The sequence below is a fragment of the Idiotropiscis lumnitzeri genome, chromosome 2, assembly GCF_059441095.1.
Source record: "Idiotropiscis lumnitzeri isolate Australia: NSW breed Sydney's pygmy pipehorse chromosome 2, RoL_Ilum_1.0, whole genome shotgun sequence".
NCBI classification, from domain to species: domain Eukaryota; kingdom Metazoa; phylum Chordata; class Actinopteri; order Syngnathiformes; family Syngnathidae; genus Idiotropiscis; species Idiotropiscis lumnitzeri.
In genome coordinates this window covers 23,943,278-24,015,366 of record NC_142392.1, presented here as the reverse complement: position 1 = coordinate 24,015,366, position 72,089 = coordinate 23,943,278, and the positions used below count along the sequence as shown (strand labels likewise).

Below are 72,089 nucleotides of genomic sequence, written 5' to 3'. Positions count from 1 at the left end.
CCCTGTTGACACATGGCATGGTCCGTGTGTCACAATTGCTGCCCATGAAAATAGAGATCGAGGCAGCCATGGCTTATCATCCGGACCGCTGTAAAGTCCGTTGTCATATGTTGCTCCTTTTTTTATCCACAATCGTTTTTCTGCATCAGACACTATCTTGTGCCTTTCCTTGAGAATGTCTTGCAAGTCATCAGTTTCATCTGCCTTGATCTCAGCTTTACAAACAACGGTATTTTCTGCTGCTGCAGCTTTTGCCGCCTGATCAGCAAACCTGTTTCCTACTACCACTGGGTCATTTCCCTTAAGATGTGCTTCACACTTACAAATAGCTAGCAATGAGGGCAGCTGGATCGCAGCCAGGAGGTTAACAAGCAACGATTTATGTTTGACCTCTTTTCCTGTTGTTGTGATAAACCCACGAAGCTGCCATTGACGGCAAAACGTGTGTGCAGAGCTGTATGCGTACTGGCTGTCTGTGTACACTGTGACGGGCCTGCCCTCATAAATCAAACATGCTTTCGTGAGAGCGACCAGCTCAGCTGCCTGAGCAGACATATTTGAGGCTAGTTTTCCTGCTGCGACTATGGTGGTTGCGGTTGTTACTGCATAACCTGCATGACTTTTGCCACACTGATCTTTAAACGCGGATCCGTCAACAAATATGACATCCCCCTCTGCTAGGGGTATATCAGTGATGTCTGGTCTAGGTTTATACATAACGTCAGTTTCTGTTACGCAATCGTGTGGGGTACCATCATGCGGTGTGGGCATCAGAGTTGCTGGATTCAATGTTGTACATCGTTCAATCGTGAGGTTAGGTTGTGATAGTAGGAGTGCCGTGTAGGACAGGTGTCTTGCTGGTGAAAGAAATGACATTTTTGATTCCAGCAACAAAGCTGTGACCGCATGTGGCACCTTTAGGGTTAGCTGGTGATAGAGGACTACCTCAGCTGATGCTTGTACTGCTAGGGCGGCTGCCACTACAGCTTGAACACAGTATGGGGTTGCCCTGGCAACAGGGTCTAAGTATTGCGAGTAATATGCTACTGGCTTAAGCCTAATGCCATGGTGTTGTAATAATACTGAGGTCATGTAATCTCGCTTAGCATCTACTGTTTGAATGAATGGCTTGGAATAATCAGGCAATGCTAGTGCTGCAGTATCAGTTATTGCCAATTTCAATTTGTCAAAAGCTGTGTCAGTAGACTTTGTCCAACTCAATTTTGCTGACATTGCCATTGGATCAGTGTGTATCATGTTTTGTAATGGCTTTGCCAGGAGCGCGTAATCTATTACCCAAATTCGGCAGTAGTTGCATAACCCTAGAAAAGCCATTAATTGTTTTTTAGTAGTTGGTTTTGGTGTCGCTACGATAGCTGCTTTTCTGTCTTGACTAATTGTTCTCCCGTCCTGTGTGAGTGTGTGTCCCAAATATTTAACCTCCCTCCTCCACAGTTGGAGCTTATTTTTAGAAACTTTGTTTCCTGTTTCTGCCAAATGTTGCAATAGTGCAATTGTATCGATCTTACATTGGCTCTGTGTCGGGGATGCGACCAGAATGTCGTCTACGTACACAATGATTTGGCTACCCTCTGGTGGGTCAAATTGGGATAGACAGTTAGCGATAGCTTCTGAAAAGATAGTGGGTGATTCAGCATATCCCTGTGGTAATCGAGTGAATGTCAATTTTGCCTTCTTAAATGTGAATGCGAACCAAACTTGTGCTTTCTCTGATAGCGGAATGCTAAAAAATGCATTGCTGAGATCTATTACCGTGAAGTACTGTGAATCTGATCGAAGCGAATTCAACAATGTGTGTGGATTTGGCACATTTGGGGTTCGTTGTATGACTGCGCTATTAACTGCTCGGAGATCTTGCACTAACCTCCATCCCTCTGAGGGTGGGGCCTTTTTTACTGGAAAAATAGGTGTATTGCATTCCGCTTCAGGTGCTTGTATCAAAATTCCTGCTTCCTTTAATGCATTTATTATTGGCTCAATTCCATTTTCAGCATCAGGTTTCAGTGGGTATTGTTTAATGCGTGGTTTATGGTTTGTTTTCCCCCGTATTCGAACTGGGGTGACCCCTTTCATGAGCCCTACATCAGCCGGCCCCTTGCTCCACAGGGAGTTGGGCAGCCCCATCAGGGCTTGCTCTTCCACATCTGTTAGCAAAATACATCACATCTCCAGAGGTGGATGCATGTGCACCTGCGGGTGCATTGTGACCCTGAGTGTGAGTTTGAGCCTCGACCATCCAGTAGATGGGGAGGTCTCTAGTTTCTCCCCACTCCGAGTCCAATCCCTAATAGTGGACACCAATGTGGCAGAGACAGCGTTGTCGCTCCACTCGTCTTGGTGTGCCTTTGTTATGGATATATGTTTACTCCCTGGGTCCGGCATTAAGTCCAAAATGCATGCTGGTGGGTCCACCGTACAGAATGAGGCGGGCCCTCGGAAAACAAAATACATCACTTGGACTATGCTCGGGCCACACCGGAGCAAAGCCTCGGTGTAGGGCTCATCTGGCCCCGGGGTCCTACTATATCTTATGGTCATGTGTAATTCTTCTGCTGGCATTGTATCATACTCTCCCACAAGGTGTTTTTTTGACAAATCAATGATATGCTCTGCGGTGTGGGTCACATCTGCCGAGGGGAATTCCAAACTCCACCAGTAATATGGCACGTCCTCAGCTTCCGTGACCATCACAGGAACGCAGTCTAGGGGACAGTGAATTACTTTAAACACCCCTTTATTTGTGGGAACAATGGCTAGTTCCATTTGGAGCATATCTGCCCGTCCCAACAAGTTATGTGGGCACCTAGCCATCATTAGGACTCGGCTAGTGGAAGCTACCTCCCTATTCTGGCCCCATTCCAATCTTACAACTTCACTCAAAGGAACTTTCGCCTCCTCCCCACTCGCCCCCGTCATTACTACCACACGCTTAGATTTTGGCACACTGGCTGTCTCTCTAATTACAGATCTTTCCGCCCCTGTGTCTGCGAGGCACATCATAGGCTTATTGTTTACATATACCAAAGTTTCTGGTCTTAGTTTTGAATGCACGTCTTCTTCAGACAGCTGGACCTCTATCTGATTTCGGCCACAATGTTTATCTAACACAACACTTTTTCTCCCTTCATCCGTCCGGACTTTTCCTAGTCATGCCTGCTTGCCATCTCTCTCCCGACATTCTCTGGCAAAATGCCCAGATCTAAAACAAACAAAACAAAGTCCTTTCCTCCTTGCCTCCTCTCGTCTCTCCTCGTTATCACAATCTCTGCCCCCCCCCATCTCATTTTGTTTTTCTGGCTCTCTCGCGGCCCCCTCCACTCTCTGCGCCCTTTTGGCCCCTGTCCCCTCCAATCTGTGCGTAAAATGTAGGTTTCCGCACCCTCTCGCAACTGGATCTCATGCGCTTTTCTCTTCATTTTATCTTTCATCACCTTTTCTGCGTGGACTACATTGTCCATAAATTCATCAATCGAGGCCGTGGGTAGCGTTACCATGTTTTGTTCTATCCATGCTTTTATTTGTGGTTTAAGGCCGAACAAAATTGCTTGCTTCAATTGCTGGTTGAAGGGCCCATTAGGGTGACCATCTTCACAGATACCACTGTTTATTTTAAATACTGGGTACAATCTAGCCCTGTACTCTTGTACTGTTTCTTCCATCGACTGTGTAGTTTGACTAATCTTAGCATAGTTTGGATGTTTTACAAACACACGACGCATATTTGCAAAAATGGAGTCTGGATTGCTTAAACTATTAACAACCTCGCCTGGTGACATGATAAGATCGTTACTTTTCCCTGTGTATGGGCTCCACTGCCCTTTGCACTGGTGCCATTTTAACCCTGTAATTTGCATGAGTGCCTGCTGCATTTCGGGGCCATTTAGATGATAACTTTGTTGCAAGTCAATTATTCCCTGAACGCACCCTTCTACATCATCAGTGGGTTTTGGAACATGTTCGAGGACCTTAATCATTTGTTCTTTTGTCCAAGGCCTATGAACCAATACATAATGAGGTTGGCCGTCTTCCCCTGCTCTCGGGTTTGCCACCTGGATGAGCGGGAAGGTCTCAGTGGGTTTACTTACCTCGGGTCCCTCCAGGAGGATTGGCGTTCCCCCCATCTCTTTATTCCATGATAACTCGGGCCCTTGACCCCTACGCGTCATCATGTGTGGCCCCGCATTATGTGATGTGGAATTAAGGTCATATCTCGGCGGCGGTATTGTCGGGTACAGCTGTGTCGTAGTGGGTGTGAATGTAACATTATCATCTTGTAATGGTGGTTTTACTTTTTTCATTCGTGTCTTTTCCCCCTCTTCTATATTTTGCGTTGCATTTAACTGCTGTTCTATGCTTGGCCCCGTAAACAGCTGTTCCTTCCTTATTTTAATCACTCGCTTACGTCCCCTTCCCTGTGTCTCATCATCTTCAGCACGAGCAACATTAATACCACTTTGGCTCACCCCTTCTTTCTTACGCATCTCCTCATGCCAAACTCTAGCCTGCCTCAATTGTTTCCCTGGTGTATCACGAGTACGTTGCTTTTGCCGGTCATGAATAGACAGGTTTCTCAACAACTCCCCCGTCTCTCTTACTCCAGCCAAGTCTGGATCAAATTGATAGCGTCCTTTCCATTTACCCAAGTACTTCGTACTACCCGGGAACTTGAGTTCCATCTTTTTTACCATATCGGGTGATTTTGACCTGTCGGGTCTGGCTCCCCGTTTTTTATCTTTCTTCCCCATTGTCTGCTTTGTTAGTAGTCACACAAAAATACTTTGAGAGATTCTCTGGAGAAATGCTACGTGCTCGTTCACTTCCCCTGATGTCAAGCTTCTACCTTTTGACCTAGCGTCTCAGGAGGACATCAGCTTGGTGTTTAAATTTCACGGAACGTGAACGATTTTAGATCTCCTTCAAATACTCTCCACGCACACACATATAATCCGCAGTTAGTATGTCAGTCACAGGCCTGGTCAATTCACTGTCTCACTTGTTCGGACCCGAACCACCCGGGAGTTCCGTTACCCAGGTACACCGTTAAAACAACTGGTTTTTAATCTGCAGAAGCTACGTTATCTGCAGTAATGTTATCTTGACTAAACCAAATCTACAGAAGTTACGTTATCTGCAACAATGTTCCAAACCTGCAGAAGTTACGTTATCTGCAGTGAACAACAACAATAGTGAAGTAGCTAAGTCTCACACCAAAAACCGTCTAGGTGCCGTGGTATACCCAAAATACTTCAAGAAGTTTTTGTCTTACCCCTTGCCGTCCGTGTCTTTCCTCTGGTTCAGTCGGATGTCAACCGGGGCACTCGTCGGGAGACCCTGCGAGACCGGCCTCAAAATCAAGACGAGATGAGGTTTTTTAAGTCCTGGTTGCTGTGCACAGTCTTTTCCTCCGGTCGTCACCGCCTCCCCCTCCGCATGACCCGGTCAACACCCGTTTTGAAGGACCGAAGGACCACTGTAAAATGTCAAGGGAGAATCACCCCTATGTGGGGGAGCGACTCACGCCTCGGCAAGTAGGAAACCAGACACGGACAGACAGACTATAAGTTTCCGGCCGGGAGAGATGAAACCTCAGTGAACAGGTCTGATCTCTCAACCTCCAGTTCTCTCCAAGCCTTTTATTGAATATCATAAGTCACGTCGACATGTGCCGACACATTTCAATCAATACAGAAATCAATACAAGTACATACGACCGATTCAAAGGTACCTAAATTGTCAAGGGCATGTTTACTTCGGTCCAGCTGGTGTTTACTTGGTCCATGTCCGCCTCCCCTCATGTGTGTTCAGGAGTGGAGTTTGTTCGGTTGCCCTGACCTAAGTGGTCGTCCTAACCTAAGTGCGATGGTGTGATGGTTAGTTCCTAGATTCTAGTTAATAAATGAACTAGAGTTAGTAACAATATCATGAAACTTTATGTGTTATGTATTTATGTGTTATGTATTTAAACTGTGCATAACATTGGACTGTATGTAAAATCAAACTGTTGTGTGATATTAGACTGTGTGTGATATTATTTTATTACATTCGATAACATGATTGCTCCTATAATGTTCTTCACAAAAATTCAATTTCATCATATTTTATAGAAAATCAAAATTTACATCTGACCACAAAGAGTCAGTTCCTTCAGTTTTTTGTTTTCTTTTTTTAAGCTTCAAGGATCGCTGCAATTCTCACCAGCACAATTGTGTCTTTCAGCACCGTTTTTAGAAAAGAATTTTTTAGCACAAACGCTGCAACTGAATGGCTGGTCTCCACTGTGTGTTCTTGTGTGGCGTCGTAAATGCGACTTACGATAGAAACTCTTTCCACAAACTGAGCAGTTAAAAGGTTTTTCACCACTGTGTGTTCTTGTGTGGTTTGTTAAATGCGACTTTTGAGAGAAATTCTTGCCACAAACTGAGCAAGAAAAAGGTTTTTCTCCACTGTGCATTCTTGTGTGGATTGTTAAATCAAACTTTCGAGAGAAGCTTTTGCCACAAACTGAGCAAGAAATAGGTTTTTCACCACTGTGTGTTTTTGTGTGAATTTGTAAATTTGACTTTCTAGAGAAGTATCTTCCACAAACCAAGCAGGAAAAAGGTTTTTCTCCACTGTGTGTTCTTGTGTGTGCGATCAACCTTGCCTTTTGAGAGAAGCATTTTCCACAAACTGAGCAGGAAAAATGTTTTTCTTCACTGTGCGTTCTTGTGTGCCTTACTAAATTAGACTTCCGAGAGAAGCTTTTGCCACAAACCGAGCAGGAAAAAGGTTTTTCTTCACTGTGCGTTCTTGTGTGCCTTACTAAATTAGACTTCCGAGAGAAGCTTTTGCCACAAACCGAGCAGGAAAAAGGTTTTTCACCACTGTGTGTTTTTCTGTGCCCTTTTAAAGACAGTTTTGAAGTGAATGAGTCAGTGTGACATGTCCTTTCACCTTTGGCTTGCCCATCATCATCATCATCATCATTAGTATCATCATCGACATGAGCGTCTGATAATGTGTCCTCATTTTGTGCTTGTGATGGCCCCCAGTGGTCTTCGTCACCTTCTGTTGTCATGTGATGACTTGAAGTGCTGCTTGGAGGCCCCGCCCCTATTTTGCCCTCACTCTCATGCTTTTTTTCATCTTCAGTCTTTATAGGGACAAAGTTCACTGGTGACTTGTTGATCTCCTCCTCTTCCTCCTCCTTTTTGATGTGAGTCAAGTCTGGCTCCTCTTTCACAGAACGGAGATAGTATTCACTGACTTCTGTAGGACACAAAGACAAACACACATTTTGTTTGGTCAAGTCAAAGCTCATGCGGCGACTTTGTCCTATTTTCTACAGTGCTACCTTGACTTGAGCCTGCTGCACACGGATTAATGCGTGCGACCCCAATTTGGACCGGACCATGGGGACATTTCACAAAATTACGTCCTACGATGTAAACCTCCATTTCCGAGCAGCACAACTGTGATAAACGAGCATTTAAAAAGGAAGCACGTTGCGGCCGATGCCCGATTTCATTCCTGACATCGTCACAGACGTTTCTGGAAGCGAGCTGAAGTTAGCACACACAGGCTATTGTGTGCGTCTGATGGAACACCTGTTGTGGGACCCTAACTTATTGATGGGGACCACTGGGGGCCATCGCAACATAATGTCATTGATAGAATAGGAATCCTTCAAGTAAAATATGTTTACAAGTATTTCTTTTTGCATTAAGAGACAGAACTAAATGCTCCTGGACTTGTTGGTAGAAAAGGGGGTTGTGACGTTCTCCCTTTTTAAGCCCATTGTAAGCCAAAGATGCAGATGCATTCCTTGCAGCATGCGCTTGTTCACTGATGAGATCCGTGCAACCCTGGATGGATGCATTCAATGTATTTTAAATGTTTGGATGAGGTGAAACTACGCACATGTACACAAAACTGTGCAGGACCACCCGAGGTTCATTGACTCTCACACGACCAAGCCAGTACAAAGTTCATAAATAAATAAGACCAATACGTGCTTGCTTTTTTAAAAACTTAATATTTTGTGTTTTATCCACTAAAATTGATTAACCGCCATTAATGCTTTCGCCGCAGTGTGCACATATTTTCGAGTCAGGCAGAATTCCTTCCGTAAGGAATTGCTTGAACAAGATATGTCAGAGTTATTGCCAAAAACGAGACAAGCCTGCACAAATGAATCACCCAGCCAAGATTATCTTTGTCACTTGCAAGGAGCCGTCCGCCAAAGAGAAAAGCTTTACCGCTCCTGTGCAGTGTTTTATTGAAGCACAGCAAAGCAATTTGAATATGCAAACTCATAAAGAATGGAAAAACATCAACACTTTGACTTGATCACACCCGTCCACACTCTTCCTGTTGTTCAAACGGTTTCAGCTTACAAGACATGTTTGGGTCACACTTCTGTTAAATGCGAGCTAAACGGTTTCCCGTCAAACACGGTTCAAGACGTGCATCTGTTTTTGTGGCTTCTTGTTAATCTGCCAGCATAGACACAACTCTGTTACCACTGAACTCACATTTTCCTGTTTAAGAGGTCCATGTTTTTGTGACCTTTTATTAACCTGTAAGCATAGTTTTGAAACATGAGGTGTCGGGTTGAAATGCCCTGAGGCCTTTGGGAGAGCTTAATTTGCTGCTGACTGAAATAGCTGACTGCACCAGATAAAGGTGACTGACACCAGGGAAAAAGCAGGCATTGTTGTTCATTTTTACAGCCGTCCTGCTTCCTTCAGCTCTGTGCACCCTCTCGCTGCTAGCCCCCCCCCCCAATATTAAAAAATAAAACGGCAATAACCTTGACCGATTTCCCCAAACAACTTAATGTTGTGATGCATATTTTTAACGATAGAAAGTCGTTCTTTCCAAAGCAAATGAAAGTAAGACCTGTACAAACCTGCTTTGTGTAGCACAACACGAGGCTGCTTCCAACCTTCGCCCAGCAGTTGAAGATGTTGCTCGTTCTCTTCTTTTATTCCAGAAAGTTCCACTTTGTACTTGGGTGTCGTTCTTGCACACATTTTCAAACGCCAATCTCAACAAATCCGCACTTGGTCTTTGCTTGGCGCTAACTCGTGTGCTTCTCTTTGTTCGACGAGACGAATGAAAGAGCGACGTTCTTCAAAGTCGCAAGGAAAGGACTTCCTGTTCGTTACGAACGCGGAAGAACAGGACACACCCCGCTGTGACATGATTGGCTGCTGGCTATGTGGAGCACTGTCACCAACTCACCGTCAGATGTAGCCATTTGCGATGCAAATCATTATCTTCTTCGAAACAGAGAAAAAACGTAAGATTTAAACCGTATGCACATGAACAAACATTTTTGTTCCCAAATATGAACTTGAGAGATGTATTGAATTTGACTTTTGTTGCTGGTTTTGTTTTCACATCTGACACCATGTTGTTGGTTGGATAGTATTCCAAATGTATTTCCCTATTATTAACAGTTGACATGATAAAGTGAAACTTTATGTCAACATATTTGCACCTCTGCCTTTTTCCAGGGTTTTTCGACAGGTTGCGATGTGGTTGCGAATTTCAAATTAAAATATGTCACTGTTTTCTTACTTAACTGTTATTTCGGTATTTATTTAAGGACTTTAATATTTCATTATTCGTTTCAGTGTTCGATAAACTACAATAATTCACTATTAATTTCAAGATTCATTGAAGTGTTTTAGGAATAATTTAGTATTCAATGTTTAATTGTTACAGAATTTACTTTTTAAATTTTATTTTCACTATTTTGTTCAATCTTAATCTTATGGAAAATTATTTAACAAGCACCAACACAAGGTTTTTTAAGATAAAGATAAAGATGTCCTTTGATGGGGAAATTTGCAGTGTTACAGCAGCAAAAGGTATAGATCACACAGAGGCGGTGGTGCAATGCGGCCGTTAATGTATAACATTAGCAGCAGACATTCATAAAAAACATGCAAATATACACTGTATATACGTAAATACACAAATCCCCCTGAATATACACACTTACATCCCACAACATTTACAAGTGTAAGGAAACACTCCGAATGTCTGTCCATGTTCCAGAGGGGAAATTAATAAAATGCTGCAATGATAAAAAATACTGCAATGATAGAAAATACTGCAATGATAAAAATGCTGCAATGGTAAAAGTACTGCAATGATAAATGAAGGATTGTATTATGATTGCTGGCATTATTTTAAACACTTACAGGACAGGTCAATTATTTAATTTAGCAGGTTCATATTTACTGAATATGTTAAACATGGATGAAACAAAAAGCATTTATCAAATGAAACTAGAAGCACTGGTCACAAGAATGACTGGGATTGTAGGCCTGATGTTTACTGATTTATTATATTTTTCTCATATGCTAAATTTATAGTACTTAGTTTAAATGTATGAACTTTATTGAAATTTTGGGTAGTGAGAACAAATTTGCACACATAGCAATTCCATGACCTGCACTCACATTCACAGCACTTCATGGACAAAGACGACGAAGCACATTCTCCACATTGGCTGTAGAGATGCAAACATACCAAATTGGGCACTGGAGGACTCACACAGACGCTATCAAAAGAAAAACACATTCCGAAAGACATAACAACTGGAGATCGGAGCACATGCACATACGCATTCACACACACAGACACGGATACATACACCTGCACCTACACACACACATATACACACACATAGACTTGCACATACACACGCACACATGCACACTAACAAGATTACAGAAGAATGCCAGCGGGGAGACGGAGGGACGGCCCGCCGGAGAAGGCCAGCCTTGACGTGCCAGTCTTGGTGACCAGACGGGAATCAACTTATCCAGACGATAACTAACCTGGGGAGGACCTTCCCTTGGACGTGGACCCGTGCCGTGGGAGCGAGCGAGGACGACCGATTCAACCTACATTACCCTTGACATAAAAAAACTCCTATAAAAACTGAAGCTGGGCTGAAAGATGGCGCACATTTTTCGACTGTGCTCGCCAAGTGCAGTTTCTCGTGAGATGAAGAAAAAGCTGCCCAGATATCTGTCTTTGTACTATTTCCTGAACTCCAGAAATTGAAGAAACTAAATATCGGAACTCTAATCAGTTGTTGAGTCTTTATTTGACCCTTTTCTTCTTGAGTACAAAAAACGAACACGCATTGGAGTAAGTTTGGCTTTTGAAGGTTGATTTACTAACTACTTCTCATTTCCACGGTAACCCAACTCCAACAATGACATGACAAATATTTGTCCTATCATCAATATTTGCACAACAGAGTACTGAGTTTCGAGATGCTTACGATAATCGTTCTCAGAATTATATTTCTTATCAATTTAGCTTAGTTAAGGGATATTTGATTGACAATCTAACATCACTATACAAAGACAGAAAAACAATTGGTGGTGAAGGGCGCGAATCTTTTTCTTCTTGGTAGGGGCGGGCGTGAAATAATTGAGAAGCACTGCTAGTATATGCAGACATTATATTCATACAATCTTGCAGCCCGATTGAACCACAGCATTGTTGCAAGTTCGGTCGGAGAAACGTAAACGTCCTACTGCTGTTGCAGCAGCGGCTTCTCGGGGCATAGGCGGAAGTGACGCGAGCGATGACTCACAAATATCGCGTTATTTAGTTATTTTGTGAACCGATTAAAATGTTATATAAAGTATATATTAAAATAGAACATCCAGGGGTAAAAAACAAAACACAGAGGCAAGGAAATATACATAATATTATAAATATATTTGAAAAATACGCGCTTAAAGCATGACGTCATTAGCAAGCGCGCATCTTCGACCTCGACCACATCCACCGACCCTCCACACCGGAACAAAAACAGTCCACCGCTAAATTCTTCTGATTTAGTGTGGAACTGACTGTAATTTTCTCAAGGGATGTCCAGTGCTACTCTAAATGACTACGACATAATTCATTAAGTCTTTATGTCCCGAAAACCTCATCTTCGCGCGTTGATGCTTTTCGGCGTAGTTAGCTTAGTTGTTAGCTTAGCTGCTTGTTAGCTAGCTAGCTGCTAACGAAAAGAGGCACACGACTCATCGCCAAGCAGAGATCAAGTGCGGATTTGTTGAGATTGACGTGGCTCTACACTGTTTTGTGCACGTGTGCATAGTTTCACCTCATGCAAACATTTAAAATACATTTAATGCATCCATCCAAGGTTGCACGGATCTCATCAGTGAACAAGCGCATGCTCTAAGGAATGCATCTGCATCTTTTGCTTACTATGGGTTAAAAGAGGGAGACCGTCACAATGCCCTTTTCCACCAACAAGCCCAGGAACATTTAGTTCTATCTCTTAATGCAAAAAGAAATACTTGTAAACATATTTCACTTGAAGGATTCCTATTCTATTAATGACATAATGTTGCGATGGCCCCCATCAATAAGTTAGGGTCCAGCAACAGGTGTTCCATCAGACGCACACAATAGCCTGTATGTGCTAACTTCAGCTCGCTTCCAGAAACGTCTGTGACTAATTCAGGAATTAAATCGGGCATCAGCCGCAACGTGCTTCCTTTTTAAATGCTCGTTTATCACAGCTGTGCTGCTAAAGGGAGGTTTACATCGTAGGACGTAATTTTGTGAAATGTCCCCATGGTCCGGTCCAAATCGGGGTCGCACGCATTTCTCAGTCAAGGTAGCACGGTAGAAACAATATAAGACAAAGTCGCCGCATGAGGTTTGACTTGACCAAACAAAATGTGTGTTTGTCTTTTTGTGTCCTGCAGACGTCAGTGAAAACTATCTCCGTTCTGTGAAAGAGGAGCCAGACTTGACTCACATCAAAAAGGAGGAGGAGGAGATTAACAAGTCACCACTGAACTTTGTCCCGATAAAGACTGAAGATGAAAACAAGGATGAGAGTGAGGACAACAGAGGGGCGGAGCCTACAAGCAGCAACTCAAGCCATCACGTGACAACAGAAGTTGATGAAGACCACTGGGGGCCATCACAAGCACAAAATGAGGACACATTATCAGGCGCTCGTGACGATGATGATGATGATGATGATGATGATAATGGGCAAACTAAAGGTGAAAGGGCATGTCACACTGACTCATTAACTTCAAAGTTGACTTTAAAACCGCACACAAAAACACACAGTAGAGAAAAAACATTTTCTTGCTCGGTTTGTGGCAAAAGCTTCCTGCATAAGTCAACGTTCACAGTCCACACAAGAACACACACTGGAGACAAGCCATTCAGTTGCAGTGTTTGTGCTAAAAAATTCTTCACTAAACAGGGTGCTGAGAGTCACAATTGTGTTGGTGAGAATAGCAGCGATCCTTGAAGCTTAAAAAAAAGACAAAAAAAACTGAAGGAACTGACTCTTTGTGGTAAGATGTAAATGTGATTTAGAATAAAATATGATATACTGAATTTTGCAAAGCTTTTTTATTGACATTAAGCCAATGTGATCAGTGTCAGAAGAACCATTGTGTCTGAGTGATGATGAGTTTTTTTTGTGTGTTTACATCAAACGTGTAAATAAAATTAATTGCCTTTGCTTGGAACAACATTTTTTAACATTATGCTTTTCTATTGTCTTTTTAATCGCACTTAATGGAAAAGGTGTGAGAAGAAACGATGCTGATGAAATCGGGGCCTTCCACAGTCATCAATAAAATCACTTGTTCCACTGGCCTTTCTTCTGAGCCTTTGTGTTAGTAGAGTCATATCAAAGTCTAATATCGAAAACAGTGTCAGTGTGAAAATTTGAAAAGGTCGGTTTCTGATTGCCAAACTTACATTTATGAATAAAAACCTAGCCCTAAGTATTAGAAAATAAATGAAATGAATGAAAAAAAGCATATTGAGCACCACTTTTCTAAAAGTAACAGAAAACAACATTTTCCCACTTTAAAGAAAAGTCTTTATAAAGAAATAAACTGACAAATTTATTGAAGTCCTTCCAAAATGTGCTTGAGTATGAGCCGATCCAAAACGGGTGTTGAACTGTCTCTGCGTGGGTTCCATAAAAAGAGCAACTCTTCCGGCTTCTCTCTCCTCTTCCGTACAAAGCAGTTTTACGCTTACGATGCAAACTGTGCCACAATTATTAACCAATCAGGAGTCGGACACTCGGGCTGATTCTGATTGGCTGTTTACTGTCCAATCGCATTTCACAACAGTGCGTCGTCCGGGAAGACTCAAAAACAGTCGAAAGAAGGGTCTTCTGCAATCTAACATGCTGCTCTTATTGTGTTTATGATAATTAAAAAAAAAAATTGTTTTCAAATATCATTGTTTGGTTCAATAATATTGTCCCTTGAGATCTATATGCTTCTATAAACGTTTTTTTTGTTTGTTTTATTCATTTTTAATAAGCATACGTCACCACTCGGAGTTGTGCATTTGCGTCTTCGTCGTTAGATGGCGCCATGGTACTTTTTTTTTCTGAAATAAATTTGAAAATATCGATACGCAAACAACTTTGGCACATATTGAATACAAAAAGTGCATCGTTGAACAACAAAAATTAGGAGAGAAAGAAAAAAAGGACAATGTGAGGATGTCGTCCACTAAAGTTGAAGTATAGTTAGTGGAGAGAAGGACATGGACTTTTTGGGAACAATTTAATTTCACTTGCAAAACATTTTATCCATTGAGGTAAATACCTCAAGGCAAGCCCCACATCAACAGTTGGATGAATACCTCAAGTTATTAAAAAAAAATCATTGCATGTCATGACAAACAAAAATGCCCAGACACTATTTTTAATGGAACGTTTTGCTCTTCTTGATTTAGATCCTTTAGATTGAGATTACAACAATGTTTCTTCAATTATTTTAACATGTAAAAAATATACAAATATTTTTAAATACTTTTTATCTCAATCTTGAGTATTTGTCAAAATATTTGCTCATTTAAATATGTACCCAAATATTTATTGAAATTAATTTAATACTTAAAATTTGATTTAAGAATTTTTTTTTATCTTTTAAAATTAGGATTCCTAAATTTGTTCAATATTGAGTAAATGTTTCTATATTATTATGAATTTAATTTACTCTGTATGTGGTTGCGAATTTCAAATTGAAATGTTTCACTATTTTATTATTTAAATGTTAGAGTGTTAAAAAATATCTTAGCATTTATTTAAGTACTTAAATATTTCATTTCAGTATTCAGAGGCGCAGCAACGAACTGCGTGATGGGGATCATCTCCTTCGTGGTGACAAATAAACGCTGACTCCAGTCGCCATCAGATTGCCAACTCCTGACATTCCAAAACCTTCAAGAGAAACTGAGATGATTTGCGTTTCTCTGTCTGGTTCTTTTTATAGTTCAACTTCTAGTTCAGTTTTTCACCTTTTCACACAGCGTAATGAAGGCCAGTTGAGCAAGTGGAACAAGTGATTTTATTAATAATTGTGGAAGGCACCGATTTCATAAGCACTGTTTCTTCTCACAACTTTTCCATTAAGTACGATTAAAAAGACAACTGAAAAGCATAATGTTAAAAAATGTTGTTCCAGGCAAAGGCAATTAATTTTATTTATAATGCTTGATCTTAAAAACAAAAAAAACTCATCATCACTCAGACACGTTGGTTCTTCTGGCACTGATCACATTGTCTTAATGTCAATAAAAAATCTTTGCAAAATTAAATTGATCATATTTCATTCAAAATCACATTTGCATCTTACCAAAAAGAGTCAGTCCCTTCAGTTTTTTTGGTCTTTTTTTTAAGCTTCATGGATCGCTGCAATTCTCCCCAGCACAATTGTGTCTCTCAGCACCCTTTTTAGAAAATAATTTTTTCGCACAAACGCTGCAACTGAATGGCTTGTCTCCACTGTGTGTTCTTGCGTGGCTTCGTAAATGTGACTTTTGAGAGAAACCCTTGGCACAAACTGAGCAGGAAAAAGGTTTTTCTCCAGTATGCTTTCTTGTGTGGCTTGTTAAACTTGCCTTTATAAAAAAGCTTTCACCACAAACTGAGCAGGAAAAAGGTTTTTCACCACTGTGTGTTCTTGAGTGCGCTGTTAATTGTGACTTTCGAGAGAAACTTTTTCCGCAAACTGAGCAGGAAAAGGGTTTTTCACCACTGTGTATTCTTGTGTGTTCTGTTAAAATTGACTTTCCAGAAAAGCTTTTGCCACAAATTGAGCAGGAAAAAGGCTTTTCTCCACTATGTATTCTTGTGTGACTTGTTAAATTTGCCTTTTGAGAGAAACTCTTGCCACAAACTGAGCAGGAAAAAGGTTTTTCACCACTGTGTGTTGCTGTGTGTTTTGTTAAACTTATCTTATGCGAGAAACTCTTGCCACAAACTGAGCAGGAAAAAGGTTTTTCTCCAGTGTGTGTTCTTGTGTGTTCTGTTAAACTCGCCTTTTGAGAGAAGCATTTTCCACAAATTGAGCAGGAAAAAGGCTTTTCTCCAGTGTGTGTTCTTGTGTGTTCTGTTAAACTCGCCTTTTGAGAGAAGCATTTTCCACAAATTGAGCAGGAAAAAGGTTTTTCTCCACTGTGTGTTCTTGCGTGACTTGTTAAATTTGCCTTTTGAGAGAAGCTTTTTCCACAAACTGAGCAGGAAAAAGGTTTTTCTCCACTGTGTGTTCTTGTGTGCAGTTTTAAAGAGAATTTTGAGGTTAATGATTTCCCACAGTGAGAACATACCCAACTGTCAGTGTGACATGCCCTTTCACCTTTGGCTTGCCCATCATCATCATCATCATCATCATCATCGTCATGAGCATCTGATAATGTGTCCTCATTATGTACTTGTGATGGCCCCCGGTGGTCTTCATCACCTTCTGTTGTCACGTGATGACTTGAACTGCTGCTTGTAGGCTCCGCCCCTCGGTTGTCCTCACTCTCATCCTTGTTTTCATCTTCAGTCTTTATAGGGACAACGTTCAGTGGTGACTTGTTGATATCCTCCTCCTCCTCCTCCTTTTTGATGTGAGTCAAGTCTTGCTCCTCTTTCACAGAACGGAGATAGTATTCACTGACGTCTGTAGGACACAAAGACAAACACACATTTTGTTTGGTCAAGTCAAAGCTCATGCAGCGACTTTGTCTTATATTGTTTCAACAATGCTACCTTGACTTGCGCCTGCCGCACATGGAGCAATGCGTGCGACCCCAACTTTGACCGGACCATGGGGACATTTCACAAAATTACGTCCTACGATGTAAACCTCCCTTTTGATGCCCAATTTCATTCCTGACATGGCCACAGACGTTTCTGGAAGCGAGCTGAAGTTAGCACACGCAGGCTATTGTGTGCGTCTGATGGAACACCTGTTGTGGGACCCGAACTTATTGATGCAGACCACTGTGGGCCATCGCAACATAATGTCATTGATAAAATAGGAATCCTTCAAGTGAAATATGTTTACAAGTATTTCATTTTGCATTAAGAGATAGAACTAAATGTTCCTGGACTTGTTGGTGGAAAAGGGGGTTGTGACGTTCAGCCTTTTTAAGCCCATAGTAAGCCAAAGATGCAGATGCATTCCTTGCAGCATGCGCTTGTTCACTGATGAGAACCGTGCAACCCTGGATGGATGCATAAAATATATTTTAAATGTTTGGATGGGGTGAAACTACGCACACGTGCACAAAACAGTGCAGGGCCACCCGAGGTTCATTGACTCTCACCCGACCAAGCCTGTACAAAGTTCATAAATAAATAAGACCAATACGTACTTGCTTTTTTTAAAACTTAACATTTGGTGTTTTATCCACTACAATTGATCAATCGCCATTGATGTTTTCGCCGCAGTGTGTACATTTTTTAGAGTCAGGCAGAATTCCTTCTGTCAAGAATTGCATGAAAAAGATGGAAAATAAGTAAAATGTAAACTGTTCAATAATCAGTTCAAATTTTATACTGGAAAAAACATGGAGTTGACCCCCCACTCTTGGTTATTCTTTGGCATTTATTTTCTGCACTGATTTCATTTGGCATAAACAAATGTTCAGCAAACCGACAAGTAGAAGTCAATATTAAAAAATAAAACGGCAATAACCGTGAACGCATGGCCCCAAACAACTTAATGTTGTGATGCATATTTCTAACGATAGAAAGTCGTTCTATACAAAGCAAATGAGAGTAAGACGTGTACAAACCTGCTTTGAGTGGCACAACACGAGGCTGCTTGCTAACTTCGTCCAGCAGTTGAAGATGTTGCTCGTTCTCTTCTTTTATTCCACAAAGTTCCTCTTTGTACTTGGGTGTCGTTCTTTCACACATTTTCAAATGATAATTCCAAAAAACCCGCACTTGATCTCTGCTTGGCGATGAGTCATGTGCCTCTTTTCGTTAGCGGCTAGCTAGCTAACAAGCTAAGCTAACTACGCCAAAAAGCATCAACGCGCGAAGATGAGGTTATCGGGACACAAAGACTTAATGAATTATGTCGTAGTCCTTTAGAGTAGCACTGGACATCCTTTGAGAAATTTACAGTCAGTTCCACACTAAATCAGAAGAATTTAGCGGAGGTTTTTTTTGTTCCCGTGTGGACGGGTCGGTGGATGTGGTCGAGGTCCTTCGGAAGCTGCGCGCTTGTTAATGACGTCATGCTTTAAACACGTATTTTTCAAATATATTTCTTTGCCTCTGTGTTTGTTTTTACACCTGGCTGTTCTGTTTTAATATATATTCTATATAATATTTCAATTCAGTTGATAATTTTTTTTAAACAAAATAACTGCATCCCACCATGATGACGCGCCAGCCCCTACGTCACTTCCGCTTATGCTCCGAGAAGTCGCTGCTGCAACAGCAGTGGAACGTTTACGTTTCTCCTACCGAACTTGCAGCAACTGATCTCCGTTCTCATCATTTTTCCTGCATTTGCAGGATTATTATCTGTCAACACGCCTGCCAACCTGGGGCCTGAAACGAAAGCAATTTGAATATACAAACTCATAAAGAATGGAAAAATATGAACACTTGAACACTCGTCTTCTGTTGGATACAGAGACGCGCAGAACTGTGCTGAGAGGGACCGAGCCCCAGACTTTGTACTAGATCTCCTGTTAGGAATAAATCCGCTCCCGTGTGGAATTACCGGCTTCCTGGTCATTTCTCTCTCAAACCGTGCACGCATAATTGTTGGATGAATGTAGGTCGTGTTTGGTTAACAATTAATGGAGTCAGATAACCAATTAGAACAATTTGGTAAACTTTTGGTCCAGATTTATAGTTAAAATTCCAACAATCCCCACAAGAATTTGTTTCAATATTTCTGATTGGTTTGGATGAAATCAGTGATTCTCATCTGTTTCACACTCGACTTGCATTTTGAAACCATTGAGGCACTGTCTGGGCAAACAGGAAGTCGATGATTTGAGTAGGCCCCCCCCCCCCGCCCCTGCACTATGAGAGCATCTGAATAGGACAAAATTATCAGTTTTACGATCATGCAGTGAGTCTGAATATTCTTTCGACTTGAGCAACTTCTTGACCTGACACTCCCTTCGCCGGCCGTTATCTCGTTTAATGTTGCACTTTGGTACCTGGCTAATTGCAGTTGTACGATAATAAAGACATAAACGTTTGTTCAATACAATTCAAGTCCAAGTGTCATCGATTGAACTCTGGCAACAGAAGCACAGCTCCAGGAAGTTCACTTTGGACTTTTTTAGGATGTCAAATCATCTGTCCACTTGTGACTGAGGCAGACGCACAGTGGCTCTCCTGAGAGTGAACGTTGGAAGCTTATTGACGGAGTCGGTGTCTTTGCGAATAATATGGCCAGCCATGTTGGGGTCATTCTCCAATGTCCGACCTGTTTGGACGTCTTTAAAGATCCTGTCGTGCTGCCTTGTAGTCACAGCTTCTGTCGCACGTGTGTGCTGCAATGGTGGGAGCAGAAAGGAGATCTATCGTGTCCGGTCTGTAGGACTGAGTTTAGTTCGATGGATATTCCTTCAAACCTGGCCCTGAAGAATGTGTGTGAGGCTTTTTCACAAGCCTCAGTGGAGGCGGAGGAGAGATGCAGCTTGCACAAGAAGAAACTGAAACTCTTCTGTTTGGACCACCAGGAGCTTGTGTGCCTCATCTGCAGAGATGCAAAAATCCACACTGGCCACAAATTTCGTCCCTTCTGTAAGGTGTCAAAGGTCACAAAGAGACAGTCCAGGAAGGCCTGAAGGACATGAAGAAAAGACTGAAAAAATTTGAGATAAGAGACAACTGCAACGAACAAGCGACGTACATCAAGGTCCAGAGCGAGTAGGTTGAAAATAAAATTAAGAAGGATTTTGAGGAGCTTCGTCGCTTCCTGCAGGTTGAGGAGGAGTCCAGGTTGTCCACTGTGAGGGATCAAAAGCAGAAGAAGACTCAGAGGATGAAGGAGAAGATTGAGGCTCTCAGCAGAGACATTGTCGCTTTCGCAGATGCCATCAGGAGCACAGAGGAGCCACTGACGTCAGAGCCCGTTTCCTTCATGAAGAACTTTCAGACCACGGTGACCAGAACCCAGAAGCTGTCCGACAAGCCCGAGTTGCTCCCAGGGGCTCTGCTGGATGAAGCCAAACATGTGGGCAACCTCACGTTCAACGTGTGGGAACGAATGAAGGAGATGGTCTCCTACAGTCCAGTCATTCTGGACCAAAACACGTCTGCTCCAGAACTCAGTCTGTCTGAAGATCTGACCAGTGTGAGTTTTAAAGAAGGACAGCAGCGTCCAAACAATCCAGAGAGGTTCAAGTGGAACGATGTGCTCTGTTTGCTTTGGCCTCGGGAACACACACGTGGGATGTGGAGCTGGGAGACAACATACGCTGGGAATTGGGGGTGCTGTGGAGGGACCCTTGTTTGCCATATGACATGAAACTATGCTGCATTTCATTTTTTGATGGTGACTACATTATGTTTTGTGAGCCACTTGAATCTTGGACTAAGCCTGTGAAACTGTATAGGATTCGAGTTCAAGTGAACACGAACGAAAGATCAGTTTCCTTCTCTGACTCTCTTACAAAGACTCAATTCTGCAAAACAAAACCTTCCACTTAGCTACGGTTGTCACACAACACGAAAATGTTTCCTGACTTTGAGACGGAGGATAAAATTCCTCTGCAAATAATTCCACTTGCTCCTCATGTTCCAACTCAAAGTCAGAGATGTTTTGCTCCCACATTAGAAATCTGATCTGTTGTTTTGCATGAGATTTTTTTCCCAGCGAGATAGTTGACATGGATTGATTTACTCAATAAACTGCAAACAAAACAGAACAATTTTGAACAATGTTTCCTGATTAAGAATGTGGGAAATGTCATGTCACACTTTGCCAAATTTTAAGAAATAAATAATGCCAATTTTTAAGAAATAAATAACGAAATGTGCAATGAAGTATTTTTTAGTGGTGTCAGAAAAACGCGTTATTAATGGGATTAATCCAACCCCATTTTAACGCCGTCAATTTTTTAAATGAGTGACATACCTGTCAACTTATACGGTATTTTATACGTTTTTTGACAATTTCTAATCACATACGGCGTATAACGACTTTTATATGGGAAACCACAAAAAAGTTAAACAAAAAAAAATCCCAATGACGTTTCAGTCCAGACCGATATTGACTCGCCATTCGGTAATGATTCCTGGCGCGTGAGGCTGGTGCGGAGGGGACGGTTTCGCCCGCCGACGAGCGGGCGGGCCGGCCCGTTACGCCCGCCGCGCGCCGGGGCTCGCCGCGACCCGGAGCCGCATCCGTGGCGGTAGGTTCAGGCATGCAAGGAGTAGGTACCGGGACCCGTGCGGTAGTGTGGCCCACGGGGACGGCTGTAACGGGGCCGGGGAGTGGGGATTGCGGGGGCTGCACGCGGCGCGAGTCGCGTGCAGTTATCCGTTTAACCTCCTCGAGGAAGCGGGGGCTGCGCGCAGGGCAAGCCGCGCGCAGTTATCCGATTCCTTTTCCCTCGGCCCAACCTTGTCGGTCCCCGGTCTGGATCGCCCCGTCCCCGCCGCCTCGTCCCGCCCCGCTCCTGCTTGTTACGTTCCCGCCGTCTCGGGTACTTGTCTAAACCCCACTAGTCTGGCCGGGCCATGGCCGGCGGGCCGGGGCCGGGAGGGGGGTGCTGGGGCTCGACCGCCCTGCGCTACTCCCCCTCCCTCAGCCCCGCAGCCGTCGGTGTCAGCGGGGCCTGGCCGCCCTCGGAACCAAAAACCAAGTCGCCGGGTACCCAACTCTTGCCCCAGACTTCTCAGGATCAAAGGTCAATTCCCAAAGAATTTTGGCCTAAAATCTTTGAGCTGAAAACTGGATTTGGCCAAGAGCGTTTCCCCCTCATCCGACAGCTCTACCAAGTGCTCCTGTGCCTGCCTCATAGCAATGCTGACAGTGAGCGTGTGTTCAGCAACGTCAGAAAGATTCACACCGAATATAGAAAGACAATGGGCACTGACACTCTTACAGCTCTACTCCAGGTGAAGTTAAACTGTGATGACCTATGCTTCAAAGTTAAACCATCTCGGGAGCAGATTATGTCAGCAAAATCATGCACATCGGAATATAATAAAAAACATTAAACGTTAACACTGACTATGAAAATAAAGGTGAAATTGTTTATTTGAATACATGCTGGGCCTGGAAGTACAATGCAAGAATGTTATGCATACTGCCTTTATTATTTTCCATTACATTGTCTTTCTTGCTAAATACTTAATAGTGATAATAAAATATAATTAAAAAACGCCGCGATTGTGTTTATAAGGTTTTTTATCCATTTATAAGGGGAACTACACTGGTTTATAAGGGGAGTCACTGTCCGAGGTTGACAGGTATGTACTTAGCACCTGCCATGTCACTCAGGACTTCTTCATGCTTGGGAATCTGATAATGTTCTCTTATATGAAACAAATCAGTGCCTACCTTCTGCCAGGGAGTTGTGGGAAGGTCAGTTGCTAATACGTGCATAATATAGAAAACGTAAAAAGAAGAGCCAGGGGGATTTTAAACAAAAATTCTTTGTAAATAACATAAAGCAACAGCTTTAGTATGTTTACGATACGTTTTTTTTAAAAATAATTTTATGGTTACTATACGGTTTTTTTAATGGTTACTGTAATGTTCCGTCTTCTATCTTAAGTAGTCACGCAGGCAACGTGATGCTGCAAGCTTGTGTCTCTTTAGTTACTGACTTGCATTGTCGTCTATGTGCAGACACACTTGTTCGTCTGGTAACCAAAACACACATCGGGCAATACTGCCAACTAGTGGCCAATGATATAACTGCTATCATTACATCTCCCTTTCAAACGTTAAACAATGCCTATGCCTTTTTTATTATTATTATTTTATTATTATTATTATTATTATTATTGTTTTGTTATAAATTATTTTCACTTCTTATCAATATCTATCCATTTTTTTATGACAACAAGCATCTCTACAACAATTTTAGCAACAATAACACAACATTAAACATTTTCAATCAGCCTGTCCGGTTGTCGTCTAACTCTTGTTGATCTTCGAAGAGGTTCAGTAATCCCAGAAATTGCTGGTGGTTGAGGTCTGTGCTCCTTCGATGTATCCACCTGCTTTGCAGCCTCAGCCGTATCAGAAGATTTCTTCCAGTCCTCGGGAACCATCAGAAGACTCCTCCTGTTCCTCCTCACTCTTTGTCCATCCTTTGTTTCCACAATGTAAGATCTCGGTCCGGCTTCGCTGAGGACAGTCGCTTTTCTGTCCCAACAATTAGGTCCCTCAATCCTTACAGTGTCTTTCTCAGAAAGAGGTTCCAGATGTTTTGTAGCTCTATCATATGCAATTTTCTGTTTGAGTTTGAGCATTCTCTTATTTTCAATCCAAATGTTGTTGTCATGTCCTTGTGGTATTTGTGGGAGCGTGGTGCGAAGCTTACGGCACATGAGTAGGTCAGCAGGCGAAGAAGCTCCCCACTCCAGAGGTGCAGCTCTGTAACTCAATAGGGCAAGGTAAGGATCAGATGCATCATCCTTGGCCTTCCTTAGCAGTCTCTTGATGATTTGCACTCCCTTCTCAGCCTGCCCATTTGCCTGTGGGTATAAAGGGCTTGAAGTGATGACGTGAGCCTCAGCCTCCTCAGCCTCCTCCGCCGTAACGCAGTCCTTGATGTCACTGTTAGGGTGCGGCGCTCGGGATAACGCATCAGCAAGCACTATGTAGTTTCCAGGCGTGTATATTAGCTCAAAATCATAGCGCTGCAATGTCATCATCATGCGTTGAATTCTGGGCGTCATGTCATTGAGATTTTTCTTCCTAATTGAAATCAGTGGCTTATGATCAGTCTCTGCTATGAACGTGGGCAGTCCATAAACATACGTGTGAAATTTGCCAAATCCAAACACTAGACCCAGTGACTCCTTTTCGATCTGAGCAGAGCGTTTTTCAGTCTCTGACATTGACCTGGATGCATCGGCTACAGGTTGCCAAGTGTCTCTCGCCTTTTGCAGCAGTACGGCACCTAGCACGTCTGTCGACGCATCCGTAAAAATTTTGGTTGGTTTTGATGGATCAAAGTAGGCAAGGACTGGCTCAGCTGTCACAGTTCTCTTTAGATCTTGCCATTCTTTGTCATGTTTTGTTGTCCACTCAAAGACTACGTTGTGATGCAGCAGCTCTCTTAGGGACTTTGACTTGAAGAGAGGTTTGGAATGAACTTGCCCCGGAAGTTTATCATCCCCATTGCTCGCAGAAGTCCTTTTTTCTCAGTTGGAACTGGCATGTCCAGTATTGCTTGCACTTTGGTTCTGTCTGGCACCACTCCATCTGCTGTGAGCTTGTCTCCCAAGAATGTCAATTCTGTAACTCCAAACAGACATTTCTCTCGTTTTAGTTTAAGTCCATTCATTTTAACTCTTTGTAGCAGTTTCTCCAGTCTCTCATTGTGTTCTTGTTCCGTGTTTCCCCACACAACCAAATCATCAATGAACACACGGTGTAGTGGCAACTCTTTCGGGTTTACTTGCCACTGTAGGAGCGGGTGAATAATAACTAGCCTGACGCGACAAAACTTCCAACTCAGGATCTTCGTTTCACAAGTTTACTAATATTTCCATAACTCAAACATGACGTGGTCGAGGTCGTCGATCGATGTGGCTTGAGGTCGCTGATCGTGGTTGCCGCTGTCGGCGCTCGTTGACCAGCGTCGGTAGTGTGGCTGTCACAGTGGCTGTCAGAGTTCGTTGATCGGCGTCGTTGTTGTTGGAGTCGCTGCTTGCGTCGAGGATTGAAGTCGCTGCTTGGCGTCGCTGTTGGTTGTCGGTGATTGAAGTTGCTGCTTGGCGTCGGTCAGAAAAACTTTGTCACCACCACCCGACCTTCTGAATGTGTGTTTTAGGCACGTCACATGACTACTATTTATACGGCATGTCACATGACTACATTCTCACGTGTGGCTCGTTAGGTAATCAATACCGTTTCTAAGACACGCAATGCTAAACTAAATTTTCTTCCTTCATAAAATACAATTATGCATCTCAGTAATATTTAAATAATAATAATGACTTCCAAATTAGAAAACATTCCTCAATATGGCTCTTACATTTCCGGCCCCTAATTGTTTATGCTATGGGCGGAACAATTACAGAATTCTAAATACCTCAAGAGCCATTAAACACCAGATACGCTTAATCTTAAGTGTATCACTACGATTGCTTTATCACAAACTTAAACTATCAAAGATCAAATTATCAATTGAGTCCAGTGTATGAGTCCTTAATCTTCATGTTGACTCTTGAAACAAGCAGAGCTTACTCACTGGTCTGTCCAGCTGACTGGTCTTCGTCTGCACCACTACTCGTCTTTCCACACCCTTTGCATCAGGCAAGGTCTTTAGGACCCGGCCCATCATCCAGGAGTTGCGTGGTGCGGCATTGTCTGCTATCAAGACGACATCACCCTCTTGAAAGTTCCTCCTGGGTCTCGACCACTTTTGCCGATTCTGGAGCAATGGCAGGTATTCCTTGAGCCACCTGGTCCAAAACAGATCTGCAATATATTGCACCTGCCGCCATCGTCTTCGAGCATACTGGTCGTCACGGGAGAAGATTCCTGGAGGAATGTTGGGTTGTGCCTTCAGAAGTAGTAAGTGGTTTGGTGTCAAAACGTCAAGATCACTGGGGTCATCTGATGCCAGGGTGAGAGGTCTGCAGTTGATGATAGACTCCACCTCACACATGACGGTTAACAGTCTCTCATCATCCAGTGACTGTTGCCTGACGATTGAATTCAAGACCTTTCGCACCGTGCGAATCAGTCTTTCCCACACACCACCATGATGAGAAGCTGCGGGCGGGTTGAAGATCCACTTCACACCTTTCTCCATCATTGCATTAGAAATTTGTCGTTGGTTGAATTCTTGAAGGGACTCACGTAGCTCTCTCTCAGCAGCAACAAAATTGGTCCCATTGTCTGACCGCATAATCTTGACCTGACCTCTTCTGCAGATAAAGCGGCGGAGCGCATTTATGCAAGAGTCTGTGTCCAGACTGTGGGCAATCTCGATGTGGATGGCCCTTGTGGTGAGGCAGGTAAAGAGTACGCCATACCTTTTTACATGGATTCGTCCCCTCTTGACCTCGAAAGGCCCAAAAAAGTCCACTCTTACGTTCGTGAATGGAGGCTGATCTGGTGTGATGCGGTCCAATGGCAGATCGGCCATTTTCTGCTCTCCCGTTCTACTGTTAAGTCGTCTGCAGACAGTACATCTTGAAATGATGCCTCTGATTGCTGAGCTTACTTGAGGTATCCAATACCTTGTGCGCAGTTTGGCCAACATGTAGTTACGGCCGCAGTGTCCTATTTCTTTGTGGATGTGTTGCAAGAAGAGCGCAGCAATTGGAGAGCTTCTACATAGAATCGCAGGGTGCTTTATCTCTTCTGGCATTGATAATTTGGAGAGCCGTCCGCCTACCCGCATGATTCCTTCCTGCAGAAAAGGATCCAATTTGTAGATTGGACTAGTCTTTCTCAAATGTCCACCGCTTTGTAAGGCAAACAGTTCTTCAGGGTAAGTTTGTTGCTGACTGAACTGTATCAGTTCTTTCTCAGCCTCTTCTAGGTCTTCTATAGTGAGCAGGGTTGGCTGAAGTGTCAGCCGAAATCCTTTCATGTGCTCTGTTACCAGCTGCTCTTGCTTGCTTCGCTGGTTCTCAGTCCTCTTGATCTTGTCCATGAAGACCTTCCTTTCCTCCCTCAGGTGCAGCAGCAACTGCTTCATGGGAACTTTGACAGCATATCCATTATCAATGACGTCCTTCATGAATGTCTTGTAGTCCTTATGGAAACCTGCGTGTCGTTTCAATTTCCCTTTCCGGCTGATGGCGCGCTGTTCGGCGATACAGCGATTGTTTGGCATCCTGACTGCCGCATTTTTTAGTGGCAGGCTCACACAGTAATGTCCATCCACCAGTCTAGCAGAACTGTTCACCAGAGTCATGAACTTGCAGTCTTCCCTTGACATTTCTTCTTTCTCCTCACAGATGCGTTCTGGGAAATCTGCATCATATTGTTGTCTTAACAACTGTTCTATTTCCACAACTGAAAGATAATTGACTGTGTGGGTTTTTCCAGTGTGGCTCTCCATTTTCAAACTTCGTAGAGGCCCATTTACTACCCATCCTAAGGCGGTTCTGACGGCATAGGGACCACCTCCTTCAGCATGAATCACTTGCCATGGCTCCATGGCCTTCGGGACGTTGGTGCCTATGAGCAGGCCGATTGTAGAATTGATTTGAGGCAGAGTCACATCTTTCAGATAAGGCCAACATGCAATGTCTTCCTGTTTGGGAATGCTTTCCTTCTGAACCGGAATGAAGCTGTGGGTGAATACTCTAGGCAGGTCGATGTATACGTCTTCCTCCAGCCCACACACTTGTAAGTCTGACAAGACAAATGTCTTCAACACATTATTGTCATCTGCCCTGCTACAGCTCATGGTGTTGAGAAGAATTTGTGTTCTTCGGCCCCTGAGTTTCAGCTTTCTTAGAAGGTCTTCCGTGCAAAAGCTTGCGGTGCTGCCAGGATCTATAAAGGCATATGTTTTCACATATCTTTCACTTCTCTTCGATTTGACCTTGACAGGCAAGACCGCTAATGCACATTTGCTTCCGGCCCCAATATAGGAACAAGCTTCATGAGACACACATGCGTTGGAGATTTCTTCACTCTCCGAGCAGTTCTTTGTCCTCCTTTCAGTAGCCACATTGTCCTTTTTCTTATCAGTGAGCGCACTGTCTTCCTCCTTCTCTATGTGCAACAAATCTGGATGTCTTTGCGAACATATTTGACACCATGTTCTCTTTTTACAGTCTTTGCTGAGGTGTCCTGGGAAAAGACATCCAAAGCACAGGCCTTTGGATTTCAGAAAATCCAATCTTTTCCGGAATGGTTGTTCTCTAATTTTTCTGCACTCCACCATAGTATGTTTATTTTGGCAGTATACACAAGGCTTCTGCATAGCAACATTAACAGTTTTCTTGACTGTTACATTTTGTTCCTTTTCTCCTTGTGGCGCTTCAACTCCTGTAGCGAAACTGCTACCTTCCCGCCGACTACTTTTCTTGCAATGATAGTCTCTTTTGTTCTTTCCTTCCTTTGTTGCATGAGGCTCTGACATGCTACCAAATAGGGGACTTGTGATGATCTTTGCCTGGCGATCAATGAACTTGACCAAGGTTGAGAATCTAGCACGTCCTCTCCCCTTCTCTTCAAAATCAAAGGCAGTCACTCTCCACTTCTCACGCAATTTATAGGGAAGTTTGGAAAGAACAGCTCGCATATTAGTGGGGTTGTCCATTTCCTCCATGAACTCCAAGTCTCCCATTGTATTCTCACAGCCAGTCAGGAACAGCGCATAAGCATTCAGCGCTTTACCATCCTCTTGTTTGATGCTAGGCCGATTCAATGCCTTCTCCATATAAGCATTTGCAATCTTTAACTCATTGCCATAGTGTTTTTTCAACAGCCTTCTAGCTTCTCTGTAGCCTTTTTCAGATGGCATATGCTCACAGCTACGCACTAGCTCCTGCGCTTCCCCACTGGTATATTGCTCTAGATAGTAGAACATGACTTGATAAGTATCAGCTTTGCTCTCAACAGCATGTTCAAATGATCTAATAAATGACTTGTAAGTTAGCGGGTCACCTTCAAACACCAGAACCTTCTTCTGTGGTAGGCTTGACAAGTTGTGCTGTTTAACAAGCATCTCTGTGATGTGATTGTCTTTCTAGCACCTGATGGAGGTTGTTGTCATCATTTATTTGTCTTGCGACTTGTCTCTGGTTGCTACCAGCTGGCGGGTGTAATCCAAGACCAGAGCTCCTTGCTATTCGTCTCACTGATGGCTGTTCACTATAATCACGTTCCTCTTCTTTCTTTATTTGGCGTTGAGAGGATGCACTGGAGACATAGCTGTTCATCCCATCTTCATATGACTCCAAAACTTTTAATTTCGCTGAAGACTCTGCAAGCGCACTTTCAACTTCCAATGTCTCTTTTCTAGCCTTTAAATGTGCTTCTTCCAGCTCCAAAGCTTGCCTTCGTTTCAATGCTGCTGATCTTGCTAGGAGAGCTGCATGCTCTGCTGCTTCTTTAGCACGTACAGCTGACACTGAGCTCCTTGACGATCTTCTTGACACACCTGAGGCTGATTCACCTTTCATTTTATGTCTACAGTCCTGTAGATTAACTTGTGAAACACTATCGCCCACCCCTATGTCATCTTGTAGTGAAACATCTGAAGGTGCAATTGGACCACGGTTTGTTTTTTCACACTGGTGACTGACCCAATCCAAAGAACCTTGCATATGTTCCTTTAATGCAGTTAATTTGTGACTGAACCATTCCTGGTCCACTTTTCTGGATTCCTCATCCAATAAAGGAATTATGGCATCATTCACCTCATCTATTTCTTTATGCATGTTGCACACATCGCCTTGCAAAATGTCTTTTATTATGTATGCATCTTCATTATTTTGCATGAGTTCATCTATTTTGTTCATTTTCGCTGTGAGTTTGCCAAGCTTGCTTTTCCTTTTTCCAATCAGGCGACGCAGTTTTTCTTGCAATGCCTTTTCAGTGGGCTTTGGTGCCCACTTTTGGCCAAAATCTGCGGGCGTCTGTTCATTCTCTGGGTCGTTTGCCACCTTTATTAACTACTGCTCCGTTCACCAGCAAATGTCCAAATAATCGAACTTTTCCAACATCAAATGCTAATCTCCTTGTATTCTTCGCAGTGCAGCAATTATCTTATCAGCAGATGGTTTCAAACATTTATGAATGAACCAGCCGAGAGCTCCCGCTCTGACTGAATGACTTCCACTTGGCTTGAGTGACGTAGTGACGGTGAAGCGCGGTGGCAGGCTAACGTAGCAACGTTAGCAGCTCACTTCTTCAACCTGCTTTCTCCTTCAGTGGATCCGATCCGTGTCGATCATCCGGTGAAGGCTTTCTGGATGTCCAGGTAAGTTCTCTGTCTTTCTGGTGAGGGTTTCCTGGCTTCCAGGCGAAGTTTTCTGACTTTATGTAGTGGCAACTCTTTGGGTTTACTTGCCACTGTAGGAGCGGGTGAGTAATAACTAGCCTGACGCGACGAAGCTTCCAATTGACCAGCGTCGGTGGTGTGGCTGTCACAGTTCGCTGATCAGCGTCGTTGTTGGTTGTCGCTGCTTGCGTCGAGGATTGAAGTCGCTGGTTGGCGTCGTTGTTGGTTGTCGTGCATTGAAGTCGCTGGTTGGCGTCGTTGTTGGTTGTCGTGCATTGAAGTCGCTGGTTGGCGTCGGTCAGAAAACTATGTCACCCACCACCCGACCTTCTGAATGTGCGTTTCAGGCACGTCACATGACCACTATCTATACGGCACGTCACATGACCACCCTCTCACGTGTGGCTCGTTAGGCAATCAATATCAATAATGTTTAAATAATAATAATGAATTCCAAATTAGAAAACATTCCTCAATATGGCTCTTACACTGATCATAAGCCACTGATTTCAATTAGAAAGAAAAATCTCAATGACATGACGCCCAGAATTCAACGCATGATGATGACATTGCAGCGCTATGATTTTGAGCTAATATACACGCCTGGAAACTACATAGTGCTTGCTGATGCGTTATCCCGAGCGCCGCACCCTAACAGTGACATCAAGGACTGCGTTACGGCGGAGGAGGCTGAGGCTCACATTAACATGGTCACAGCCGCACTTCCTGCTACTGACGTTATGCTGTCAGTCTTGAACAAAGTGTCACAATGTATGAACAATGGATGGTCAAAAGGGAACTGCCCTCAGTTTTACCCGATGAGAGCGGAGTTGTGCATGGCGGACGGCCTCCTGCTGAGGACGGACAGGATTGTAGTTCCACAATCTATGCACAAGGACATGCTTCAGCGTCTTCACAAAGGACACCTGGGAGTGGAGAAATGTAAGAGAAGAGCACGAGAAGCCATCTACTGGCCGGGCATTAACAAAGACATCGAAGAAATGATTTCAAAATGCCAAGTGTAACTCCCTCCGCAGGCACGACAAACACAAATGGTTTTCTTTTGGTAACTGGTTTAATGAAGGCGTCTTACTCCATCACACAGTGAAAACTGTACACAAATAAATAATACAATTGACAATACATCCATAAAAACAACAAAGTAACTAATGTCACATACACATACTGAAACAATATAGAAATGAAAAAATACCTCGTTGGCTGCTGCTTCAAAAGAGGGAATTGAAGGGTGAATTGTTGAGGTGATAATTTGTCCTCCTTGTCTCTATTCTTGATAAAGTTTGGCTGAAGTGATCGCAGGGTCAAACCAGTTGATCATCTATACACGTGTGGGGCCAAAACCGGGAAGTATTTAAAGGGAAACGGAAGGCAAGGGCGTGTCCTCCAAACAATGCAATACTATGTAAAGAATTAAATGCAAATACTAATATGTAAATTACTTAACTGCATAAATTAACTATACATATAAATAACTAACAAGGAACAAATAAATTAAATCCATGCCCGATTATGGCTACATTTACACCAAGTTTGCCAAAAACATCAACACAAACAAGTCAAAGAGCCAATACTGGTAGCTGACCTTCCCACAACTCCCTGGCAGAAGGTAGGCACTGATTTGTTTCATATAAGAGAACATTATCAGATTCCCAAGCGTGAAAAAATCCTGAGTGACATGGCAGGTGCTAAGTACTTCAAATTCGATGCATCGCATGGATTTTGGTATTCCAAAATGTGTTTGGTTTGCTTTTGTGAATAAAGATTTTACAAAAAACGTATGAGTAAATATTTATCATCTCATCAATATTTGCACAACAGAGTACTGAGTTTCGAGATCCTCACAATAATAATTCTTAAAATTATATTTCTTATCAATTTAGCTTAGTTAAGGGATATTTTATTGACAATCTAACATCAATCTACAAAGACAGAAAAAAATTGGTGGTGGGGCTGGGGCGAATCTTTTTATTCTTGGTAGGGGCCGGCGTGAAATAATTGAGAAGCACTGCTAGTATATGCAGACATTATATTCATACAATCTTGCAGCCCGAGTGAACCGCAGCATCGGTCAGAGAATCGTAAACGTCCCACTGCTGGAGCAGCAGAGGCTTCTCGGAGGGGCATAGGCGGAAGTGACGCGAGAGATGACTCACCAATGTGGCGTGAATTTAGTTATTTTGTTAATTTTTTTAATCAACCGAAATAAAATATTATATAAAAATATATATATATTAAAATAGAACAATCGGGTGTAAAAACAAACACAGAAGCAAAGAAATATATTTGAAAAATACGCGCTTAAAGCATGACGTCATTAGCAAGCGCAGCTTCCGCAGGACCTCGATCTCATCCACCGACCCGTCCACACCGGAACAAAAACAGTCCACCGCTAAATTCTTCTGGTTTAGTGTGGAACTGACTGTAATTTTCTCACAGGATGTCCAGTGCTACTCTAAAGGACTACGACATAATTCATTAAGTATTTGTGTCCCGATAACCTCATCTTCGCGTGTTGATGCTTTTCGGCGTAGTTAGCTTAGCTTGTTAGCTAGCTAGCCGCTAACGAAAAGAGGCACATGACTCATCGCCAAACAGAGATCAAGTGCGGATTTTTTGGAATTATCATTTGAAAATGTGTGCTAGAACGACACCAAAGTACAAAGAGGAACTTTGTGGAATAAAAGAAGAGAACGAGCAACATCTTCAACTGCTGGGCGAAGTTAGCAAGCAGCCTCGTGTTGTGCTACACAAAGCAGGTTTGTACACGTTTTACTCTCATTTGCTTTGTCAAGAACGACTTTCTATCGTTAGAAATATGCATCACAACATTAAGTTGTTTGGGGAAATGCGTTCACGGTTATTGCCATTTTATTTTTAAATGTTGCCTTTTATTTGTCGGTTTGCTGAAAATTTGTTTATGCCAAATGAAATCAGTGCAGAAAATAAATGCCGAAGAATAACCAATATTGGGGGGTGAATTCCATGTTTTTCCCAGTATAAAATTTGAACTGATTTAACATTTTACATTTTCTGGTTTTTATATCTTGTTCAAGCAGTTCCTTACGGAAGGAATTCTGCCCGACTCTAAAAAATGTGCACACTGCGGCGAAAACATCAATGGCGGTTGATCAATTTTAGTGCATACAACACAAAATATTAAGTTTTTAAAAAAAAAAACAAGTACGTATTGGTCTTATTTATTTATTTATTAACTTTGTACTGGATTGGTCGGGTGAGAGTCAATGAACCTCGGGTGGCCCTGCACAGTTTTGTGCACGTGCGTAGTTTCACCTCATCCAAACATTTAAAATACATTGAATGCGGCCATCCAGGGTTGCACGGATCTCATCAGTGAACAAGCGCATGCTGCAAGGAATGCATCTTCATCTTTGGCTTACTATGGGCTTAAAAAGGGAGTACGCCACAACCCCCTTTTCTACCAACAAGGCCAGGAACATTTAGTTCCTGGTCATAAAGTTCCTGTGGCCCAGGTGGTTTGCATCTCCCCCGCAACTCATAGTTCCTGGTAATTTTTTAAAATGACAATGATGATGTATCAGTGGGAGGTCTTGTGTTACTTTGTTACTCATTACTGACACCCTATGGCTGTTAAGCATCATTTAAAAAAAACAAACAAACGTAAATCATGCAATAAATAGCCACTCTGATTCCAGGGCCCCTTTAATTCTTTTAGGGATCCAGATTATAATGAAAGCAAAAAGTACCCATGATGAAACTATCTATAAATGCAAAATGAAATAATTGTAAACATATTTCACTTGAAGGATTCCTATTTTATCGATGACATTATGTTGCGATGGCCCCCAGTGGTCTGCATCAATATGTTCGGGTCCCACAACAGGTGTTCCATCACACCCACACAATAGCCTGTGTGTGCTAACTTCAGCTCGCTTCCAGAAACGTCTGTGACTATGTCAGGAATGAAATAGGGCATCAGCCGCAACGTGCTTCTTTTTTAAATGCTCGTTTATCACAGCTGTGCTGCTAAAGGGAGGTTTACATCGTAGGACGTAATTTTGTGAAATGCCCCCATGGTTTGGTCCAAGATGGGGTCGCACGCATTGCTCCGTGTGCGGCGGGCACAAGTCAAGGTCGCATGGTAGAAACAATATAAGACAAAGTCGCCGCCTGAGCTTTGACTTGACCAAACCAAATTTGTCTTTTTGTGTCCTGCAGACGTCAGACAAAATGATCTCCGTTCTGTGAAAGAGGAGCCAGACTTGACTCACATCAAAAAGGAGGAGGAGGAGGAGGAGGAGATCAACAAGTCACCAGTGAACGTTCTCCCGATAAAGACTGAAGATGAGAATGAGGACAAAAGAGGGGCGGAGCCTACAAGCAGCAGCTCAAGTCATCACGTGACAACAGAAGGTGATGAAGACCACTGGGGCCCATCACAAGCACATAATGAGGACACATCAGACGCTCATGACGATGATGATGATGATGATGATGCTGGGCAAGCTCAAGGTGAAAGGGCATGTCACACTGACTCATTCACTGCAAAGCTGTCTTTAAAACCGCACACAAGAACACACAGTGGTGAAAAACCTTTTTCTTGCTCAGTTTGTGGGAAATGCTTCTCTCGAAAGTCTTTAGTAAGGCACACAAGAACGCACAATGGAGAAAAACCTTTCTCTTGCTCAGTGTGTGGCAAAAGCTTTTCTTTCAAGTCATATTTAATAAAACACACAACAATACACAGTGGAGAAAAACCTTTTTCTTGCTCAGTTTGTGGCAAGAGTTTCTCTCAAAAGTCGCATTTAACAACCCACGCAAGAACACACAGTGGAGAAAAACCCTTTTCCTGCTCAGTTTGTGGAAAATGCTTCTCTCAAAAGGGAACTTTAACAGAACACACAAGAACACACAGTGGTGAAAAAGCCTTTTCCTGCTCAGTTTGTGGTAGACGCTTCTCTGCAAAGTCACATTTAACTTGTCACACAAGAACACACACTGGCGAAAACCCTTTTTCTTGCTCAGTTTGTGGTAAAAGCTTCTCTCAAAATTCAAGTTTAACAATCCACACAAGAACGCACAGTGGAGAAAAACCTTTTTCCTGCTTAGTTTGTGCCAAGAGGTTCTCTCGAAAGTCGTATTCACGAAGCCACACAAGAACACACAGTGGAGACAAGCCATTCAGTTGCAGTGTTTGTGCTAAAAAATTCTTCACTAAACGTAGTGCTGAGAGACACAATTGTTCTGGTGAGAATTGCAGCGATCCTTGAAGCTTAAAAAAAAGACAACAAAAAACTCAAGGAACTGACTCTTTGTGGTAAGATGTAAATGTGATTTTGAATAAAATATGATGTATTGAATTTTGCAAAGCTCTTTTATTGACACTAAGCCAATGTGATCATTGCCAGAAGAACCATTGTGTGTGAGTGATGATGATTTTTTCGTGTGTTTACATCAAACATGTAAAGGAAATAAATTGCCTTTGCCTGGAACAACATTTTTTAACGTTATGCTTTTCAGTTGTCTTTTTAATCGTACCTAATGGAAAAGGTGTGAGAAGAAACGGTGCTGATGAAATCTGTGCCTTCCACAATCATCAATAAAATCACTTGTTCCACTTGCTCAACTGGTCTTCATTACGCTGTGTGAAAAGGTGAAAAACAGAACTAGAAGTTGAACTATAAAAAGAACCAGAAAGAGAAACGCAAATCGTCTCAGTTTCTCTTCAAGGTTTTGGTATGTCAGGAGTGGGCAACTTGATGGCGACTGGAGTCAGCGCTGGTTTTCTCGCTGTGTTTGGCTGGCTCGTATATGTATGGTCCATTGAACAAAACTCCAACTCTTCAAATATCCCCTCACATAGATTTAATAATTACGGTTTCTGAATAAATTCCTGACTGGCTAAATACACTTTCTAGGTTGAGCTCTATCAAGCGTTTGGGGTTTGTTGCTAAGCAGAATCTCACTTCGGAAAAACTTTCATTTTGTCAAATATACCAAATGTTTTTTTTCATGCTATATTATATTTTTTATACGTTGGATTACTTATATAATGAAATAGGGAAATTTTAAAATTGGCAACCACATACAGCTTTAATTCAATTAATAATAAATATAGAAATATTTTATAAATATTGAACTAATTGAGAAGAGTCCTGATCTTGAAATAAATATTGAATTATAAAAAATTAATTCAATAACCCTACCCGGGATGAGCGGCAGAAAATGGCTGGATGGATGGAATAATTTAAATTGCATCCAAATTCAAATGAACAAATATGTTAAGAAATATTCAAGTGTGAAATAAAAAGGTTTAAATTGTTGAGAATTTTACATACCAAAATAATTGAATAAATATTGTAGTATTACATAAGCAAGCTTAAATATAAATTGAAATAAATGAAAAAAAAAGTTGTGTATTTTTAAATGGCCTAATTTAGATATGGGAAGTAATTCTCTTTATGAAACTATGAAGGGACTGGAGCTCACAGAAGTGACCAGTCTTGGTTCTGAAGTTCCGATGTAACCAGATACTGCCCTGAGAGAAAATAGGCCTGAGCATTGTTTATGGTGGGGGCAATTCTCTCGCCAGGTCAGTGACCTTCCAGGGTATGATAGTAATTTAAGGTGGTCACGAGTAGACTGGTCGTATCAACGGGGAGACGCATCTGCTCTCCCTCTGGGGGACTTTTGGAGGGAAATCCCGAAGACTAGCGTGATGGGAATGCATATGCAACAAGGGAAAATTAGATATTCATGTCCTATTTGGGCATTCCCTGTAAGAAGGGAATGTCTGAGAGGGGGCTCGCACGTTTTTGGGGAGACTTCTTTTGACATCAGCATGTGACGAGAATAAAATCTTTTTCGAACCAGTTCTTTTCCATCACCAATCCAGCCTTGCTCGGCTGCCTCTCCGGAAGGCAGCAAGTACCCACACTTCAAAGACAAAATATACGACATGTTGAAAGAAAAATAATACTCAAATATTGAAATAAGTATAGAATTGAATGAATAAACAAAAAAGAAATAAATACCTCCTGGAAAATACAATTATTTTCAACATTTGTCAACATTTTTCTTTCTTGCACATTCTTAATCGTATTTTTTATTTTTTTTTACTTTTACTTTTGAAGTTACTTCAGTGCATTTCATACCTGTGCCTTCAGTGAAGTCCTACTTTGTCCTACGTGAATGAATCCCCATCAAAATACCATCATTTATGACACCACGGCTGGACAAATAATATCCAGAAACACACTTACGCACCACTAAGTGAGTGTTGGACGATACAGCTTCTCTTGAAAGGTCCGACTTGAAAATGTCCTTGCAAGTGGATCTGAAATTAAATCCACAGGACCTTTTCAAACTTGTCTTTATCTTCGGCTTCATCATAAACAAAGGTGTTGAATACCTCGATGGCCTCCGGCATTGGTTCGCAAAAGGGCTATTTTTCTTTCGTCCGCTCTGTTTCCGACTCCCACGGCGGCAAGGTAGAGCAGGAATTGTTGCTTGAAAGCGCGCCAACTCGCGTCCACATTTCCCGTCATTTTCAGCGCTTTTGGTGGCCTTTCGGAGTCCATCTCGCGTCAGTCCTTTTCTTGACCCGCGACCTGGTACCATGTAATATTCTGTCTTCTATCTTAAGAAGTCACGCAGGTAACGTGATGTTGCAAGCTTGTGTGTTTTTATTTACTGACTTGCATTCTCGTCTATGTGCAGACACACTTGTTCGTCTGGTAACCATTAATTGCACTCAATCACCTTTTTAAACTTGTTTGTAAAGCTTGTATCAGTCACTTGAATAAGATATTGTAATTAACGTAGACCCACCAAATTTTATATCTATATCTATTTCTATTCCCAGACTGTTGTAAAAGCTTTCTTTGAATATAATCTAGACAGTGGCATCCTCACAGGTATTTTACAACGTATACATTTCGTTGTGCCGATAATCACCACAATCCAGAAGTGTTGGTTCGCAATAATTGTCGCGGTTCGGTGAACCGCGTGTGGGGAAAGGAGGACCCAAGAGCGACAGAAATGGTAGGAACAGGGTTTATTGGAGGAGGAGGCGGCGCGGCGGGGCGAGCCGAGAGCGTGGCTGCGGGAGCGAGGATCGGCGGACAGGCGTCGAAGCGGCGAGCACCGGGAGTTGCTGGCCGGCTGGCGGAGGAGCGGCGGGTGCGGCACGGAAGAGGCAGGTGAGCGGCGTGTCGGGGGAAGCGCTGGCGAGACGAACGCCGGGCAGGAACTCGGGAACGGGTGCGGGAAGCTCGGGACCGGACGGGCTCGGGTCGGCTGGAGGGGGAACAAGAAGGCACGGAGGTCAGACAAGCACGGGAGGCTACCGGATCCGGCGAACAGACAGCGTGTCGAGACATGGCCAGTACCACGTGAGGTGACGGGATAATCCGGCGTCTGGCTCCTGGCGCGGCTGGATCTTATGCTGGTCATGATTGCTGCTGACGAGCCGCAGGTGCGCAGGCGCCGATGCCCACTTTCTCCGGAGGAGTGCCTGGCTGGGAAAGGTCGCGAACCTGCAAGTAATCAGAACCGCCAGGCCCTCCTCCCAAACCCGAACCGTCACAGTACCCCCCCCCTAACGGACGCCTCCTGGCGTCCTACCCGGTTTGTCCGGGTGCAGGGCGTAGTACTCCCTGATGGGGGGAGGGATCCACGAGCGCTCCTCCGGACCGTATCCTTCCCAATCCACCAGGTATTGGAAACCCCTACCTCGGCGCCGCACATCCAACACCTTGGATACGGTGAATGCCGGGTGGTCGTCGATGATCAGGGGGGGTGGAGGGGCGACGGTCGGAGGGCTCAGAGGGCTGGAGGAAACAGGCTTGAGAAGGGAGACGTGAAAGGTAGGATGGATTTTGAGGGAGTCGGGGAGCTTGAGCCGGACGGAGCACGGGTTAATTACTTTCACGATCGGGAAGGGACCGATGAACCGGGGAGCCAGCTTACGTGAATCAGTCTGTTGGGGGAGGTCGCGTGACGAGAGCCACACCATCTGTCCGGGCTTGTAGTCCGGAGCTGGGGACCGGTGGCGGTCGGCCAGGCGCTTGTTTTTCAGTGCCGTACGAGTGAGGGAGGCCTTCACCTCGGCCCAGACTCCTCGGATCCGGCGGAGGTGCTCCTCGACGGAGGGGACGGCCACGGCATGCTCCTGGTCACTAAACAGAGGGGGCTGGTAACCGAAACAGTCCATAAAAGGTGACATACCTGTTGCAGCGGAGGAGAGGGAGTTGTGAGCGTATTCGATCCAGGGCAGGGCCTCGCTCCATGAGACCGGGTTGCGGGCCACCACGCACCGAAGTGCGGCTTCGAGGTCCTGGTTGGCCCGCTCGGTCTGGCCGTTGGTCTGCGGATGGTAGCCGGAGGAGAGGCTGGCGGTGGCCCATACTGCCTTGCAGAACTCTCTCCAGACCTGCGAGGAGAACTGGGGGCCTCGGTCGGACACGATGTCCACCGGAATTCCATGGGGTCGGACGTGTTGGGTGAGGAGTTTAGCTGTCTCCAGGGCGGTGGGCAGCTTGGGAAAGGGGACGTAGTGGACGCACTTGGAGAAGCGGTCGATGAAGGTTAAGATGACGGTGTGCCCATTGGAGGGAGGAAGACCGGTGACGAAATCCAGTGCGATGTGGGACCAGGGGCGGCTCGGGATGGGCAGGGGATGGAGGAGGCCGGCCGGGACCGAGTGGGAGGCCTTACCGCGGGCACAAACGGAGCAGGCCAACACGAACTCGCGGGTGTCCTTTGCCATGCGGGGCCACCAGAAGCGCTGTTAGAGGAAGCGGAGGGTGCGCGCCACGCCCGGATGGCAAGTAAGAGAGGATGAGTGCCCCCATTGGAGAACCTGGGACCGCGTGGCCTCGGGCACGAACAGGCGGCCGGAGGGGCCTGGCCGGGGGTCCGGTTGTTCCTGCTGGGCCTCTCGGACGATCCGCTCGACCTCCCAGGTGGCCGGCCCCAGGAGGCAGGCGGAGGCTAGGATGGTTTCGGGCGTATCCTGGCTGTCGGGAGATGAGAACAGGCGGGAGAGGGCATCAGCCTTACCGTTGTTGGAGCCGGGTCGGAAGGAGAGGGTGAAGTTGAATCGACTCAGGAACAGGTTCCAGCGAGCCTGGAGAGGTTTCAGCCTCTTGGCGGACTGCAGGTAGGCCAGGTTCTTGTGGTCGGTCCACACCAGGAAGGGGGTCGGGGTGCCCTCGAGCCAATGTCGCCATTCTTGGAGGGCCCACACCACCGCCAGCAGTTCCCGGTTCCCGACATCGTAGTTTTTTTCCGCCGGCGACAGGCGCCTGGAAAAAAAGGCACAGGGGTGGATTCTCTGGGTTACGGGGTCCCGCTGGGAGAGGACGGCTCCCGCCCCGGTGTCGGAGGCGTCCACCTCGACGATGAATTGTTGCGAGGGGTCGGGGTGCTTGAGCACCGGGGCGCTGGTGAAGGCCTCTTTGAGGTGGGCAAAGGCTTGGGATGCCGCCGGGGTCCACTGGAACGGGGTGGCTGTGGAGGTGAGCGCAGTGAGAGGACTGGCTACCTTACTGTAGTCCCGGATGAAGCGGCGGTAGAAGTTGGCGAACCCTAAGAAGCGCTGAAGCTCCTTACGAGTCGTGGGCGTGGGCCACTCCACCACGGCCTGGATCTTGGCGGGGTCCGGCTGAAGTTGCCCCCGGGCGATGATGTAGCCCAGGAAGGGCACTGAAGAGACGTGGAACTCGCATTTTTCGGGCTTGACGTAGAGGCGGTTCTCCAGAAGGCGCTGGAGAACCAGCCGGACATGTTGGCGGTGATCTGGGAGAGAGCGGGAGAAGATGAGAATGTCATCGAGGTAGATAAATACGAACCGGTTCAGCATGTCACGAAATATGTCCGTGATCAGGGCCTGGAAGACGGCGGGGCGTTGGTGAGGCCGAAGGGCATCACCAGGTACTCGAAGTACCCCAGGGGGGTGTTGAACGCCGTCTTCCACTCGTCCCCCTCTCGGATCCGGACCAGGTGGTACGCGTTTCGGAGGTCCAACTTGGAGAAAACCTGGGCCTCGCATAGGGGTTCGAAGGAGGGATCTAAGAGGGGGAGCGAAGACTTTTTTTTAACCCTGATTTGGTTCAGGGGCTTGAAATCGATGCAGGGACGGATCGAGGAATCCTTCTTCTTGACAAAAAAGAATCCAGCTCCCAAGGGAGAAGAGGAGGGGCGAATGAGCCCGGCTGCCAGGGACTCGCGGATGTAGCTCTCCATCGCCTCCTTCTCTGGCCTGGAGATGTTGTACAGGCGGCAGTTGGGTAGGGGAGCCCCCGGGAGAAGGTTGATGGCGCAGTCGTAGGGCCGATGGGGAGGGAGGGTGCGGGCGAGGTCCTTACTGAAGACCTGGGCGAGGTCGTGGTACTCGGGAGGCACGGTGGAGACGTCTGGCCGAGGAGGAGCGGGGGGAGGAGAGGAAGGAGCCGGATCCGCGGAACGCAGGCAGTGGGAGTGACAGAACTCGCTCCATCCGGTGAGGGAACACTTCCTCCAGTCAATGGCGGGGTTGTGGGTCTGGAGCCACGGGAATCCCAGGACCAGGGGGACCTGGGGGGAGTGGATGAGGAACAGTCGGATGGATTCCCGGTGGTTGCCCGAAACGATGAGGGTCAGGGGGGTGGTCTGCTGGGAGACCTGGGCAATGAGGTGCCCGTCCAGCGCCACCACCCGCCGGGGGGAGGCGATGGGTTCCATGGAGACCCCGAGTTGGCGTGCTAGGGTTAGGTCCAGGAAGCTTCCGTCGACCCCCGAGTCGATCAGCGCGGTGACCGGGAGAGGGGCGTGTTGCCCCAGCAAACGCGCGGGGATCGACATCCGTGGGGTAGAGCCAGTGGCGGACACCAGAAGGCCTGGTTGCCGAGAAAGGCGTCGCTGCCGCTCCTGGGGGTCCAGGGTGGTCCTTCCCCCTTGCTTGGGTTCATCCGGGCCGGCGGAGGGCGGGGCCGGAACCGGAGGGCTGCTTTCGGCGAGGGAGGCCGCAGAGCGAGCGGCTGGCCTGGGCAGCCGCCGGGACCGGTCGGCCTGCCGGTCCCGTAACCGGTGGTCGACCTTGATGGCCAAGACGATCAGCTCTTCGAGGGTCGAGGTTTCGTCGCGCACGGCCAGCTCGTCCTTAAGGGCGTCGGTCAGCCCGTTCAGGAAGACCTCGCGGAGAGCCGGCTCGTTCCAGTGGCTCTCGTGAGCCAGGATGCGGAATTCGACCGAGAAGTCCGCTGCCGAGCGGGAGCCTTGTCGGAGGGTGAGCAGTCTTCGGGACGCTTCGCGTCCTTGGACGGGATGATCAAACACGCGCCGCAGCTCCTGGCAAAACTCCGGGTAGGAGGACATCGCTGGTGACGAAGCCTCCCACAACGCCGTAGCCCATTTGGCGGCGCGGCCGCAGAGCCGGTTCGTCATGTACGCTATCTTGGCCCGTCGGAGGAGTAGCTGTGGGGTTGCAGGTCGAAAACTAGTGACGTGCTGAGGAGGAATTGGCTGCAAGAGCCTAAGTCCCCGGAGTAGGGCTCGGGCGTGGGAACGTGGGGCTCCCGGCTGCCCGCGAAGGACGTCGCGGGAGCAGGAGGGGCCGGGGAAGCGCCGCTAGGGAGGACGGAGAGGGAAGCGAGCGAGCCCACCTGGTTGGAGAGGTGCGTGAGTTGGCGGTGGATTGCCTGGAAGGAGCCCGGGCACTCCTGAAGCATCCTCTCGTGGCGCTCGAGCTGGCTTCCTTGGAGGGCGAGCGCCTCCCCGAGGGATTCCGGGGTCGCTGGGTCCATTGGGTAGGCCGGATTATTCTGTCGCGGTTCGGTGAACCGCGTGTGGGGAAAGGAGGACCCAAGAGCGACAGAAATGGTAGGAACAGGGTTTATTGGAGGAGGAAGCGGCGCGGCGGGGCGAACCGAGAGCATGGCTGCGGGAGCGAGGATCGGCGGACAGGCGTCGGAGCGGCGAGCACCGGGAGTCGCTGGCCGGCTGGCGGAGGAGCGGCGGGTGCGGCACGGAAGAGGCAGGTGAGCGGCGTGTCGGGGGAAGCGCTGGCAGGAACTCGGGAACGGGTGCGGGAAGCTCGGGACCGGACGGGCTCGGGTTGGCTGGAGGGGGAACAAGAAGGCACGGAGGTCAGACAAGCACGGGAGGCTACCGGATCCGGCGAACAGACAGCGTGTCGAGACATGGCCAGTACCACGTGAGGTGACGGGATAATCCGGCGTCTGGCTCCTGGCGCGGCTGGATCTTATGCTGGTCATGATTGCTGCTGACGAGCCGCAGGTGCGCAGGAGCCGACGCCCACTTTCTCCGGAGGAGTGCCTGGCTGGGAAAGGTCGCGAACCTGCAAGTAATCAGAACCGCCAGGCCCTCCTCCCAAACCCGAACCGTCACACATCGCAGGCAACAACACTAATGGACTTCGGAGATCCTGAGCCAAGCCACCTCCCAAATTTGGCCACCCTGCGCAAGGCAAAACAAGAGAGAAATGATTCGGCATTAGGAGATAAAAATCCAATTTTGTCATTGCAGCTGTTAAAGTACAGTACACCTCACAGTGGGAGCATCAAAGCCATTGGACTTGACAAATTCTTCATTACTGGAGTCAAACACAAATGCATGTGTACAAGACATTGTCAAAAAAAACCTCATCCAACTGTATGCTTTGATGCTACTGGCTCAGTAGTTAATAAACTGGTGAGACCGAATGGCTCGTCCGGCCACATCTTCCTTTATCAGGGTGTTCTGACGGGAAATAACAGCTGCAGTGTCCCAGTGGTGCAGATGTTATCAGAGAAGCATGATGTTGGCGCTATCACAGGGTGGCTAAAAGAATGGATCCATGCAAGTGCACCGGTCCCAAAAGAAGCTGTAAGTGATTTCTCTCTCTCTGATCAAAGCTTTTACCCCACATTCCGATTTGAAGAGCTACATTAATGAGTGCTTTAATGTCTTGCTTGGGAATCAGCATGCAAACCTGCCGCCATGCTTTGTCAGGGTAGATGTTGCACATTGCATCAAAATGATCTGCCAATGGGACTGCCTGAAAAATAAAAGACATCGTGTTAAAGATTTTTATGTGAGATCATTAGCACAACTACTCAAGTCACAATGTGTGGAACATTCAACAGAACTTCTACGTGCCATCACTACTGTGGCACTGAGTGAGTCTGAAGGTAATGACAGTTCTGAAACCCCTCTCCCATCAGAAAAGTGCAAGAAATACCTAAAAACACAAATTGCACAAGAAGACTGTATCACCATGCCAGACACAGAGGTTCAGGCACAGGAACCCGTCGAGGCGCATCAACAGATCCACACTAATGCTCGACAGTGGGTGACTGAATTATGCGAGGAGAGCAGGTCACTTGCCATGGCTGAGGGAGACAGGGATAACACCCACTTCCTCCCTGAGATTATTCCCCACATCATCAGACTGGGAAGTTACTTACCACTCTGGACAGGAGTAATGGTCCCTCTCTTCCGAAGCACCACCATCACTGCAAGTTCGGCAGCTGTTGAAGCAGAGTTTAAAAACATAAAAAATGGGCTTTTCAAGCATGAAAGCCTTCCCATTCGTGTCGACCGGTTTGTTGCTCGTCATCTTGCCTTCATTGACGGAAACATGCGGATTTCTGCTGCAAAACAAAAAAGAGAAAAGGCTGATGTAGGTGATGCTACGACTGTCTTCAGACCTGACGATGTCTCTACTACCCAGAGTGGGGGAAAAAAATTTAAAAAATGATGCTGACCTTGGTGATGAATCTGATGCTGCTGCAAACAATCTTCAAATTACCGAAGTTGAGAACTGGAGAGGCTTAGTAGTTCCACCCAAAAAAAGGAAGATGAGTTCATATCTCTCTCCTTGTCCTGAGTGGCTGCATGTGGATTCATCCGTGGAACGTAAAAAAGTCAAGGTGCAATTGTTGAAAAATGGAAACCAACAACAGCCTGTTAAACTTTCCAAATTGAAAGTCGCTGTGCTCAACATTTGTGCATTTGATGCCGTGTTTGAGTGTCTTTCTTGCTCTTATTGTGACAGCTTTTCATTTGAAAAGGTTGTAAGCAGCAAGACCTGTGACAATCCATTCCTCCACTTGGTAAAAACCATCGCAACACGAGTTGTGACACAACACGTGTATTCCAAGAGGGCAGAACTCCTGAAAGAAATATTCAAGCCTGTCCACCTAACCTCTGGTGCTCTCCAAATAGATGCACAATGCCACATCTCGACAGTGATTGAGAGAGCCACGAGGAATCTTCCAAGTGTATACTTGAAAAAACAATGTTCCTCACCGTACTGCAGCTTAAGCACTCAAGTAATAAGGGAAGTTCCACTTGTGTGTACCAACATTGCCGTCCTGCAGACCTGTGGCATGACTCATCTTCAGACTGCTGCTGAAGAAGGACTGAGCCTTCCTGACTCTACTTGCCTCCGACCAATCCAAAATGCATCTCAGTGTCCATCTACATTTAAAAAGCAAGACAACAGTACAGGAAAGGCTCTGTGTTCGGCAAATGTTTCCCACAGCTACAGTCTGGGAGAATGTTTGTGGATTGACACCGACCTCGGTACGAGTTGGACAGAAGTTGCCCTGCTTGAAATTCCCTCCAGTCTGGTGCTGCAAGAGAATATGTTTACTTTGAGAGCAGTCATAGGATTTCAAAGAGGCTTGACCCAGGATTCTCTTGGACATTATGTGGCATACTGCAGGAGGGCTGCTTTTGCCTGGGAGATGTACAATGACCTGGAAAGTGGAGTGAAAGCAGCATCAGAAAGGACAAAGATCTTCCCACATGCTTTGTTCTTCACAAAGCAGTGATTGCTTAATTGTTGCAATGTAAATAGTTTGGTGTTTTGTTTGTTGCTGTTTGTTTTTACATATAAAGCTTTCTCTACAGGCTCTCATCAATTACGCATGGACTGTTTTTATATTAATTCAGTTGTTCTCAAATGAGGGAATGCTACATCGAGGGGTGTGTTTATGTTGTTTTTATTTCAAAATAGATCAAGGGATAAGTTTCGGCCTCACGTCTGCTATAATTTAAGAAATAATCACATAGCTTTAATGACTACTGATGAAATAAACACGTGAGCAGCAGAACAACATATTAAAAGAAATAAGATCGAATTTAAAGTAATGGACAGCAGTGAAAACAGGAAGATTTTAAGATTATTGCATGCTAGCAAAAAAAAGCTACAACAGTGAGTGTGACATGTTTACCTGAAGTTCGTCCGGCAACAGTTGCTTTCCAGGATCATGAAGAATGTAAAATGCGCAAAAACATACAAAACATCGGTTCATTCCAGGAACTAGTTTATAACCTGGAATTAATAACAAATATGAGTGATTCAAGTGATTAGCTGAACGCGGTAGCGCGATACGTAGCTCCTTGTTCGACAGCATCCAAAACAAAATAGACTGACGCCGGAGCGTTAGTGTTTGTGACGTCACCGCGTGAATTAAAACGTGTAATATCTATCGAACCGGAGCAACACAAACGAAACTTTTAACAGCACAAACAAGCACAAACGAAGCACAAACGAATGGCACCATTCCCGACTCATTTGGATGAAAGTGGGGGTCTGGGTGACGTCACCACTCGAAATAAAAAAGTGTCATATCTCTGGAACCAAAGCAGCACAAACGGAAATTTTAACAGCACAAACGAGCACAGATGCACTCTTAACTATTTCACCCTATTTTTGCAAGAAATGGAGGGCCAACTTCACGCTGATGGACTAGGCGCGCGCCGTTGACCAGTACGGTGTGATAGACTGGATTGTGCTAGTCTAAGGAGTTATATCAATGGAATTAGGCCTTAACTCATTGAGAAACTGGGTTTTTCGGGAAACTGTGTTTCCCCTGCGGATAGCACGGAAGTGTAAATTAAGGGTTCTCCGGTCCCTCTAAAACCGAATCGTGTTATTCAAGGAGTTATATAAATGCTATTAGGTCGTAACTCGTTTAAGAAACATGTTTTCTCGGTGCGGAAAACTGTCTCGTGTCCGAGATCTTACATTGTGGGGACAAAGGATGGACAAAGAGTGAGGGGGAACTGGAGGAGTCTTGTGAAGGTTCCCGAGGACTAGTGATGGGTCCAGCGACACTGAGGCGTCTATGCGTGCGCCGAGCTTCCAGGGAAAACCCGTGTCGGTGAGCGTACTGCTTTAAGAAAGTCACGTGACCACTACCGGAACCGTGTCGACACAGCGGTCGCGCACCAAACTGTGTTTATAAGGAAGCGTATCTGTCAACAGGATGCACGCTCAAAACAAGCATCGAGTTATTGGCGCGTTACTCTGCGTTAAATATCCGCAAGATGGAAGACGTCACTGGTAAACGCAAGTTTTCTGCCTTGTGCGCACTCAGAGGTGCAGCGCTATATGTCAGCAGGACACGTTGCACGTACGGAAGACCCGCTCTTATACTGGAAGTCCATGGAGGCAACGTTCCCTCATCTTTTTCTATTAGCCACACAGGCGTTGTGCACACCGGCCTCTTCAGTGCCTTGTGGGAGGATCTTCTCAAAGGCGGGGGAAATTGCCTAAAAAAAAAAAGATATAAATAGACTGAATAACAAAACGCTGGAGAAACTATTTTTTTTAATAAAAATCTTTAATTACAATGAGTCCATTGTCATTCACAACACTTTTACTTAGGCATTCAGACAGATGTTCACTTAATTTATCAACTGCGTCTCGAATATCAACGATTTTTTTATGAAAGTACGTATATGTAAAAATAATGTGAATGCAAATGCCTAATCAATGGAATTGGATAAAATTAGTTTGACAGATCAGAGTCTGATGACCCGGTCAAATTTTTCCTGCAAGTCCACCAGGTGTCAGTATTCAGCAACACAGTGTCAACACAGTGTCAATACAGTGTGTCACTGTGTCAAAACGAAACAGGATGCCTCATCTACCCATCACTACCGAGGACTGCAAGAAATCTTCTGATAAGGCTGAGGCTGCAAAGCAGGCGGATACATCGAAGGAGCACAGACCTCAACCACCAGCAATTTCTGGGATTACTGAACCTCTTCGAAGATCAACAAGAGTTAGACGACAACCGGACAGGCTGATTGAAAATGTTTATTGTTGTGTTATTGTTCCTAAAATTGTTGTAGAGCTGCTTGTTGTCATCAAAAAATGGATAGATATTGATAAGAAGTGAAAATAATTGATAACAAAACAAAATCATTATTATTATAATAATAATATTTTAAAAAATTAATTAAAAAAGTCATAGGCATTGTTTAACGTTTGAAAGGGAGATGTAATGATAGCAGTTATGTCATTCGTCACTAATTGGCAGTATTGCCTGACGTGTGTTTGGTTACCAGACGAACAAGTGTCTACGCACATAGACGAGAAGTCAATAAATAAAGAGGCACAAGCTTGCAGCATCACGTTACCTGCGTGACTTCTTAAGATAGAAGACAAAACTTTACAGTAACCATAAAAAAAAACGTATAGTCACCATAAAATTAAAAAAAAAACGTATCGTAAACATACTAAAGCTGTTGCTTTATGTTATTTACAAAGAATTGGTGTTTAAAATCCCCCTCGCTCTTCTTTTTGTCATTTCTATATTATGTACGTATTAATAACTGTGTTTGGTTTGCTAATGTCAATAAAGTTTTTTTTTTTTTTCCAAAACGTGAAATAATTGAGAAGCACTGCTAGTATATGCAGACATTATATTCATAGAATCTTGCAGCCCGATTGAACCACAGCATTGTTGCAAGTTCGGTAGGAGAAACTTGAACGTCCCACTGCTGTTCCAGCAGCGGCTGCTCGGGGCATAGGCGGAAGTGACGTAGAAGCTGACTCGCCAATGGGGTGTTAATTTAGTTTTTTTTTTATCAACCGAATTAAAATATTATATAAAATACATATTAAAATAGAACAGCCAGGGTTAAAAAACAAACGCAGAGGCAAAGAAATATATTTGAATAATACGTGCTTAAAGCATGACGTCATTAGAAAGCGCGCAGCTTCCGAAGGACCTCGACCACATGCACCGACCCGTCCACACCGAAATAAAAACAAACACCGCTAAATTCTTCTGATTTAGTGTGGAACTGGCTGTAATTTTCTCACAGGATTTCCAGTGCTACTCTAAAGGACTACGACATAATTCATTAAGTCTTTGTGTCCGATAACCTCATCTTCGCGCGTTGATGCTTTTCGGTGTAGTTAGCTTAGCTTGTTAGCTAGCTAGCCGCTAACGAAAAGAGGCACATGACTCATCGCCAAGCAGAGATCAAGTGTGGATTTTTTGGAATTATCATTTGAAAATGTGTGCAAAAACGACACCCAAGTACGAAGAGGAACTTTGTGGAATAAAAGAAGAGAACGAGCAACATCTTTTCCTTCTGGGCGAAGGTTGCGAGCAGCCTCGTGTTGTGCTACACAAAGCAGGTTTGTACACGTTTTACTCTCATTTGCTTTGTAAAGAATGACTTTCTATCGTTAAAAATATGCATCACAACATTAAGTTGTTTGGGGAAAGTCAGAGGGAAAGTGTTGTTGCTTAATTTATGTGTAGGGATTTTGATTCTTCACACGTAATTTTGTTTTAAAATTTATTTAGAAACAGAAATTTTATTTAAAAAAAAAATCAAAAGGGGAATGTTGGAACGTACTAGCAGGCTAAATGTCATTTTGGGAAAAAAAAAACAAAAAAACAAACATAAATCATGCAATAAATAGCGACTATGATGCCAGGGCCCCTTTAATTCTTTTAGGCATACAGATTAGAATGGAAGCAAAAAGTACCCACGATGAAACTATCTCTAAATGCAAAATGAAAAATTTGTAAACATATTTCACTTGAAGGATTTCTATTCTATGAATGACATAATGTTGCGATGGCCCCCAGTGGTCTCCATCAATATGTTAGGGTCCCACAACAGGTGTTCCATCAGACGCACACAATAGCCTGTGTGTGCTAACTTCAGCTCGCTTCCAGAAACGTCTGTGACTATGTCAGGAATTAAATCGGGCATCAGCCGCAACGTGCTTCCTTTTTAAATGCTCGTTTATCACTGCTGTGCTGCTCAGAAAGGGAGGTTTACATCGTAGGACGTAATTTTGTGAAATGCCCCCATGGTCTGGTCCAAATCGGGGTCACACGCATTGCATGCATCACAACATTAATGCGGCAGGTACAAGTCAAGGTAGCACGGTAGAAACAATATAAGACAAAGTCGACGCACGAGGTTTGACTTGACCAAACCAAGTCACCAGTGAACGTTGTCCCTATAAAGACTGAAGATGTAATCAAGGATGAGGACAAGAGAGGGGCGGAGCCCCCAAGCAGCAGTTCAAGTCATCACGTGACAACAGAAGGTGATGAAGACCACTGGTGGTCATCACAAGCACATAATGAGGACACATTATCAGACGCTCATGACAATGATGATGATACTAATGATGATGATAATGGGCAAGCTCAAGGTGAAAGGGCATGTCACACTGACTCATTAACTTCAAAGCTGTCTTTAAAACCGCACACAAGAACACACAGTGGAGAAAAACTGTTTTCTTGCTCGGTTTGTGGCAAAAGCTTCCTGCATAAGTCAATGTTAACAATCCACACAAGAACACACAGTGGAGATAAACCTTTTTCATGCTCAGTTTGTGGAAAATGCTACTCCCAAAAGGGAAATTTAACAGAACACACAAGAACACACACTGGAGAAAAACCTTTTTCCTGCTCAGTTTGTGGCAAAAGCTTCTCTGGAAAGTCTAATTTAAGAAAACACACAACAACACATAGTGGAGAAAACCCTTTTTCTTGCTCAGTTTGTGGTAAAAGCTTTTCTCTAAAGTCACGATTAACAGAACATACAAAAACACACACTGCAGAACCTCTTTCTTGCTTAGTTTGTGGTAAAAGCTTCTCCCAAAAGCCTCATTTAACAAGCCACACAAGAACACACAGTGGGGAAAAATCTTTTTACTGCTCAGTTTGTGGCAGAAGCTTCTCTCATAAGTCAACTTTAACAAAACATAGAAGAACTCACAGTGGAGAAAAACCGTTTTCCTGCTCAGTTTGTGGAAAATGCTTCTCTGCAAAGTCAACGTTAACAAGCCACACAAGAACACACAGTGGAGAAAAACCTTTTTCCTGCTCAGTTTGTGGTAAATGCTTCTCTGAAAAGTCTAATTTAATTAAACACACAACAACACATGGTGGAGACAAGCCATTCAGTTGCAGCGTTTGTGCTAAGAAATAAAGATAAAGATAAAGATGTCCTTTATTAGTCCCACAATGGGGAAATTTGAAGTGTTACAGCAGCAAAGATATAGATCACACAGAGTCGGCGGCGTAATGTAGCCGTTAATGTGTAACATTAGCAGCAGACATTCATAAAAAGCATGCAAATATACACAGTATAAACGTATCTAAGTGTAAGGAAACACTCCTAATGCCTGTCCATTATACAGAGGGGGAAACACTGTAATGATAAAAGCTACTGAATGATTGAAAATACTGCAATGATAAAGATATTACACTGATAAAAGTACTGTAATGGTGAGAGTACTGAAATGACAGGAAAGTACTGCAATGATAGAGAATACTGCAATGATAAAAGTACTGTAATGGTAAAAGTACTGCAATGATAAAATTTACTGCAATGATAAAAGTACTATAATGGTAGAAGTACTGCAACGATGGAAAAATACTGCAATGATGAAGTATTGTAATCGTAAAAGTACCGCAATGATAGGAAATACCGTAATTATAAAAGTACTGCAATGATAAAAGTACTGTAATAGTGAACATCCTGCTGTGGTAGAAATACTACAGTGATAGAAGTATTGTAATAAGAATACTGTAATGGTAAACAAAATACATCATTGGTCGATGTTTAAGTACACCCTTGGCTGAAAGTAAAGTAGTAGTGTATATTGCATTCTAGGACTGCACAATTGCACTAATGCCCTCCTGTTTGTAGGCCTGACCCAATGTTCTTGTTAAAAAGTCTGACAGCAGTTGGCAGGAAGGAGCGGCGAAATCTCTCTTTGGTACAGCGAGGGTGTAAAAGTCTGTCACTGAAGGAGCTGTAAAGTGTTCTCAGAGTGTCATTGAGTGGGTGGGCTGGGTTGTCCAGCATTGATGCCAGTTTTGCCGTCATCCTCCTGCCCCCCACTGAGTCCACAGAGTCCAGGGAGCAGCCCAGGACAGAGTTGGCCCTCCTCACTAGTTTGTCCAGTCTCTTTTTGTCCCGGCCCGAGATGCCTCCTGCCCAGGAGACCACTCCATAGAAGATGACCGGTGAAACCACCGAGTCATAGAAGTTCCTGAGGAGTGTTCCCCGAACGCCAAAGGACCTCAGCCTCCTGAGTAGGAAGAGTCTGCTCTGACCCTTCCTATAGAGAGCATCTGTGTTGTCGCTCCAGTCCAGTTTATTGTTCAGATGAACACCCAGCTACTTGTAAGTTGAGACCCTCTCAACGTCTGTTCCCAGGATATTCACTGGTGCAGGTGGAGAGTGCCGATACTTGCGGAAGTCCACCACCAGCTCTTTGGATTTCCCAGCGTTGATTTGGAGGCGGTTCTGCTGACACCAGTCCACGAACCCCTGCGTAACCCCTCTGTACTCCCGATCGTCATCGTCAGTAATGAGGCCGAGAATCGCAGAGTCATCAGAGAACTTCTGCAGGTGACAGGTTGTGGAATTGCATTTGTAGTCCGAGGTGTAGAGGGTGAACAGGAAGGGAGCCAGCACAGTTCCCTGCGGCGCTCCCGTGCTGCAGAGGAGCACGTCAGACACACAGTCTTGTGTCCTCACGTACTGTGGCCGGTTTGTGAGGTAGTCGTAAATCCATGTGATGAGGTGGTGGGCCACTCCCGCCTGCTCCAGCTTGTCTCCCAATAAGGCGGGCTGGATGGTGTTGAAAGCACTTGAGAAATCAAAGAACATGATCCTCACCGTGCCCCCCGCCTTCTCCAGGTGGAAGAGTGAAGTGTGGAGCAGGTAGATGATGGCATCATCCACACTGATGCCAGGCTGGTATGCAAACTGGAGTGGGTCCATTGAGGAGCTGACCAGGGGGCGCAGATGGACGAGGACCAGTCTCTCCAGGGTCTTCATCAGATGAGACGTCAGCGCCACTGGTCTGAAGTTGTTGAGCTCCTTCGGATGGGGTGTCTTTGGAACCGGAACCAGGCAGGATGTTTTCCACAGCTGGGGGACTCTGCCCAGCTTCAAGCTCAGGTTGAACATGTGCTGGACGATTCCACACAGCTGGTCTGCGCAGGATTTGAGGAGCTGATCCCATCTGGGCCTGCTGCCTTCCTCGCCTTCATCTTCCTCAGCTGGTTCTTCACCTGAGATGTTGTGAGGAACAAGGCTGAGCAGGAGGAAGTGGTGGTTGTCTGATGAGGCTGGGAACTGGAGCCTGTGGAGAGAGAGAGGGGGAGAGAGGTTCTGTCCTGTTGCGCCCTATTTCGTCCTCATTGTTTTGTTATTTTGTCCCTAGTACCTTGTTGCCTTTTGGTTTCGTTTTGTTGAATAAATTCCCTTTAAGTTACCCTAATCCCGGCTTCCTCGCATTTTGGGTCCACCCCTCCTCGCCGACCGGCGAACCTAACAGAAATACTTGTAAACATATTTCACTTGAAGGATTCCCATTTTATCAATGACATTATGTTGCGATGGCCCCCAGTGGCTCCCATTAATAAATTAGGGTTCCACAACAGGTGTTCCATCAGACGCACACAATAGCCTGTGTGTGCGAACTTCAGCTCGCTTCCAGAAACGTCTGTGACTATGTCAGGAATAAAATCGGGAATCAGCCGCAACGTGCTTCCTTTTTAAATGCTCGTTTATCACTGTTGTGCTGCTAAAGGGAGGTTTACATCGTAGGACGTAATTTTGTGAAATGCCCCCATGGTCCGGTCCAAGTTGGGGTCGCACGCATTGCTCCGTGTGCGGCAGGCACAAGTCAAGGTAGCACGGTAGAAAATAAGACAAAGTCGCCGCCTGAGATTTGACTTGACCAAACCAAATTTGTCTTTTTGTGTCCTGCAGACGTCAGACAAAATGATCTCTGTTCTGTGAAAGAGGAGCCAGATTTGACTCACATCAAAAAGGAGGAGGAGGAGGAGATCAACAAGTCACCAGTGAATGTTGTCCCTATAAAGACTGAAGATGAAAAAAAGAATGTGAGTGAGGACAACAGAGGGGCGGAGCCTCCAAGCAGCAGCTCAAGTCATCACGTGACAACAGAAGGTGATGAAGACCACTGGAGGCCATCACAAGTACATAATGAGGACACATCAGACGCTCATGACGATGATGACGTTGACGGTGGGCAAGCCAAAGGTGAAAGGGCATGTCACACTGACTCATTCACTTCAAAGCTGTCTTTAAAAGGGCACAGAAAAACACACAGTGGTGAAAACCCTTTTTCCTGCTCGGTTTGTGGCAAAAGCTTCTCTCGAAAGTCTCATTTTGTAAGGCACACAAGAACACACAGTGGAGATAAACATTTTTCCTGCTCATTTTGCGGAAAAGGTTTCTCTGAAAAGGCAAGGTTAATAGCACACAAAAGAATACACAGTGGAGAAAAACCTTTTTCCTGCTCAGTTTGTGGTAGACGCTTCTCTGTAAAGTCAAATTTAACTTGTCACACAAGAACACACAATGGAGAAAAACCTTTTTCCTGCTCAGTTTGTGGCAAGAGTTTCTCTCAAAAGTCTCAATTAATAATTCACACAAGAACACACAGTGGAGATAAACCTTTTTCCTGCTCAGTTTGTGGAAAATGCTTCTCTCATAAGGCAAATTTAACAAGCCACACAAGAACACACACTGGAGAAAAAACATTTTCCTGCTTGGTTTGTGGTAAAAGCTTTTCTCTAAAATCAAGTTTAAAATACCACACAAGAACACACACTGGAGAAAACCCTTTTTCCTGCTCAGTTTGTGGCCAAGGATTCTCTCGAAAGTCTCATTTAATAATTCACACAAGAACACACACTGGAGAAAAACCATTTTCCTGCTTGGTTTGTGGTAAAAGCTTTTCTCAAAAATCAAGTTTAAAATGCCACACAGGCACACACACTGGAGAAAACCCTTTTTCCTGCTCAGTTTGTGGCCAAGGATTCTCTCAAAAGTCTCATTTAATAATTCACACAAGAACACACACTGGAGAAAAACCATTTTCCTGCTCAGTTTGTGGCAAGAGTTTCTCTGGAAAGTTTCAATTAACAATCCACACAAGAACACACAGTGGTGAAAAATCTTTTTCCTGCTCAGGTTGTGGAAAATGCTTCTCTCATAAGGCAAATTTAACAAGCCACACAAGAACTCACAGTGGAGAAAAACCTTTTTCATGCTCAGTTTGTGGCAAGAGTTGCTCTCGAAAGTCTCATTTAATAACTCACACAAGAACACACACTGGAGAAAAAACATTTTCCTGCTTGGTTTGTGGAAAAAGCTTTGATCTAAAATCAAGTTTAAAATACCACACAAGAACTCACAGTGGAGAAAACCCTTTTTCCTGCTCAGTTTGTGGCAAGAGTTGCTCTCGAAAGTCTCATTTGATAATTCACACAAGAACACACACTGGAGAAAAACCATTTTCCTGCTTGGTTTGTGGTAAAAACTTTTCTCTAAAATCAAATTTAACAAGTCACACAAGAAAGCACAGTGGCGAAAAACCTTTTTCCTGCTCAGTTTGTGGCAAAAGCTTCTCTCAAAATTCAACTTTAACAAACCATAGAAGAACACACAGTGATGAAAAACCTTTTTCCTGCTCAGTTTGTGGCAAGAGTTTCTCTCGAAAGTCTCATTTAATAATTCACACAAGAACACACAGTGGTGAAAAATCTTTTTCCTGCTCAGTTTGTGGAAAATGCTTCTCTCAAAAGGAAGGTTTAACACGCCACACAAGAACACACACTGGAGAAAAAACATTTTCCTGCTTGGTTTGTGGTAAAAACTTTTCTCTAAAATCAAGTTTAACAAGTCACACAAGAATACACAGTGGTGAAAAACCTTTTTCCTGCTCAGTTTGTGGAAAAAGTTTCTCTCAAAAGTCGCATTTACGAAACCACACAAGAACACACAGTGGAGACAAGCCATTCAGTTGCAGCGTTTGTGCTAAAAAATTCTTTTCTAAAAACGGTGCTGAAAGACACAATTGTGCTGGTGAGAATTGCAGCGATCCTTGAAGCTTAAAAAAAAGAAAACAAATAACTGAAGGAACTGACTCTTTGTGGTAAGATATAAATGTGATTTTAAATAAAATATGATATTGAATTTTGCAAAGCTTTTTTATTGACATTAAGCGTGTGATCCGTGCCAGAAGAACCATTGTGTCTGCGTATTTGTATTTGTTTTTATTTTCGAAAGTATACAGGGACTGTGCATATTAATCAAACTGTTTCCTGTAAATATGCCAGATTATAGCCAATGGCTAATTTGCATCCGTTGTCCCTGAGTGATGATTTTTTTTTGTTTTCATATCAAACATTATTAATGAAATTAATTGTCTTTGCCTGGAACAACATTTGTTAACATTATGCTTTTTCAGTTGTCTTTTTAATCGTACTTAATGGAAAAGTTGTGAGAAGAAACGGTGCTTCTGAAATCGGTGCCTTCCACAATCATCAATAAAATCACTTGTTCCACTTGCTCAACTGGCTTTCATTACGCTGTGTGAAAAGGTGAAAAAGAGAACAATAAGTTGAACTATAAAAAGAGCCAGAAGGAGAAACGCAAATAGTCTCAGTTTCTCTCAAAGGTTTTGGTATGTCAGGAGTTGGCAACTTGATGGCGACTGGAGTCAGCGCTGGTTTTCTCGCTGTGTTTAGCTGGCTCGTACATGTATGGTCCATTGAACAAAACTCAAACTCTTCAAATATCCCCTCACATACATTTAATATTACACTTTATGAATAAATTTCTGACTGGCTAAATACACTTTCTAGGTTGAGCTCTATCAATGGTTTGGGGTTTGTTGCGAAGCAGAATCTCACTTCGGAAAAAAACTATAATTTTGTCAAATATACCAAATATTTTTGTTCATGCTTTATTATATTTTTTATACATTGGATTATTTATATAGTGAAATAGGTAAATATTAAAATGTAAAATTGGAAATCACATACAGACTTAATTCAATTAATAACAAATATAGAAACATTTTATAAATATTGAACTCATTGAGAAGAATCCTGATCTTGAAATAAATCTTGAATTATAAAAAATACAAAAAAATTAATTCAATTACCCGACCCCGGATGAGCCGCAGAAAATGGCTGGATGGATGGAATAATTTAAATTGCATACATATTCAAATGAACAAATATGTTAAGAAATATTCAAGTGTGAAATAAAAAGGTTTAATTTAATATTGATATAATTTAACATTAAAATAATTGAATAAATATTGTAGTATTGTATAAGCAATCTAAAATATACATTGAAATTTAAAAAAAAAACTGTATTTTTAAATGGCCTTATATAGATATGGGAAGTAATTCTCTTTATGAAACTATGAAGGGACTGGAGCTCACAGAAGTGACCAGTCTTGGTTCTGAAGTTCCGATGTAACCAGATACTGCCCTGAGAGAGAAAATTGGCCTGAGCATTGTTTATGGTGGGGGCAATTCTCTCGCCAGGTCAGTGACCTTCCAGGGTATGAGAGTAATTTAAGGTGGTCACGAGTAGACTGGTCGTATCAACGGGGAGACGCATATGCTCTCCCTCAGGGGGACTTTTGGAGGGAAATCCCGAAGACTAGCGGGATGGGAATGCATATGCAACAAGGGAAAATCAGATATTCATATCCTATATGGGCATTCCCTGTAAGAAGGGAATGTCTGAGAGGGGGCTCGCACGTGCCGGAGCGCACACACGCACACGTTTTTGGGGAGACTTCTTTTGACATCAGCATGTGACGAGAAAAAAATCTTTTTTGAACCAGTTCTTTTCCATCACCAATCCAGCCTTGCTCGGCTGCCTCTCCGGAAGGCAGCAAGGACCCACACTTCAAAGACAAAATATACGACATATTGAAAGAAAAATAATACTCAAATATTGAAATAAGTATAGAATTGAATGAATAAACAACAAAGAAATAAATACCTCCTGGAAAATATCCTTATTTATCAACATTTGTCAAAGCACAACATTTCGATCAGATTGAGTTCTTTCTTGCACATTCTTCAACAATCGTAATTTTTTTTTTTTTACTTTTACTTTTTAAGTTACTTCAGTGCATTTCATACCTGTGCCTTCAGTGAAGTCCTACTTTGTCCTACTTGAATAATGCCCCTCACAACACCATCATTTATGACACCACGGCTGGACAAATAATATCCAGAAACACACTTACGCACCACTGAGTGAGTGTTGGACGATATAGCTTCTCTTGAAAGGTCCGACTTGAAAATGTCCTTGCAAGTGGATCTGAAATTAAATCCACACTTTTCCTTCCTTCGGCCATTGTGGTTTAAAAAAAAGCAAGAATATATTTTTGATTTTCCAACGGCCGCCAATTACGACTTTTGGGTGTGTTGATTCGGCATCGCGCTGCCCCCTCACGAGTGAGTATCCAATCACAAAACGCGTTCATCACCCTCAGCATAAGGCCAGCGAGAAGGCTCACTGTAACCAACTCGTGATCTAACAAATATGAAAGCTCATTGACTTTGACAGAAGAGATGCTCGCACAATTGCGTCTTAAGGCCTCGGAACGAATAATGCGCGCTCCTCGTATTGTGAAACCTGCCCGGCAACACGAGTGAGCGGAATTCTGATTGGATTCAAAACTCTCACCTCAAAATACAACGCTCAGCTATAATATGACACCAATGCGCCGATTATGATTTTTATTTTTCATTATTGATTATGTTTGGCCAGCAGAGAAGGCCTTGAAGGCCCAACACTGAGTTACTTAATAGCCTAAATTAAACTTTACTTTCATCAATAGAGTTAAAGTTATGCTTTATTGTAGGTGTTATGTAATTAATAGTGAGGGATTGTATTACGATTGCTGGCATTATTTTAAACACTTACGGGACAGAAGGTCAATTATTTAATTTAGCAGGTTCATATTTACTGAATATGTTCAACATTGATGAAACAAAAGCGTTTTTCAAATGAAAGTAGAAGTACAGTGCATAGATAAGATTGACTGGGATTGTAGTCATGGTGTTTACTGATTCATTATATTATTCTCATATGCTAAATTTCTATTTCTTTGTTTAAATGTAAGACCTCAAATTTGCACACATAGTATTTTCATGACCCACACTTTCATTCAGAAGAAAGAGATTCAGTCTGCTCAGGTCAAACTGATGACAAACCAGATAGCACTTCATGGAAAATACGACAAAACACATTCTCCACATAGGCCATAGAAGATACAAACATATCAAGTTGGGCCGGGGAGGACGTCACAGGGACGCTATCAAGAACACCCCAAAAACATAATCTGATCTGGGAAAACATACGCCACACAATCTGTACACCGACGAGATTACAGGGGAAGGAGAGACGGAGAGACGCAGAGACTGCCGCCTGCCTGAGAAGGTCAGCCTTGGACGTGGAACGTGGGCCGGGGGAGGGAGCAAGGACGACCGATTCAACCTACATGATCTTTGACAAAGAAAACCTCCTTCCGGTTGCTGGAATATAGAATAGATTTTAAGGTTTTCCAATATTGTTGGCAGTTTCTTGCTTTCGGGGTGTTCCAATGTGGTTCACTTGCTCTGTTCTGTGTTTGTGTTGTTGTCTGTGTGTTAATTGTGACGTTGTTGTGTGTCCCGTGGCAATTTGTGGCCCTTGCTGTGCTGCGTTCTACTGGGTTGTTGTGTCTCATGTTTATAATTCTCGGGTCTGTCTTATGATGCTCAATTGGTTTAATGTTAGGGTGTGTGAGAAAGTAGAGTGTTAACGTCTGGTGAGTGATGATAAAAAGGAGAGAGTGGGGTTTGCGTCCCACACTCACAACAAAACATGCTTAAAGTAATGTGTGGTGCATACAATATATCGTGTGAAAGTTCAAGCGATAGTGTGAGTGAATGTAACCCTGAAGCAGAACAGGGGGAAACCTAACGGTGATAAGATAAAACTGCCTGATTGGTTGGAGTGAATAAATAATGAAGTTGAGGATATTTTGGTAGTACAGAGAGGAGAATCCAAAACACGGAAAAATCTGTGATAGGATGGACCTTGCTCCGATGAGAGTTACACATTGCTTGAGTCGTAGTTGATTAAAAATGGGGAAATGGTGGGAATGTAAAATTATGATTGTTATAAAAATTTCAGGGGATGATTAGCAATTAAATTACAGGAGAGGATTGGCGATGAAATTACTTGAGAGAAAAAGTATATGAAACCGAAACACAAAGGCTTTATTGAGCATGTGTCTTGCGGACGTACAAAATGTGACCATTGGGAACTCTGAGTTGATGAGGAAATTGAAAGAAAAAAGTCAAAGCAAGCAGGGTGAAGAGTGTGGGGAGAGATTGGTGGGGAAAGTGGTGGGAGCAGTTGGATGAGCAGGGGGAGTTGCAGATATGAGGTTGGAAAGATGGGGGTCGCGTGGCCAATGGACGGAAGCTGTTTGTGAGGGTTGGAGATGGGGAGGCGTGGCTGGGGTGCGGACAATATATATAAGATATATAATCATACGCAATACCGACAAAGTGCAACGAAAGACGCTGGTGGAAAAACTGACACCAGGGGAAAAACGACGGGAACGAAAAAGGCTTGCAAAAGGCAAGGAACAAAATGAACAAAAATCGCTTACCGCAGAAGGGCAAGGGCAACCAATTGATCTCAATCGAGAAGATCAATAAATGAAAACGGAAACACAAACAATGAACGGGAACATGGTACACGGAATGCAATAACAAGGTGTCTAGAATTCACAACTTGGGGCATGAGCAAGATGAATATTCCGGCGCTGATTAGTCAGCATGGAGTGTTTAAATAGTGCAGTAATCAATGACTTGACGAGTGACAGGTGCGTGGCTGGTGGGCGCATCTTTCCAGCCATGACGACATGAACAGGAACAAGCGCTGGAAGGAAACGCCCCCACTCCAGCTGGGCAAACACAAAACAAAAACATGACAGGATAAGATGGACCATGACACAAAAGGATTAGGGTTTTGGTATAGGTTTTAATTGAAACATTTTATGTTTCCTGTTTTGCTTGGCCCATGCAGCACCAGCGTGTTCTTTTTCGGATGGAGCTGCAGTGCCCATAACTTGAAGTCGTTGTCAAATTCGTCTGTGTTATTTCTTGGAACCTCAGGTACTGGTGGATGCGTGCTGGAGTCGGCGTGCCCGTCGACAGGTTCTGGAGCAGGTTCAGTTTCCTTTTGGTCGTCAGGTAATACATCCTGCAGTTGTGGATCACCGTCTGCAGGTTCGAGCGATGCAGGTGATTTTCCATGATGTCCGGAGCTTTCTCCAACATCTCCTGTAAGGTCAATGCATTGTAATTGTGCATAATGTGCATGATGTCTTTGGTCATCGGATTCTTGATGTTCTCCTCCGACTGCCAGCGCACCAGCGGGCTGTGCGTGGCGATGGTCGAGGCCTCTAGCAGTATAGCACTGTTGGTCCATGCAGACATGCGCTGTTTTGAGATGTATCGGAGGAGTGCAGGCAACGATCTCACCTTCTGGCTTTTGAAGCATCCAGCATTGTGGAAGCGCTGGTTGAAAGTGCGTTTGATGTTGTCCGAACGTTTTGACGTCGACATGAGCACGTGGTAGTGAAGGACGTTGCCTTCTGACAGTTCGCTTGATACGAGCCATAGCTGAGAATGCGTCTCCAGCCACTCGAAAAGGCTGCTTATCGTCTCGATCGTGATCACGATGGCGTTGAAGGTGTGGATGGTTACCTGCGTCACCAATTTCATGTAATCGGCGTAAGTCGACTGTGCGCACGCCTCCTTGAAGTCCTCGCTTATGTCGTTGGAGCAGTAGACCGTGTCCAGTATCACTGCGCGTTCTCTCCAGTCGTGTACCGGTCCTCGTAAAGCACCAATGCCTCGTCCTCCTCCGCCGGAGGCTCCGGAGACGCCTGGTACTCCTTCTCGTTGTTGTTGCTGTCCTGATCGTGGTAGTATTTCGCGTAATCCGGCACCCTGTAGTGGTTTTCCAGTTTCCTGAGCTCCAGGAGCTCCTGCAGTTCCATGGAAGGCTCCGGGAACCTGGTCAGAGTCACCAGCCGACTCAGGGTACCCAGCCGGGCCTTCACTGTGGTGTTTTTCAGTCTGAATCTCGTGCAGTAAAAAATCAGCCCCTCTTTGGTCAGCTGAAACTGAGAGCTGTGATATTTCGAAAGCAATAGTCTCTTCACGTCCGTAAGGATCCTCTTTCGACGGATCGGATCCTTCTCTGGCGTCTCGAGCAGGAACTTGCATTCGCTCATACTCACTTTGTTCCTCTTCTTGAGACTCGTTTTCTTCTTCAAGTCTTGGTCTTTTTGCAGACAGTTTCTTCTGTATGGAGAAGTGTCTCTTCTGCTGGTTTCTCTTGTCCATCTCCGACGTGGCAGTCTGTGCCTCTCCTTTTTATAGTGCTCTGCTCCTCCCCTGTACCTCCCTTTCTTATATAAGCATTATATAAATGTCCTACTTTGGTTTGTGGTTGGGACATTTTGTGGTTGCTACTCCTCTTTCAGTCACACTCAACCTCAATAACAACCCTACTGCCAAACCACAGTACTTTCCCGCCAATCGTGTCACGCGGCATCGTTAATAAACGCAGAGCGGCCGTTGCAACAGCGTACGTGTTTAAAGAAAATCTTTAGAACAGGAGATGTCTAGCAATTGATGAGAGGTTTGCCAAGCATAAAGTGTGATTAAATAGTTCGGCAGCTGATTTATTAACTGATGTGTATCAAATGTAACAAAGGTGGACGACAGATGTTTTATGACTTTGCGACACCAGCCCTGACATGACAACTTTTAAGGGACAAGACAGCATTCCAGAAATACCAGACTAACATCCGCATCTATGAGCTGTTTGACGTCACAGGTGCAGGATCGTCAGCTACGTCCAGGAGAAACGATTTCACGGAGACCGAATGGGAAAATCCACAAACGCACAGTGGTAAACTTTGTCATATGCTGGCTAAATTGAGGCTAAATTAGCGCAGAGGGAGGGGTCTCTGTGTGGAATTGGAAAGTATCTTTTTGGTGAGTGAAAGTGTGACAGAAAAAGTGTTTGTATGTCTAAGTGGTTTGAGTGAATGTTTAAGGGACAGGCCTCAGGAAAGAAACCTGATGAAGGGCACCAGTAAGCCCGAACACTACTTAGGATGCAATGAGCGGACAGGTCTGATCAACCTGGATCCCTATTGCACTCCCAAGTATTGATTTTCAAATTGTTATTGGAGACAGATTGGACTAATCAAATTCAAGCGTCAAGTGAATGATTGATTGACGTTATTACACAAAACTTATGCAAAACTGAAAGTTTCAGAATGGAGGTAATTTACCCCTTCTCACTGGCAAGTGCCACTCCTCCAGTTCTCTCCACAGGTTTGAGGTGACATGTGACCTGTGTGACCAGAAGGCCGGAGAAGATTAAGATATAGTTGTTGCTTTAGCCTGCTCATGTGCTCCGCAGTTTTAATATTCACATTGGGTGCACGAATAGATAACACACACCCAGTCCAGGATAGAGCAGAATTTTGTTGTATTGTTAAGACTTCCATAATATACAGCACCACAGCGGTGATACTTGATGTTAATTTCAGTTAAGTGGGCGATGGCGCTGTTTTTATGAAAATTACTCACTTAACGCAAGGGTAGGTTCTTCGTAGAGGGAATCACAGAGTTACATGCGGGACGAAATTCACTTGCCAGGAACTGTCCTTACTTGAGGCCGAGGCCAGACCTACAGACCAGCATGACGGTCACCGGCTGAATGGGGACACCTCAGGTGAGTTTGGCCGTGCCGTGCATCAGATATTTCTGGCCCCGTTGGGGCCGATGTTGCTGTATCCTTCAGGTGGGAAGCGGAGGAGACAGGCCTGGTCTATGTGGCCAGGGCGAGACGTGAATGGATTGAGACTTCCGGCAGTGACCCGTCCAATAATGTCGTCATTCCGCAGCTGTTCCAGTTGGCCGTCCTTAGGGCGTGTCCTTCCGGTTCCGGACATCATGTGAAACAGTCCATCAATGACAAAATGCTAATCAGTCTCAGGAGAACACATTTTTTTTTTACATCATTTTGCACGACATCAGAAAAGGAAAATGTGGGATTGGATTAAGGAGCGTTACTAAAAATTGTTGTACTTGCAGGTTCAGGTGGCCAAGAGGGCTAAAAATTATAAAATAAAAAAAAAGAAAAAAAAAAGGGGTGGGGCAGCTAATGCATGCAGCTCCCATTGCACCTGCGCCTTCCGCTTCTGCTGCTCCTAGGCAAGGTTCGGGTGACGCGGCACCACAGCAGATTGGCTGTCAACGAGGTCAGGATTGCGGTAACAGAGGTAAGGGTGGTTATAGACGGGGGTTGTGAGTGGGGTGTGCTCTTGCTGCGGGGTCACTGGGTGATGAGCTGTCCATACCGAGCCACTTCCTGGAATGTGCCATCTTCTGGTCCGGTGCCATTCCTGTCGCCCAGAGCTCAACCAGCACAGGGGGCGCCACCGTTACCCACTCCCAACGCACTCTTGACACCAACCCGCTGGTACCCCATTCCATGACAGGGGGCCGCGGAGCATATGTGGTGCTCTCCTCCATTCCAGTGGCTGAACTGAAACATCTGAGGGCAGCTCTGAAACCTGGTTCTCCATCCTCCCGCGGTGGGTATGCCCTGTTCCTGATCCAACCTCCACCCATTCACCAATTGACCCAGTACATTGTACACTGTACATATGATCGCACATATGATTTGGTTTATCAAAATGCGTTGCCTCGCATGCGTGCCTTGTCCCTGAGCAGCAGAAATGGTATGAATTGTTTACTTTCGCTGAGCCACAAATCACATTGACTATTGATGCGCGTCTTCATACTAAAGATCTAGGCCCCATGGTAAAGCGGTGTGTAGAGGCGGTTGGCTGGGTTCAGACGTCTATTACGAATGTTGAATACTCCGCGTCACTAACAGGGTATCATACTTCAGCACCTACTACAAATTCTTCGGTTTTGGGAACGTGACTAAATTTCAAAATTTCACGAGACGGGTCACTCGGGAGAGGTAGCTCTGTGTGCGTCTCTGCCGGAGGGGTTGTGGACACGGGGCCCGACTGATTTTGGGCTCTGCTCCACAGCTCCCCCAATTGTTTTACTGTCTCTACACCCTCGCCCAGTTGACAGAATCAGAGTTGGCACAGCCTGGAGGTGGAGGGAGGCATTCAGGAGACAATAGGAGGTGAAGACTGCAGCGGTCTTGGAGCTGTCTACGTCTTGGAGAGCACCTATTCTTCCCGTAAAAAATGGTTTAATTTGGTATCTGCGTAATTCTAGTTTGGGATTTTTATTTATTTATTTATTTTTTATCATAAATGGTTACTATTTCATTTGGTTTGCTTTGAAGATTTGCCAAAAAACTGTCAAAATTGGAGCGTTAGCTCACGGCTTAATTTATAATCTCTAGACAGTTAGATATTTGAACTCAGTGAACTACATTTTCATTAATTCAGGAATAATCTGCCCATCTTGCAAAGCCAAATTATAACATTGTGCCATGTTATATCTTATCATATATTATCATTAGGACATAAATGCGAACCAACACTGCTGGATTGTGGTGATTATCGGCAAAACTAAATGTATACGTTGTAAAATTGTTTCTGGGGGCAATGCCTGTGAGGATGCCACTGTCTAGATTATATACAAAGAAAGCTTTTACAACAGTCTGGGAATTGAAATAGATATAAAATTTGGTGGGTCTACGTTAATTACAATATCTTATTCAAGTGCCTGATAGAAGCTTCACAAACAAGTTTAAAAAGGTGATTGAGTGCAATTAATGGTTACCAGACGAACAAGTGTGTCTGCACATAGATGAGAATGCAAGTCAGTAAATAAAGACACACAAGCTTGAAGCATCACATTACCTGCGTGACTTCTTAGAAGACAGAACGTTACATGGTACCAGGTCGCGGGTCAAGAAAAGGACTGACGCGAGATGGACTCCGTAAGGCCACCAGAAGCGCTGAAAATGACGGGAAATGTGGACGCGAGTTGGCGAGCTTTCAAGCAACAATTCCTGCTCTACCTTGCCGACGTGGGAGTCGGAAACAGAGCGGACGAAAGAAAAATAGCCCTTTTGCGAACCAATGCCGGAGGCCATCGAGGTATTCAACACCTTTGTTTATGATGAACCCGAAGATAAAGACAAGTTTGAAAAGGTCCTGTGGATTTAATTGCAGATACACTTGCAAGGACATTTTCAAGTCGGACCTTTCAAGAGAAGCTATATCGTCCAACACTCACTCAGTGGTGCGCAAGTGTGTTTCTGTATATTGTTTGTCCAGCCGTGGTGTCATAAATGATGGTATTTTGATGGGGATTCATTCAAGTACTGAACTCTCACACACACACGAGAACACCCTTACCTTGCAGAACAGCATTGTGATGTGTTTTTATATACCCTATTCAGTACTGAATTCCTTTGCACTCTCTTATTTATTTATCTAATTTATATATTTGTCTGTATTATTGTTGTATTGCACTGGAGAGGGGAGCTCTCTAATCTCGTTGCACACTTGAGTACAATGACAATAAAGGGATTTCTAATTTCTAATTCTAAAGTAGTACAAAGTAGGACTTCACTGAAGGCACAGGTGTGAAATGCACTGAAGTAACTTAAAAATTAAAAGTAAAAAAATTACGATTGTTTAAGAATTTGCAAGAAAGAACTCAATCTGATCGAAATGTTGTGCTTTGACGAATGTTGATAAATAATATTTTCCAGGAGGTATTTATTTCTTTGTTGTTTATTCATTCAATTCTATACTTATTTCAATATTTGAGTATTATTTTTCTTTCAATATGTAGTATATTTTGTCTTTGAAGTGTGGGTCCTTGCTGCCTTCAGGAGAGGCAGCCGAGCAAGGCTGGATTGGTGATGAAAAAGAACAAAAGAAAGAAGAAAGATTTTATTCTCGTCACATGCTGATGTCAAAAGAAGTCTCCCCAAAAACGTGTGCGTGTGCGCTCCGCACACGTGCGAGCCCCCTCTCAGACATTCCCTTCTTACAAGGAATGCCCAAATAGGACATGAATATCTAATTTTCCCTTGTTGCATATGCATTCCCATCCCGCGAGTCTTCGGGATTCGTCTCCCCGTTGATACGACTAGTCTACTCGTGACCACCTTAAATTACTTCCATACCCTGGAAGGTCACTGACCTGGCGAGAGAATTGTCCCCACCATAAACAATGCTCAGGCCTATTTTCTCTCAGGGCAGTATCTGGTTACATCGGAACTTCAGAACCAAGACTGGTCACTTCTGTGAGCTCCAGTCCCTTCATAGTTTCATAAATAGAATTACTTCCCATATCTATATTAGGCCATTTAAAAATACATGACTTTTTTAAAATTTATTTCAATGTATATTTAAGCTTGCTTATATAATACTACAATATTTATTCAATTATTTTAATGTTAAATTATATCAATATCAATTTAAACCTTATTTCACTCTTGAATATTTCTGAACATATTTGTTCATTTGAATATGTATGCAATTTAAATTATTCCATCCATCCAGCCATTTTCTGCCGCTCATCCAGGGTCGGGTTATTGAATTATTTTTTTAGTATTTTTTATAATTCAATATTTATTTCAAGATCAGGACTCTTCTCAATTAGTTCAATATTTATAAAATGTTTCTATTATTATTAATTGAAGTAAGGCTGTATGTGGTTTCCAATTTTAACTTTTAATATTTTCCTATTTCAATATATAAATAATCCAATGTATAAAAAATACAATATAGCATGAAAAAAAATATTTGGTATATTTGACAAAATGATAGTTTTTCCAAAGTGAGATTCTGCTTAGCAACAAACCCCAAACGCTTGATAGAGCTCGACCTAGAAAGTGTATTTAGCCAGTCAGAAATGTATTCAGAAAGTGAAATATTAAATGTATCTGAGGGGATATTTGAAGAGTTGGAGTTTTGTTCAATGGACCATACATATACGAGCCAGCCAAACACAGCGAGAAAACCAGCGCTGACTCCAGTCGCCATCAGATTGCCAACTCCTGACATTCCAAAACCTTTGAGAGAAACTGAGCCGATTTGCGTTTCTCTTTCTGGTTCTTTTTATAGTTCAACTTCAAGTTCTGTTTTTCACTTTTTCACAGCGTAATGAAGGCCAGTTGAGCAAGTGGAACAAGTGATTTTATTGATGATTGTGGAAGGCAGCAATTTCATAAGCACAGTTTCTTCTCACACCTTTTCCATTAAGTACGATTAAAAAGACAACTGAAAAGCATAACATTAACAAATGTTGTTCCAGGCAAAGGCAATTAATTTTATTTACATGTTTGATGTAAACACCAAAACAAATCATCATCACTCAGACAGTGGTTCTTCTGGCACTGATCTCAATAAAAGAGCTTTGCAAAATTCAATTTCATCATATTTTATTGAAAATCACATTTACATCTTACCACAAAGAGTCGGTTCTTTCATTTTTTTTTGTCTTTTTTTAATCTTCAAGGATCGCTGCAATTCTCGCCAGCACAATCGTGTCTCTCAGCTCCCTGTTTAGTGACAATTTTTTTTAGAACGAACGCTGCAACTGAATGGCTTGTCTCCACTGTGTGTTCTTGTGTGGCTTTGTAAATACGACTTTCGAGAGAAACTCTTGGTACAAACTGAGCAGGAAAAAGTTTTTTCTCCACTGTGTGTTCTTGTGTGGCGTCATAAATGCCACTTTTGAGAGAAACTCTTGGCACAAACTGAGCAGGAAAAAGGTTTTTCACCACTGTGTGTTCTTGTGTGCCTTGTTAAAATAGACTTGTCAGAGAAACTTTTGCCACAAACCGAGCATGAAAAAAGTTTTTCTCCACTGTGCTTTCTTGCGTGATTTGTTAAACCTGCCTTTTGAGAGAAGCATTTTCCACAAACTGAGCAGGAAAAAGGTTTTTCTCCAGTGTGTAATCGTGTCTGTGTTTTTAAATTTGACTTAAAAGAAAAGCTTTTGCCACAAACTGAGCAGGAAAATGTTTTTTCTCCACTGTGTGTTCTCGTGTGCGGTTTTAAAGACAGCTTTGAAGTGAATGAGTCAGTGTGACATACCCTTTCACCTTTAGCTTGCCCATTATCATCATCATAAGTATCACCATCGTCATGAGCGTCTAATGTGTCCTCATTATGTGCTTGTGATGGCCCCCAGTGGTCTTCATCACCTTCTGTTGTCACGTGATGACTTGAGCTGCTGCTTGGAGGCTCCGCCCCTCTGTTGTCCTCACTCTCATCCTTGTTTTCATTTTCAGTCTTTATATGGACAACGTTCAGTGGTGACTTGTTGATCTCCTCCTCCTCCTCCTCCTTTTTGATGTGAGTCAAGTCTGGCTCCTCTTTCACAGAACAGAGATTGTTTTCACTGACGTCTGTCGGACACAAAAAGACAAATTTGGTTTGGTCAAGTCAAATCTCAGGCGGCGACTTTGTCTTATTTTCTACCGTGCTACCTTGACTTGTGCCTGACGCACACGGAACAATGCGTGCGACCCCGACTTGGACCAAACCATGGGGGCATTTCAATAAATTACGTCCTTCGATGTAAACCTCCCTTTGGCAGCACAGCTGTGATAAACGAGCATTTAAAAAGGAAGCACGTTGCGGCTGATGCCGATTTCATTTCTGACATAGTCACAGACGTTTCTGGAAGCGAGCTGAAGTTAGCACACACAGGCTATTGTGTGGGTGTGATGGAACACCTGTTGTGGAACCCTAACATATTAATGGGGGCCACTGGGGGCCATCGCAACATAATGTCATTGATAAAATAGGAATCCTTCAAGCGAAATATGTTTTCAAGTATTTCATTTTGCATTTATAGATAGTTTCATCGTGGGTACTTTTTGCTTTCATGATAACCTGCATCCCTAAAAGAATTAAAGGGGCCCTGGAATCAGAGTCGCTATTTATTGCATGAGTAATGTTTGTTTTTTTTTGTTTTTTTTTTTACCCAAAATGACATTTATCCTGCTAGTACGTTCTGACATTACTCTTTTTATTTTTATAAAATTTCTGTTTCTAAATAAATTTTAAAACACGATTACGTTTGAAGAGTAAAAGTTCTTACACATAAGCATTCAGCAACAACACTTTCACTCTGACTTTTGTGTTGACATATTTGAATAATGACTGTATATTTTAAAGTTATCCAATATGTATTCAAATTCGACGAAGATACACCAAAATATTATGAGTTCACTGAATTATTTTGTAACCGCAATGATGTATAACAGCCATAGGGTGTCAGTAATGAGTAACAAAGTAACACAAGACCTCCCATTGTTGATCATTGTCATTTGCATAAATTACCAGGAACTATGAGTTGTGGGGGAGATGCAAACCACCTGGGCCACAGGAACTTTATCAGGAACTAAATGTTCCTGGACTTGTAGGTAGAAAAGGGGGTTGTGACTTTCAGCCTTTTTGAGACCATAGTAAGCCAAAGATGCAGATGCATTCCTTGCAGCATGCGCTTGTTCACTGATGAGATCCGTGCAACCCTGGATGGATGCATTCAATGTATTTTAAATGTTTGGATGAGGTGAAACTATGCACACGTGCACAGAACAGTGCAGAAGCCACTGGAGGTTCATTGACCGAGCCAGTAAAAATTTCATAAATAAGACCAACACGTACTTGATTTTTCAAAAAAAAAAAAAAGTGTTTTATCCACTAAAATTCATCAACCGCCATTGATCTTTTTGCCGCAGTGTGCACAGTTTTTAGAGTCAGGTTGACTCATTCCATAAGGAATTGCTTGAACAAGATATGTCAGAGTTTTTGTCAAAAACGAGACAAACCTTCAAAAATGAATCACAAGATTGTCTTTGTCACTTGCAAGGAGCAGTCCGCCAAAGAGAAAAGCTTTCCCGCTCCTGTGCGGCGTTTTATTGAAGCACAGCAAAGCATTTTGAATATGCAAACTCATAAAGAATGGAAAAACATTAACACTTTGACTTTATCACACTTCTGTTCAATGCAAGCTAAACGGTTTTCTGTCAAACACGGTTCAAGACGTGCATCGGTTTTTGTGCCTTCCTGCTAAACTGCCAGCATAGACACAACTCTGTTACACTGAACTCACGTTTTCCTGTGTAAGAGGTCCATGTTTTTGTGACCTTCTATTAACCCGTAAGCATAGTTTTGAAACATGATGACATGACAAACTTAATTTCTTTCGCGATAATATAAAAACTTTTGCAGATATAGCAAAAACAAATTGGACAAGCTGTGGAGCAGAGAACAACATCAGTCAGACCCCGGGTCCACGACCCCTCAGGCAGAGACGCAAACGGAGCTTTCGCTTCAGAGTGAACCATTTACTGTCTACCATAGTGTCGAGAAATTCGGAAAATGTTTCATAACAGAGGAATTCGTAATGGGTGCTGAAACACCACACCCTGCTAGTGACATGGAGTATTCGACATCT

At 43.9% G+C, this 72,089-nt stretch overlaps 1 protein-coding gene and 2 pseudogenes across 1 annotated transcript; 2 read left to right on the top strand and 1 right to left on the bottom strand.

Moving 5' to 3' along the window:
* The first annotated feature begins 19,740 nt into the window (after window positions 1-19,740).
* Window positions 19,741-24,442, top strand: LOC148342040 (E3 ubiquitin-protein ligase TRIM35-like; annotated as a pseudogene).
* Window positions 24,443-44,471: 20,029 nt separating this feature from the next.
* On the bottom strand, window positions 44,472-46,214 carry LOC148342039 (uncharacterized; annotated as a pseudogene).
* Window positions 46,215-54,131: 7,917 nt separating this feature from the next.
* LOC148342038 (uncharacterized) lies at window positions 54,132-57,054 on the top strand. The gene is made up of 2 exons (XM_088288043.1): window positions 54,132-54,141; window positions 54,508-57,054. Exons 1-2 carry the CDS (start codon window positions 54,132-54,134, stop codon window positions 56,652-56,654), a joined length of 2,157 nt encoding a protein of 718 aa, XP_088144169.1. The 3' UTR covers window positions 56,655-57,054.
* Window positions 57,055-72,089: the final 15,035 nt, after the last annotated feature.